At 39.2% G+C, this 71875-nt stretch overlaps 5 protein-coding genes and 1 pseudogene across 7 annotated transcripts; 4 read left to right on the top strand and 2 right to left on the bottom strand.

Annotated features, from left to right (window-relative positions):
• The first annotated feature begins 2736 nt into the window (after positions 1–2736).
• Positions 2737–5057, top strand: LOC126606887 (uncharacterized). 2 transcript variants are annotated; one of them, XM_050274278.1, is made up of 6 exons: positions 2737–2991; positions 3130–3262; positions 3394–3563; positions 3836–4127; positions 4294–4463; positions 4761–5057. In XM_050274278.1, the coding sequence occupies exons 1-6, from the start codon at positions 2967–2969 to the stop codon at positions 4913–4915; spliced, it is 945 nt and encodes a 314-aa protein (XP_050130235.1). In that variant the 5' UTR covers positions 2737–2966; the 3' UTR covers positions 4916–5057. The 2 variants fall into 2 exon arrangements, with proteins under 2 accessions (XP_050130235.1, XP_050130234.1); XM_050274277.1 differs by having other exon boundaries at positions 2737–2994.
• Positions 5058–7392: 2335 nt separating this feature from the next.
• Positions 7393–10398, top strand: LOC126606891 (uncharacterized). Of its 2 annotated transcripts, XM_050274283.1 has the most exons (4): positions 7393–8433; positions 9065–9100; positions 9194–9226; positions 9370–10398. In XM_050274283.1, the coding sequence occupies exons 1-4, from the start codon at positions 8358–8360 to the stop codon at positions 9450–9452; spliced, it is 228 nt and encodes a 75-aa protein (XP_050130240.1). In that variant the 5' UTR covers positions 7393–8357; the 3' UTR covers positions 9453–10398. The 2 variants fall into 2 exon arrangements, with proteins under 2 accessions (XP_050130240.1, XP_050130239.1); XM_050274282.1 differs by having other exon boundaries at positions 7402–8433; positions 9065–9226.
• A 28755-nt stretch (positions 10399–39153) lies between these two features.
• LOC126609111 (uncharacterized) lies at positions 39154–40796 on the bottom strand. The gene is made up of 3 exons (XM_050277115.1): positions 40146–40796; positions 39880–40010; positions 39154–39253 (listed from the first exon to the last, which is right to left on the bottom strand). The coding sequence occupies exons 1-3, from the start codon at positions 40794–40796 to the stop codon at positions 39154–39156; spliced, it is 882 nt and encodes a 293-aa protein (XP_050133072.1).
• Positions 40797–43993: 3197 nt separating this feature from the next.
• Positions 43994–62051, top strand: LOC126609110 (uncharacterized; annotated as a pseudogene).
• On the bottom strand, positions 49498–51566 carry LOC126606888 (uncharacterized). Its single transcript, XM_050274279.1, has 2 exons — positions 49940–51566; positions 49498–49733 (listed from the first exon to the last, which is right to left on the bottom strand). The coding sequence occupies exon 1, from the start codon at positions 51136–51138 to the stop codon at positions 50401–50403; it is 738 nt and encodes a 245-aa protein (XP_050130236.1). The 5' UTR covers positions 51139–51566; the 3' UTR covers positions 49498–49733; positions 49940–50400.
• A 767-nt stretch (positions 62052–62818) lies between the features above and the next one.
• LOC126606893 (uncharacterized) lies at positions 62819–69790 on the top strand. Its single transcript, XM_050274284.1, has 6 exons — positions 62819–63055; positions 63148–63246; positions 63923–63985; positions 65191–65260; positions 67349–67507; positions 69030–69790. Exons 1-5 carry the CDS (start codon positions 62927–62929, stop codon positions 67504–67506), a joined length of 519 nt encoding a protein of 172 aa, XP_050130241.1. The 5' UTR covers positions 62819–62926; the 3' UTR covers position 67507; positions 69030–69790.
• The last annotated feature ends 2085 nt before the right edge of the window (positions 69791–71875 follow it).

The following is a 71875-nucleotide window of genomic DNA, read 5'->3' as shown; positions in this document are numbered from 1 at the left end:
TACCTAGCACTGCTCTCGAGTACTCGTTTCCCACTGCTGCTGTACTTCCAAAGAAGCTGCCACATCTGCCTGGAGAACAAATAAGGCAAGTGAAAATGATACCTTGCAGCATGTGGAGACAAGGTGCAGAAGGAACAAGCAGAGAAGAATGCAGTCTGCACAGTCAACTCAGCAGAAGAAGTCCAAGCTGAAGAACTCGAGAGGCTGCCATATCTGCCTGAAGAAACAAGCAGAGAAGAATGCAGCATGCACAGTTAACTCGGCAGAAAGAGTCTGAGATGAAGAACTCGTTTTGACCCTCAAATTCTTGGGTCGACTTACTAGGCGGGCTGCACGTGCCGATTCACCACCCTTGAATCAAATCCTTAAAGACCAAGTCACCAACTGGAAGAAGAGCCCATCAATCTTGAAGATCACACCGTTGACCAAACTGCTCAGGTGTGAATTAGAAAGATTGAACAAAGCAACAAGTCGTCACCTTCACCTCGTGCCTGCTTGCCATGTGTTCGAGTCAACCTTCAAGAATCAAGCCTCGACGGCCCTTGAAGAAGTTTCCAACCAAATTCAAGATCAAGCCTCGACGGCCATCGAGGAAATCACAAGTCCGATTCAAGATCAAGTGTCTACCACCCTTGAATCAAAACCTAGTTCAAGAATAAGCTGTGGAAAATCAACAATTGGAGGAATCCAAAAAATCCTCCAACCCAGTTCAAGATCAAAGCTGTGGAAAGTCAACAAGCGCAACAAAATACGTGCCGATTCACCCACTACTAAAGCCAAAGATCATCTACCACATGAAGCTCCTTGTGGTCCAATTTCAACCTTCAAGATCAAGCCTCGACGGCCCTTGAAGAAATTTCAAACAAAGTTCAAGATCAAGCCTCAACGGCCCTTGAAGAAATCTCAAGCCCAATTCAAGATCAAGCCTCAACGGCCCTTGAAGAAATCTCCAGCCCAATTCAAGATCAAGCCTCGACGGCCCTTGGATCGACGTCTACAGTAAGGGATTTCAAAACGCATCTCCTACACGCGACAAGCACATGTACACGACGCGACTTGAAGTGGGGGCATTTGTAGACATCGAAATTTCTGTAAATAAATGTTGACCGATAAATCAAAGTTTCAACGCTCATGTATTACTTAAATTTTACACGTAGCGTGTGACTCAACGAAAATTGAAATGAGTTGGAAAAGTCATCAAATAGGACACGTGTCAACACCTGGCAGAAACGACTTATTTCATCTGGAATATTATATTCAAAATTAGGCCTTGGAAATTTCTATAAATACAAGCCCATTTCATTCATTTAAGGGAACCAATTCATATTACACCTTGAAGCTCTGAAGCTCTGAAACTCCGAAGCTCTCAAGCATCCAGGTTCCCGAAGAATCAAGAAATCTCTCTTCGTTCTTCGTTCATCGTTCATCCAAGATCAAGCCCCAACGGCCCTTTGGATCAACAATCATCCACCAATTCAAGATCAAGCCCCGACGGCCCTTGAAGAAAGCACCATCGTTCATCATCCGTTCATCCAAGATCAAGCCCCAACGGCCCTTTGGATCAACAACGTCGACAAATCCACACACATCCAACCGTTCTTCAAGATTAAGCCCAAAAGCCCTTGAAGATCTGTTCATCACTGTTTCTTAAAGATCAAGCCCAAAAGCCCTTGAAGATCCGCTCATCACCGTTATTCAAGATCAAGCCTCAAACGGCCCTTGAAGAAACATTCATCCTCAAGATCAAGCCCCAACGGCTCCTTGAAGATCCGCTCAAATCCACCTTCAAAGATCAAGCCCACGGCCCTTTGAAGAAACTTCCAAACAGTTCATCCAAGATCAAGCCCCGACGGCCCTTGGATCAACGAAACATCCATAAATCAACACCTTACGGAGATCGAATAAGAGGATCAAAATAGAGAGAGATTGTAACCCAAAATCATCTAAATACAAATATTTGTTTGTGCACGTTGTTCTTGTCTCTTTCGTTTCAGGAAAATTTCGTGTTCACAATATTACTCTTAATAAAAAAGCATGTGTGTGTGTGTATATATATATAAGTCCCTTCCCTTAAAGGCTTCTTATATCAGGCCTTTAAGGGAAGGGATCCCTATTTTTCAAAAAAAATGAGGACACCCTCTTGACCATTAGATTTGACTTTAATGAAATTTTGTGGCTGAGATTAAATCACAGGCCATAAAATCTCAACCACAGGATTTCATTAAAGCCAAATCTAATGGTCAAGATGATGCCTTTTTTTTTCTGAAAAATGGGGATCCCTTCCCTTAAAAGCTTCCTATATATATATATATATGTATATATATGTATATATATATATATGTATAGATATATAACCCTACAGGCTGAAGGATTATTAAAAAAAAATACTTAAAAAAATCACATTTCTAATAGAAAGTGAATTCTCATTATTGAATTTTTCAAGTTGACGGGCGAGGACCCCACTCCAACAATACCAATATGGTGTTGGTTATAGTGGGGTAATTTTATTTAAACTCTTTCTTCTTTCCCTTACCGATGTGGGACTTTATCCGCCATGACAATCGACCTCTTGCCACTTAGACAAGGACTTAAAACTAATATATAAACACGTAACAAACTCTGCGTTTGTGTTAAACCAAAGACGTCCGCATCACCTATGCTTCCTGCTGTTGTTGAGTCCTAACGTGCCATTGCTACTGCTGTTGTCTAGTTCTGCAGGAATAAGGAGTCCTAGTCTTCATTGGAGTTTTTGTATCATGTTGAATTATAATTCTTGGATGACTTGTAGATATCTTAGTTCATATCCCGCACGGATTAGACTTGTGTTTATATTCTCTATAAATATTAACGTGCAATACTCGCTCTATTCATTGAGTTGAGTTTACAGATCATTCTATTTTTCTAGTTTAACATCATTCGGTTTGTAACCCGATCACGATCAACGTTCGCTGGTCAATTTTGTTGCCATGGGTAGCCTTAACTTGGATCAAGGTGGTAAGATACTTTCTGTGTCTCTAATTCTTTACGTGCGTTTCAAGCATTGTTTTGCTTTTCCAGAATTTTAGTGACTCAGATGCCTAATGCCTGCATATTTTGAAACTTTGTTGTGTTGCCCCTATTCGGTTACAGGGATTTCGAGATCATATTCAGTTTCACCCGCAACTCATTACACTTTAAAATTAGAGTCGTTTTCAATGCTAAAAGAACTTACAGGGGATCATAGATTTGAATCGGACGAGTTTGAAGCTGGAGGATACAAATGGTAGTACATATTCTTGTACATATCTGCTGATTAAACAAACCAAATTGCAAAACATTCATGTCTTGTATATTATTCTGTTACTTGTGTATATATGATTCTGTAACTTATGTATGTATGTTTTGGTCATAAAGGAAACTGGTGATCTTCCCATATGGAAACAAGAAGAAAAATGTGGAAGGCCACATCTCTATCTACTTGCAAATGGCTCGAACAGATTCACTTCAGCCTGACTGGGAAGTATATGTTGACTTCAGAGTGTGTTTGCTTGATCAGGAAAAAGGAACCTACGTGGTTTTTCAAGGTATATATGATGTGTGTGTTTTCTCTAAGTGATATCCACAAACTCCTTTTCTCCCTTTGAACACCCATTTTATTTTTTTTCTCTTTCTATTGAATAAATCAAATCAAAGAAGAATCAAGGGAGTGTGCGGAAATCATTTCCCGATATTATATACCCATCTATTTACACTTAATTTTCATGCATGCAGCAGATCATATAGACCAGTTATTATTTCATTATATTGAAAACACATTGCTTAATTTTTCTGATTTTTTTGGTGTTGCGGTACTTAGACGATAAGATAATGCAGAAGTGCCTTCATGGGGCGGCGCCTGATGTAGGTTTTGATAAACTTATCTCCCTTAAGGAACTTGCTGATGCCTCCAATGGATATGTCATTAACGACACCTGTGTGTTTGGAGTGGAGGTTTTTGTTCGTAAAGAAAGAAGAGCAGGCAACGGAAGGTCCATATCAATGACCAAGAATGCTGCGATGTACACGCATGTTTGGAAGATTGAGAACTTTTCAAAGTTAAAAGATGAATATTATTGCTCCAAACCATTCACCGCAGAAAACCAGAGATGGTAAACTACTGTCAACTTTCTTCTCTCCCTCACCAGGAACGAAAGGAGATCGATGCTTTCAGTTTCAATTATATGTTTAGATTGATATGTGAAACTTCATGCATCTTCTATAAAACCTGTATGTTATTTGGAGTTTTACTTTACACTAATTTGTTGGCTATTGCAGGAAGATAGATATATATCCCGAGGGAGATGGTGCTTCAAAGGGTACTCATCTTGCACTTAACTTAACATTGGCTGATGCAGAAAAGCTACATCCTCGCTCCCAAATCCTTACAAAGTTCACCTTTCGTATTGTAGATCAAATGCATCACATGCATCATTGTAGTTTTCCAGGTAAAGAGTGTCCCTATTACTACGTTTTATGTTATATGTAAAGTAACCACACACATGTATAGTCTCCTTTCGTGGAAGAATTTTTTTTTTTTTTAAACCTCGGCTGTACGAATGGAATTTTAAGAAAAGAAAAAGTTACACGTGACATAAATTATTAAAAAAAATGAAAAATACATGAAAAAAGAGTAATATAAACCTTACCTGAAAGAAAACCAAGAAAGCTTCGATGCACCCTTCTCAATTAATCAAACCTTGAAATAGAGTGCAGCAATTACTAAGAATTGTTTCTACTTGTAGGTACTACTTGGTTCAGCGCTTCACAAAAGAGTTGGGGTTGGCCGTCATTCATCACACTGGCCACTTTGAATGAGGCAGACAAGGGATTTTTATTGAACAATACTTGCATAGTCGAGGCAGACATCATCGTCATTGCAATTGCTAAAGCACTATAGTGAGCTTGATGTAAAACTAAAACTCGATCCGGGGATGTATTCATGCTATTAGTTTGATGGCATTGGTCGACAATGACTTGAAACCATTCATCATTCTTAATAAATGTGATTGGGAAAAAGAAAAAAAAAACATTTAATGCTATTATTTTGATGTCACTCACCCAAAGATTTCATCATTCTTAACAAATATGATTGAGAAGAAAAAAATTACATCTAATGTTTTTATTTTGATGTCATTTCTCAACAGTTACTTAAAGTTATCCATCATTTTGCATGTGGCCTAATATATTAGTGAATGTGTTTGGATTTCTACTTATGCGTCCCGGGTTCGAAACTCTTCTATCTCCTAAATAATTATAATAATTTCGTACCACTAGTACAAAAACATGTTTGCGCGACGAAAACTTGCGCAACGTAATTTTGCGCGACGAAGGTCGGCGTCGCGCAAACTTTTTGCGCCAAACCAAAAGAATTTACCGCTTTTTCCCAACTTTGCGCGACGCATGCCCACCTACGTTGCGCAAAGTCAACAACTTTTTTTCTTTTCATTTGATCAGTTTGGGAGGCAGAAACTGCATACCCAGTTGCAGCAGCTACCTCCATCGCCCATCTCTCTCTTCAAAACCGTCTACCACATCAGGTTTGAAGTTTGAATTGATATCAATTCTTTGTGTTTTTTCGATTGCAATCCTTCCCCTTTTCTCTTAAACATGATGTAAACTGAATTAATAATATGTAGATCCTTCATGTGATTCATTTACGAAATTGAAATTGCAAAATCAAAGGAGATAACTATCTTGCTCTTAAACATGATGTAAACTGAATTAATAATATGTATACTCTCCCAATAAATTAAGTTGGTTTTGTTTTAGTTGTAAGTTTGAAATAAACTACCAAGTAACTCACGAAAAGAAAACAAAAAGGAAATAAAAAGAATTTTGATATGCTTGTTAGATATAATTACAAAGCAATGCTAGGAAAACTAAATTTGTAGATAAAATTTGGTAAATTAAATGACATGAAAATTGATGATTGAATTATTACTTAACCATTGATAAACGTGCTCATTTCTATTGGTGACGCATCATTTAGTTTGTAAATTTTGTTTACAAATTTAGTCTCTTTGGCATTATTCATAATTATAACATGACAATATTCAAAATAAACTGGTGTAGCTAAGCTAGTAAGATGCGTTTATTGTTGAGAATGAATCTCACACATTGATGTGATGAGGGACCATGCATGAGTTTATAAGTAAGTTGTGCTACTCTCCATATAGCCAATTGGTTTTATGGTGCAACCCCAACTTTTTGCATAGTATCAGAGCAAGTTGTTTCATGTGTGAAATCAAACAACCACACGCGCTCCACCTCACCATGTTGTGTTGTCCACGTGTTAGACTTGAAAATTTGCCACACGTGAGGGGGAGTGTTGATAATGAATCCTACATTGATGGGAGGAGGGACCTTGCATAGGCTTATAAGTAAATTGGGCGACTTCCCATATAATCAAATTAGTTTTATGGTGAAACCCAACTTTTTTCGTTTACCATGAGGTTGGGGATTAAGGGCTGGTTTGGTATTGCTGTGCTTTGAAAAAAAGCTGCTGTGAGAATAAGCGACTGTGCTGTGAGAATAAGCGGCTGTGAAATAAATCAGCAGAGTGTTTGGTAAACTTTTTTGTAAAAGTGCTTTTGGAAAAAAAAAACAGTCTAATAGTAGGTCTTTTAATTAAAGAAGCACTGTAACTCCGTGTGCTTTGAAAAAAAGCCAGTTTTCCAAAGCTGCAAATAGCAGCTTCAGCTTTTTCCTTTGATTTCAGCTTATTCTCACAGCAGCTTCCAAAATAAGCCTTTTTTTTTTCAGTTTACCAAACACCTAAAACCCTCACAGCTTTTTTTCATGGGTGCTTTTTTTTTAAGCACCTCACTCCCAAACTAGGTCTAAAAGTCTCTTACGAGACATTATTTTCACTTTAATTTCACATGTGGGGCCCCACCTGTTGTGGTGGTGAAGTTCGGCGGTGGCTGTTGGCAGCATAATTTTCAACCAAGTCGTCGATGTCGATGGTATTTTCCGGCAATGAAATATTGGATATGTGTTGTGGGCCATAAATGTCAATATAGTCATAAATGACATTATTGCAGAGAAAGAGGTTAACCAAAATAGTTAGGGTTAATCTCAGTTTACTACCATAAAATTTCGTGGTTTTCAACATTTGGTGCATAAAGTTTTTTTCATTCCAGATTTATACTCAAGTCTTAATTTTGAGACAGTTTCGTACATTCATTAAGTTGACTGTTAAGTCAACCGTTAATTGATGATGTGGCGCTCATGTGGACAATGATTGGACGCCACGTGTTAATATGGGCCCACATAGATATTAAAAAATTAAAAAAATTAATAACTTTAAAAAAAATAAAAAATTAAAAAAAAAGGTTAAAAACCGGGGGTGTATTCAATTGAGAATGTGAGAGATTTTAATGGATTTATAAATCCATGGATTTTTATGGAGTTTAATTGATTTGTAGAGATTCCATATAAAATTTTGATTCAATTCCCTCGAAATCTCATAGGAAGAGGTGAGATTTGTGGATGCTTAAAATACACTACAAAATCTCTTCAATTCCCTCTAATTCCTCAACTTTATCAAATTCTTTAAAATCAATTTCTAATTGAATACACCTGGAATGTTATAAACTTCTTTAAAATCTTAATTGAATACACCTGGATTTTTAAGGATTTTAATAAACTATCTTAAAATTCTAATTGAATACACCTAGAATTTCAGAGAATCACTTAAAATCCTGATTGAATACCCTAGATTCATTAAAAGAATTAAAATTCCTTAAAATCCCAATTGAATACACCCCCTAAACCTAAATCTGAAATCCCCTTCATCCCTTTCCTCTTTCCCATTTCTTACTCACCATCGCCACCTTTCGTCCCAGTGCTTCCTCCGCTCTCTCCCTCCTTCCTTTCTCTCTCTAAAAATCTCCATCTCAATGAAGCACAGCCCTAAAATTAGTGGCTTCTGTCACTGTTCATCGTCTTCTCCGACGATTTTTCTATTTGCATTCCCGTCTCTCTCGCAAACCCTAGTGTTTTTGTTTGGTTCTTGTTCGGCAAGAGTGTCAGCAGCCCGACCCAATCGCGGCGCGCCACTAGGGCTGTCTCGTCCCCTTGGACTCAAATCGTTCGGGGCGAATCTGAGCCGAATGCGGCCGTTGCTTCGTCGCTATCGACGGCTGTGACTGAGCCAGCTGTCGCCGCCGCGGCGCGTCCGTCCCTTCCTTCCTCTTCTTCGGCTAATCAGACTCTCGAATTCGTCTTCTCCTCCACTGGTGGAGGAGTCGGTGGGTGAGGGCTCAGAGAACGGCAATGCGGGTAAGAGGCCAGCTTGGAACAAGCCTTCTAATGGGGCCGTCAAGGTTGGGTCTGTAATGGGAGCTGTGCCTTGGCCTGCCTTGTCTGAGTCAGCTCGGGCTTCTACCGAATCGTCTTCTGAATCTCCCAAAGGTGTATCAGAACCCTCATTGTTGTCTGTCTCCGTATCGCAGTTTTCTTTCTTGAATCTTTTTGCTATTGTTTGGTTGCTGAGAAAGTTGGGAACTGAATCAAACTATATGCAACACTTGGGTTTTTTTCTGATATACTAATTTTTCATTGAAATTTACCATAATCAAGAAATGCACCATTAGCTCTCTGCATTCGAATGGTGGTTTGCTGATAAATTTTGGGTAGATGCATAATCTTTTTAAATAAAAAGAAAACCTTTGAACAATGAGAAAAAGGACGAAGGGTGGCGATGGTCAGGAAGAAATAGGGGAGAGGAAAGGGATGAAGGGGATTTCAAATTTGAGTTTAGTTTTTTACTTTTTTTCAATATTTAATTCTTAAGTTTTTAATTTTTAATTTTTTTTAATATCTAGGAGGCGTCATGTCATTATTTACTAGGAAGTCATATCAACGGCTGACTTAACAGCTAACTTAACGGATGTACCAAACTGTTCCAAAATTAAGACTTGAAGTATAACTCGGATGAAAAAAACTTTATGCATCAAATGTTGAAAACCACGAAATTTCAGGGTACTAAACTGAGATTAACCCATGTAGTTAATATTCTTCCTTTATTTGTTGATTATTGCAGGAAGACATTATCCCAAGGGAAATAGTCATGCAAAGGGTACTCATCTTGCAGTTTACCTAAGATTGGTTGATGCAAAAAAACTACATTCTCGCTCCAAAATCTTTACAAAGTTTTCCTTGCGCTTCGCAGATCATCTGCATTCCAAGCATTGCTTTGGGAAAGGTACAGAGTGGCCCTTTTTATGTGTAATAAGTTATGTATAGTTTCTATATATTTTGCTTTTTATATTTCTATATCTACACTTCTCAATGGAACTGCAAAATTGGGAACAAACGATTTGATTTTCTTCTTGTGGCTACTCACAGGTTCAGCGCTTTTGGTCCAGATGGGGGGTTCCCAACATTCATCACAGTGGTCAGTTTTGATCAGGCAGACAAGGGGCTTTTGATGAACGGAAAAGGGTTCTCGCCGAATCCTTTTCCTGGGATCTTGGGAATCTGTGATCGTAAACGTTCATCGTACGTTGTGCGGTCAGAAATCATTTCAAAATTTAAAATTAAATATAAATAGTACCTAATGAAAACTGATCGTACAATATACGATGAACGGTCATGATCACAGGATCCCTATGAAAAGAATCCGGCGATGATCCTTTTCCTTGATGAACGATACTTGCATAGTGGATGCAGAGGTCACAGTCTTTGACACTACTAAAGCACTAAGCTTGCCGATATCTTTTGGTAAATAAATTCAAAAACAAAAGAAGATTAACCACCTACTATGCGAGTTTTGAGACTCGTTTTCAAACATGTTAGAAAATTACAATTTTTTCCTCGTTATTTTTTTTATTTTTTTTGAACAAATGATATTATCTACTAAATGGGAGCGGGTGAGTTTAGCCTCATAATGGGCTAGCAATAATGTTGTTCATTCGCCCTTGGCGAGAATTGAACCTAAGACCTCTCACTTACAAGTGAAGAGAAATATCACTAGACCAGTGTTCTAAAAATCGGCCTAGGAGGCCACCTAGGCCCTGGGCGGTGCATACCAGCCTTGATTTTGGGCATGGCGTTCTGAAAAATCGGTTGGAAGCTAGCCAGCTACCTAGGCGGAGGTAGGTGGCTAAGTGGTTTTATTTATTTATTCTAAATTAAAAATTAAATAAGTTAACTTAAGGTTCCTGTGTCCACGAGCTCATCCCCTGTTATCCAAGAACACTTATTATGATTATATGCTTAATGTGCTTTTAATTTGTAAGTTTGGTGGATACTTGTTGGATACATGTATTATCCAAGAACTCTCATTCTGATTATATGCTCAATGTGCTTTTAAATTGGAAGTATGTTGGATGCTTATTGCATACAGGTATTATCCAAGAACATTCATTTTGATTATATGCTTAATGTGCCTTTAAATTGTAAGCTTGATGGATACTTGTTGCCTTGTTGGATACATGTATTATCCAAGAACACTCACATAGATTATATGGTTAATGTGTTTTCAAATTGTAAGCTTGTTGGATACATGTACTTTATGTAATCTCTGCTTATTTACACAATATATAATAAATTTATCTAAATCAACCTAGGCGCTAGGCTCCAGCCCGTTATTCGACTAGCAGCTAGCTCTTTTTAGAACATTGCACTAGACCATAGTACTAAGTGGTGTACTTTTATTGTCTGTTTTAGAAAATCTAATAATGTTTCACCAAACTCTTTTCTCTTTATATATAGAGATTAATATAAATTTAAAGTCAAATAGATTTTTAGGAAATTTTCAATAATTTCATATAATGGCATATTATTTGAACTCCATTAAATTTGGTATTTACTGTGATACATTAGTTTATCAATGTGTGACAAAGACATATAATAGTAATAATTTTATTATTCATGTAAAAAAGGATCATGTTTGTAATTATGGATTGAATTTGTTAAAATTCAGTAATATTTACAAAACAAAGACAAAACTATCTACCAAAGTTAAGAGAAAATTACAAGAAACACGCATAGTTAAACGGTTTACAGCGCGCAACTTAAGATTAGTGAACCCTCTAATAAGTCCTATTAACAAATCGGCGTGATATTTTGAGAAGTTGAAGAATTAAGTGTAATTTGCAAAATATCTTCCTATTAAAACATAACTTTTTTTTTTCAAGTCATGAAACTTTGTCCTAATTTTATATGTGCTTCAATATCCTAGTGGATAGTGTATGTGGTCGTTCCTTGTTCGAAATTCTGGTTCTCCTAAATTATTATAATAGTTTGAATCAAAGTCTTTTTGTTTGATAATAATAAATCTAAAAAAAAAATAGTTGTTGCAGTTCTATTGGATTATGAATGATTGTGTAAATCCTAATGTATCTAGGAGTATCTTTTATATTCCTATTAGTAGTTTAATTCATATTAGAGATGTAATGCTATAAGGTTAAGGATTCTACCAATCCTAATACTATAAATAAGGGTACAAAGGGGTGAATCAACACACACCTCATAATTATATATCTTTCGTCTCTCTCTAATGCCGCCGGCCATTCTTCCTCTATGTCCTAAATACAGTTCAGTCAAATAGACCTACAACACGTTATCAGCATACTCTTGCCAGAAGCTAAGGAACTGAAGGATCGTGGAGGAAGCTTTCTTCTACAAATTCAAAGGCTTTCAATTGTTTTATGCCAATCAGGTTCTTTTATAATAAATTAAGATATTTGAAACAACTTTGAAGCATGAAAACCTTCTCCATGATGCATGAACCTCTTATATTTATATTTTCCTTTCAATTATATATATCTTGTCAATATATATACTTGTTCATGCAATACGCAATTATCCTATGTGAAATTTGTGAGTCAAAGCATTGAAATTAATTTAGAAGCAATTATGGTTTTAAACCCTAGAAATTCAAAAAAAAAAAAAATTGGGATATATGCGACACCGCTGCCGCACCACCGTGGCACCATCGTGGACCATCGCGCTGGCTTGCAGCCCAACCTCTTGGGGAACGATGTCGTTTTGACACCCTGGACCGAGCGACAGCCTTTTGGGCTTGTTGCCATTTGAACCCAACCAGGCTTCAGCCTGGGTTAACTAGCACACGGGCCTAAAGCCTAAGTCCACACCTAAGCCCACTCCAGCACAGCCCGTAGCTTTGCTGGGCTTTCCCTTACCCCGGCCTGCGTATACCACAGCCAGCCCAGTAGGTTATGCTTATCCCATGGCCCAAAACTAAGATTCGGCAGGGCCTGCCCCTGCACACCGTTTTGGCCTAAAATGCCAACAACCTTGCTGTTAGGCTTCCCTGTCTCTTGGCCCATGGTCTACAGCCATGTTTGGACTACTTTACAGCCACCCCGAGGCCCACATGCCTTTAAGGCTTCGCCCTACTCGTGGCACCCAAGCCTAAATGCTATTGGGCTATGGTTTTTCGAATCCAATGCTTCTTTTGGCATTCTATATGATTTTAACCTGAATGTTATTATTATGTTTTGCTTCTACTATTGACCTTGTATGGTCCAATCTATTGAATTAATTAAAGTGACCAGCAGTCTATTAATTTGACAATTAATCCAAAATTATTAACCTGAAGTTCACTTTTTGGCATTAATGATTCAATAAATTATTTCGTTTCTTTGAACCGTTGACTATCTTCCGTAGTCTCACTTGGGTTCCTGAAGCAATCCACAAATTCACTACACTTTATTGTATATTGTATTCTGTGTTATTGCAAGTACCCTTATATGAACTAAACGTTCATAACTAAATTGAACCTATAGTTTCGAATTTAGTGCCTTTGAAACTTGAAGTTTTCATTCAAAACTTACCACATGAAACCCGTAGCTTTCATGCTTAAATTAAACCAATACTTGTCCATAGAACCTGTATGTTCTACAATGTATGTCTATGGATTACCATATGACTAACCACATTTTGTTGTACCCTCTGTTTTAGGGATATGTCGAACTTGAACAAGCTCGATTTCACCGCTCTAGAAGTCTCTGGAAGAAACTACCTGAAGTGGGTTCAAGACGTGAAGCTCCATCTTACTACAAAGAGTCTCAGAGCTACGATTGAGGAACCAATCGACGATGAACCCGTCGATGAAGCTCAGAAAGCTACTGCTAGGATCTTCATTCGAAGACACGTCCATGATGCACTGCAGACCAAGTACATCGCAGAGGAGGATCCCCATACGCTCTGGCCGATCGCTTTGATCACTAGAAAGACATCTACTTGCCTGAAGCGAGGCACAACTGGCAACATTTACGCTTCCAAGATTTTAAGTCTTTGAATGAATACAACTCTGAAGTTTGTAGTATCTGATCACTGCTTAAGTTCTGTAAAGAAGACTTAACCGAACAAGATCTCCTGGAGAAAACCTATTTGATCTTCAATGCCACAAATATTGTCATGCAGCAACAATATAGGGCACAAAAGTTCACCAAATTTTTGGATTTAATATATGTTATCCTGAAGCGCTTGCAACTAATTCTAACAACCACAACCGACGGAAACCTCGTCATGGCTGTGGAAATAAGCGACAAGGCCCACCACTGGCCCAAGATTCACCGAACAGAGGCCCATCCAAGGGAGGAAACTTGACCCAGAAGCGCTAACCCCTTGCCTTTAAGGCCCCAAACTTCAACAACAAGGGAAAAGTTATCGTTTAATCGGATTTGACTGAACTGGACATGTGCTACCACTGTGGATTAAAGGATCATTGGTCAGGCGTATACCGAGCTACCCCCGAGGATATTGCCAAGTATCATTCCTGTCATCAGACTAACTTTATGCGTGTGGAACATCCCGAAGATGCTACTATAACTTTAGAGGTTTAAGATTTTCAGGAGGCATCCGCTCCTATGGAAGAATAAAGTTTTATATTTCTAAGACATGTTTTAGGGTGTTTTTAACCCCTAGTGGCCGAGCCCACTAGGAGTGGCCGAACCCCCCAAAATTTCGGTTTATGGTTTAATTTTTAGGAAAACTAATGAAAATGGCATGAAAACTTTGAGTTTTAATGATAAAGACAAAATAAAGGGTAAAGTGAATAGTACCAGGATTGACTTTTTAGTGTAAAAATGTGGTTTTTCGTTAAAGTGAACAGTACCGGGAGCTTTTCGTTAAAGTTCCCTTAATTTTTTAGACAATTTTTCTAAGTTTTTGGAATTATTTGTTTGGATTGGTTTGTTTTGAACTATGGATATTATTTCTCGAATTGATTAATTAAATGAATGAAATTATATTTATGCATGTGACTGATTCAATTAATTTATTTCTAGGTATGACTAGTGAGGAAGTTACTTGTCTGGTTGATAGTGCAACCACGCACACCATATTGTGTGAGAAACACTATTTTACTAACTTCGTACTTGAGAATGGCACATCTGACAATCCTCTCAGGCCCATCCTGTCACGCCCCGATCTTGACATACGTCTAAGATCGACATGTGACGTCAACTCAACCATGTTTATTTATCACGTCTCGTCTCTAAGACAAGTCCAAAATGCAATCAATGATTCAACCACGCAGTGACTTTCTTTTATTTCATGGCTGCATCTAACCTTTGCGTTAGACTGCCTACGTACTCTAAATAGGGATCAAGCTATTCGTATTTCACCATCTACTACATTCCGACTTTTATCACATTATATTCTAATAGAAAGGTATAACATCCCTCAATCAATTATTAGAACTTGACAAGCATGAAAGTACTAGATTCAGGGCTACATAACAAACCCACATGACAATTAAGATTTCCAATTCATCCATCATATAAATCACTATGTTTCAACATAATATCGCAATTCATAGTATGCAACATCTCAAAGAACAATCAATGAAGCACAATATTATTCTCTAACCACATTGGTCAATGAGTCCAATCATAATAATAACAACCATATCCAATATCATTCCACAATCACTCTAATTAATCAATTCCATGAATCAAAGATGCACGATATTAACATTTAGCTACGTTACTCAATCAATAAGATCACATATCAATTCACAAAATTTAATAAAGGAACTCTACATAATTCCCTACCTGGATTCCAAGTAATAACATGATAAATATAATTTATACACAATGTCTTTTGTGAGCAATTTCTATTCACTCGAATCTAGTGACGGACTAACCTTATGGGAATGAGCAAGAGTAAGGATTCTGGACCACTCAACGGAATCCAACTAAACTATGGTCGCCTATCGAAATGTACCAAGTACAAATAATCATCATCACCCCTAGAATGCGTATGGTCCCCCATTGCAGATAAACCAAGCAGAACCATAAGCATAGTTTAATCGTGCATGCAGTGATCACCCATCGCGGATATACCAAGCATGATCACTCCTGTAATACATATGGTGACCCATCGCTGAACCAAGCAGGACCACATCCTAACTCTAGGTACGGATATACCAAGCTTGATCACTCCTAGAATGCGTATGGTCCCCCATTGCAAATAAACCAAGCAGAACCATATGCATAGTCTAATAACATAGGCAGTGATCACTCATTGCGGATATACCAAGCATGATCACCCCTAACAGTCATTCATCGCAGATATACCAAGCAGGACTGTATCCTATAGCTCTAGGTAGTGATCACTCATCGTAGATCTACCAAGCATGATCACTCCTAGAATGCATATGGTCCCACATTGCGGATATACCAAGTAGAACCATACGCATAGTTTAATCGTGCAGGCAGTGATTACCCATCGCGGATATATCAAGCATGATCACTCATGTAATACGTATGGTCCTTTATCGCAGATATACCAAGCAAGACCATTTATGTACCATTGCTACATGGTGCAGTACATTTAACACACAACCAACCCCTACCTCAACCCCTATGATTTACAACCGTAAGAACTTATAGTATCGTCTTCTCACGACCATTAACTATTTTGTCATACCAGATATAAGTTTTAAATAATACTTCTAATAAGATTCTAGGCTCGCATTTCTATACTAGCAATTGTACATTTCATTCATGTCATCTAGAAGTTCAGTAAATATGTATAACACAATAAGGTGCCACTTGCATGTAAATCGAGATGCTCATCACCTGGGATAACTCGCTATGCTCCACTAGGTATCTAGTAATGCTACTTTTAGTGCTCAAGAACGTTTCAGAACATCTTGACCAAAGTCAATCCTAGTAATCCAATCAGGAAGATCCGTCCACCGGACTTTTGTTTTGTAAGTTCCTAAAGTTCTTAAATATTATGTACAAGAACATACTAATGTTTAGTGACGATTTAACGGTCGGATCATCGTTCTCTACAATGGTCAAGTGGTCTTCCTTAATGAAACCAGATTCAAATAACAAAATTTCACGAATTGAGTGTCAAATATGGAACTAGGCTATCAAATGTAGCCTAGAAGGATCAAATGGTTCCTCAGGCCACGCGTCGCCGCCTTGACTTGCCGGAAAATTCACCTAACTTAAAAAATACCAAATTTTATAGAATTGTAGAACACATCAAGGGGAACAACTTTCATACTTGGGCCGAAGTCCAATTTGGCCAAGAAATACCTGAAAATGCCCTCGACTCGTCATAAATCCTATAAAGGGTACACTTCGACTCGACAGAAAAACAACCTCCAACGCCTCAATCTCAGCTTGGGTTTTGTTCCTGGGGTTGAGAGAAGTTGTTTGATGGTGGTGATCAACGACATAACTCACAGAAACGGCGGATCACAGCTGTGGAGCTCCGAAGAAGACGAAGTTTGTTCGTCGTGAAAACACCACTAATAGCCATCAAGTTTGTGTGGAAATTAAAGAGGGAAGGTCAGTAAGGCCTGGTTTGGTACTAAGGTGATTCTGAAAAAAAAAACGGTATAAAAAAAAGCTGTTTTGTGTTTGGTAAACATTCAGCTTCAATTTTTTTTCACAGTTTTAGGTGAAAAAAAAGCCAAAAACAAGAAGCTGCAAAACCTAGCTTTGAAAAACCGGCTTTTTTTCACATATGTTTTACATAAAAGTTTACCAAACACTATAATACAGGTTTTTTTTTTCAAAAGCATTTTTACAAAAAAGTTTACCAAACACTCTACAACTTTATTTCACAGCCGCTTATTCTCACGGCACAGCAGAAACAACTTTTTTTCAAAACACAGCAATACCAAACCAGCCCTAAGTCTAGTAATGGTGGTGGGTGACTCCAACTTGCCGAAAAACTGATGGAAACGGCGATGGAAGAAGCCGTCAGAAACCGGGTCAAACCCGGGTCAAAAGGGTCTTTCCCTGGTTGGCTGTTTCTCCCCCTCTTTCATTTCCCTCTTTTCCCCCTTTTTGATTTGTCCCCCTTTCCCTCATTTCTCTCCATTCCTCCCTCTCTCTTATTGCCTATGGCAGATTCTAATCTTTTTTTTTTCTTTTCTCTCATTTTCTTCTTTTCTAATTGGTCTTTTCGCAAAGTAATAGGAACCCCTAAAAATATTGAATCCCTATTTTATTTAAAAACTTCTAACATCCATAACTTTTCTTTCCTCATCCCAATTCACGAATGGCCTTCGTCTACGGGCTTGTGGGGTCGAGCTCAATTCGAAAACATTAAGAGTGACCCCCGAAGGTCTATAGATTTTAAATAATTATTTTCAAAAATTCAAACTTTGTAATTAAGTAATTAAAATCTATAATTAATTTAAATTCTCGAAAATACTATAAAATTCCGCTAATACGAAATATGTAAATTACAATAGTGAAATCCAGGAACGGGATTTTACATATCCAACCTCATAGAAGGATACAGAAAGGCCCGTATAATGTTGTCCAATGGTACTGAATTAACCATTAAAGAGGAACTCTATTCTCCACGTTCTGGAAGAACGTTGCTAAGTTTTAGAGATATTCGAGATAATCAATATCATATTGAAATCACTAAAGAGAATGGTTCTGAATTTCTTTGTATCACTTCTTACGAATATGGTCGGAAGTGTATTCACGAGAAGCTGGAACGTCTCCCAAGTGGGTTGTACATAACAACCATTTGAGCCCTAGAGACACACCACGTGGCCGGCCCTATGGCTGGGTTCCAGGAAACTTTCCTACTTTGGCATGATCGAATTGGGACACCTCGGACAAGATATGATGCGTCGTATCCTCAAAGTATCATATGGGCATCATTTAAAATCTTATCCTGGCCATTCGCTTTGCAAAGCATGCTCCCTAGGGAAGTTGAACATTCAACCTTCAATTACAAAGATTATTTTACGACCCCCTAAATTTCTTCAGAGGATTCAAGGGGATATTTGTTGACCTATCCAACCAACATGCGGACCATTTAGGTACTTCACGGTGTTGGTTGATGCATCGACACGATGGTCATATGTCTATTTATTTTCCACACGCAATGCTGCATTTGCGAAATTCCTAGCACAAATTATTAAGCTTAGGGCTCATCACCCTAATTATCCGATCAAGTTGATTCAGCTGGATAATGCTGGAGAGTTTACGCCACAGACTTTTGATGATTATTGCATATTTGTTGGTATTACTGTTGAACATCATGTACCCCTTGTTCACCCCCAAAGCGGCATGGCAAAAGCTTTCATAAAGCGCCTTCAAATGATAGCTTGGACTTTGGTTATGAGAACCAACTTGCCGATATCTGCCTAAGGCCACGCAATATTGCATGCAGCTATGTTGGTCTGCCTGAGGCCCACCGCTACCTAACCTCATTCACCGTTACAGATGGTTACTGGATACGAACCTGACGTGTAGCATTTACATGTGTTTGGGTGCGTAGTTTATGTGCCAATAACGCCGCCACTACGTACCAAAAATAGGTCATCAGAGAAAGTAGGAATCTATGTCGGTTATGATTCACCATCCATTATACGTTACTTAGAGCCCTTGACATGAGATCTCTTTACCGCACTTTTTTGCGGATTGTCACTTCGATGAGATAGTCTTCCTGTAGTTAGGGGGAGATAAGATCACTAACGTTCATGTAAAGCCCCGCGAATTGTCGTGGATTACTCCCACTATGTCTCATTTAGATCCCCGCACCCCTTAGCTTGAAACTGAAGTGCGACGTATTCTAAATCTTCAGAGCATTGCTCAAAGCATGTTGGATGCTTTTATTGATCTAGCAAAAGTGACAATATCACATATACCCGCTGCAAATGCACCTGCAAGGATGGACGTACTTAAAGTACGTCGTATGACCGCCATGGAAGGCCAAACCGACCTCAAGGGTGGGGCGGCCACACCTCCCATGTGGCACGGTACATTGACGGCTAGCCAATCGTCTGCTCCTACCCTGAAGCGTGGCAGACTTCCTGGTTCAAATGATTCACAACTCCCGAAGAGGAAATCAGCACAAACTAGTGGACATAGTCTGAATCCGACCGTTGCTTACTGATCTGTTTCAACGCATGAAGTTATTCTAGATTACGATGATGTTTTAGATGAGACAACCCGACCTCCTGAGAATCGGGAGATTTCGGTCCATTACGCAGTTATGGATGAGGTTTGTAATCGGAATGAGATGATTGTCGATGAAGCTCGTGGGCTACAAGTGGGTTTTCATAAGGAAGCATAATTAGAAGAATGAAATAGTGCAATACAAAGCACGCCTCGTAGCGCAAGGCTTCTTTCAACACCCTGGGATTGGTTACAAGGAGACGTATTCCCCTCGTAACGGACGTTATAACGTTCCGCTAGCTTATCAGTTTGGTAGTTTTTGAAAAACTGAATATGCAGCTTACGGACGTGGTAACTGCATATCTCTATGGAGATCTAGATAATGAAATCTACATGAAAGTTCTAGAATGACTTCCATTAACTGGTTCAAATTGTTCTAAACCACAAAACACTCTCTCGATTAAACTGAAGATATCACTCTAGAGATTGAAACAATCCAGGCAGATGTGGTATAACCGTCTGAGTGAAAATTTGACAAGTCAGGGTTATATGAACAACGAACTATGCCCATGCATGTTCATTAAGAAGTCACATCCTAGATTTGCGATCATTGCAGTTTATGTCGACGACATGAACCTCATTGGAACTCCCTCGAAGCTTAAGGAAATTGACGAGCACTTGAAATCGAAATTTAGGATGAAAGATCTTGGGAAAACTTGATATTGCCTTGGTCTGGAGATCGAGCATTGTGCGGATGGAATCCTAGTACATCAATCAAACTATACCCAGAAGATGCTGCGACGTTTTAATGAGGATAAAGCGAAGCCTTTAAGTACTCTTATGGTCTTTTGAACTCTAAATACTAAACGAGATCTCTTCCATCCCAAGGAGGATGAGGAAGAGATTTTGGAGCCTTAAGTTCCATACCTAAGTGCAATTGGTGCTTTATTGTACTTGGCTCAATGCTAACTAGATACAGCAACGCGCCTACATGCAGACATTGGAATGGTGTTAAAGACATTTTCCGCTACCTTAAGGGTACGACGGATTTGGGCTTGTTCTACACCCACGAGGTAACTCCCAATTATTCTTTTCAAATTGGAAATAATTGCCAAATTAATTTATTAATTACCAAATTAACTGATTAATTACCAAATTGATTGCAAGATATTATTTAACATAATATCTTGCAATTAGGGCCAAATTTCTACCATAAGTGGCCGGTCCCTATTTCTTCAAATAGGGCCGGGCACACCTCTATATATAGCCCCTCATTTCTCCAAAAACCCATGTCCAATCGTTCTCTAAAATTCCCTAAACACTTTCTCTCTCAAATTCTAACTTTGGCATCGGATATTCTTTGGTCAAAGCCCCCCCCATTCATCGTAGGCGTGTGAAGCTCTTGGCATTAATCTTAGGTGTTAATTGTTTTGCAGGTGTATTTTCGTCAAAGGAGAAGGCAAAAATTTGCATCCACAAATTGGTGCTTTCATTGAGAGCCTTGATTCACACGCTCGAAGAAGACTCTCGTATTCAAGGTTTCTCATTTTTTGTTCATTCGTAGCTTTTTCGTACGGTTTCATTTTTTAGAATTTTTTATATACAAAAATTCTTTGAATAAATGTAAAAGAAAAATAATTGGGACCACGACGATCCACAAAGCTTAACGCGACGACCAGTGAAGTGGCACCACCCCCACGGGGCACCACTATAGCAATCGCTACGATGACCACCACGACATCAACCACCGTCCCAACTCAAATCTCACGCTTAGAATCCATTACACTTCTGTTACTCAAGAAGATGACCTCTATCCAAGCTCTTCTAACCCAAATAAAGAACAACATTTGTCTCGACAAGTCATATAGTTGACAAATGCCCTTGCGCAACAAACGACCTTGGTGAATTAGCTTTTGCACTGCACCGAAATACAACGTGCCCCTGATGAGGTGTCCTGAAGTAGGACAAGGGCAGACGAGGAACCTCTCCAACAACGTCTTAGCAAGCTGCCGCTCGATTAGCCACAAATCGAGCATTCTGGTATACTCTCGTCTTAGCGTGTGGATAAGCATGCACTATCGATTAGGCCTATGGATGAGCATACACTCACGGTTGGGGCCATACTCTGATAATCAATATGAGCAACCTTCCAGACGAAGTGTTCATTCATAACCAGGCCCGCAAAGAGCATCATCCACCTCACATCGGAGTAGGCAACACGACTGATGGAGAGAAGCAGTCACTCAATCCGGCTCAAGTTCAATTGGCAGCCTGAGAGGATTTCACTCGCCTGCTAGGAATGTACCACATGCATTGCAACCGTGGTGTAGACAAGCCGAACATATAGAAGAGCATCCTAGACTAGCAGGTCAAGACCAGAGGCAGCCGAGAGTTCCACTACACCAACAAAGGCAAATTCAGGAAGAAGTAGAGATGTTCTTAACTGAATGATTGCGCAATTTCCAATGTAATGAGGTCACCGATGAGGCTCTACGACGGGACCTGACCAACATGAGTAAGTCACCCTTCACAGACGAGATCAAGCAGGCAGAGCCTTTACGCAAGTTCAGCATGCCATATTTCACATCTTTCAAATGAGATGGAGATCCGGATAGACACTTGAAGCATTACCGAAGCACGATGGTCCTTTTTCGGAACAACGATGCCCTTATGTGCAAGATATTCACCACCACTTTGCAAGGCGAGACGTAAGATTGGTTCCACACCTTGCCGCCATAGTCCATCCGGAGTTTTGATGATCTTTCTTTAATCTTCACCAAAGAATATTCATCATACCGCTCGATCAAAAAGAAGTCCAGCCATTTGTTCAATGTGAAGAAGAATCCAAATGAGTCGCTTCACGACTATGTGAAGAGGTTCAAAGCAGAGAAGGCGAAGATAGTCAGATGTGAAGACTCATAGCAGGCCACCCACAGTTTGAAGAATTGATTATGAAAGAACATCTAATTCTGGCAAACTCTTTCACTCTGGCAAATAAGCATGCACTTTGGGACAAGGCTCGGTGAGCAAACAAGGCCCCCAAGCAGCCTTGGAAAGAATCGACAGTGGCTCAAAAGAAGGAGGACATGAAGCAGTACAACAAAAGTAGGCAGAAGGCCAAACATAGGGATCGACCCACAACTAAAGAAGGCTTAGCATCCAAGAACTACTCTAAGTTCTCGATCCCCATTCACCAAATACTGCACATTCCACTAAAGTCCCGTCACATAACTAACGATTGCTACACTTGGAAAAACTGCCTAGAGAAGCTCGTGAAGAAAGGCAAGGTCGAAAGATACTTGCACAACCAGCTGCGCAGCCAAGAAGGAACGCAGACGCTGAAGAAGAGCTGCAAACTAAGACGATTCAGATTAATGGCATATTCGCCGAATCCGAGCACTTGGGGGCTACCAACAATTCTAAGAAGAGGAAGATCCAGCAGGTTGTACTAGTCTCACAAGTCTAGGCAGTCGACATCGAACTTGGACCCATTGTTGACTTAACTAGGCAGGATGCCAAAGGTGTCGATTTCCCACATGACGATGCACTGCTGGTATCAGTCCAACTAGCCCACGCTATAATCGACAAAATGATGGTTGATAATGGAAATGTAGTCAACCTACTTCAACTCTCAGTAATTCAAAAGATGGGCCTGGAAAGCACAATCGTACGTCGAGCGGAGGTACTTACCGAATTCAACGGACACACCTCGACTGTCATCAACCACATCACATTTAACGTGAAAACATTGCCAGTTGCCTCAAAGCAGACGTTCACGATAGTAAGAGACCCGTCTTCCTACAATGGGATTCTAGGGCGACCTTGGTTGATAAAGCTAGATGTCGTCACCTCCGTCAAGTTTCAAAAAAATATGATTCCACATCCTAGGAGGATGAGTCGGAGTAATCAAGTCTGACTAGGCCATATCTCGACGATGCACTATACAAGTATTGAAGGAATCAAGGAAGAAGATCTTTATCTCTGTGGAGGCTACCGAGGTTCAAAGGGGCGATGAAGCTGCTAAATAACAATTAAAGTAGACAGATCAAAAAGATGGTATCCAAACAAATGCGCCAACAGACGAGACATGATGGAAACCCAAAGAGAACGCCTAGCATATCCTTCTTGATCTTCAGCAACCGGAGAAGATTGCTAAAATCGACTCATGTCTGAGCCCTAAGGAAAATGAGGAACTCATGGTTTTCCTTAGGGAAATCGTGACATCTTCAAATAGTCACCTTCTGTTACACCCACCCCTGTTTTATTTTAAAAATAGTTTCTGGGTCTTAATTGTGAGCTCAAGGGGCCCACCCCCTAATATATGTCCCCGGTTTTCCATCTCTCTCCTCTCTTTCTCTTTCTCTTTCTCTTTTCCCGATCTCCCTGTCTCCCCCACTCTTGTAGTCTCTCTATCACTCTCTATCTCACCCTCCCTAACTCTTTCCCTCGGTTTCTCTTCTTCCCGTCGACACCACGCACACCCAAGCCATCCCAACTTCTGTGCTGCACCACCTCGACCCACGAGGACCTCCTTTCCTTCTTCCTTACCTCTGTAGGGCTCTGAGAAGCCTAGAATCCCAGGAGATCTCTGGTGAGTTCCTCGCCTTTTTGACGACTGGTATGCCTCGGGATTTCCATCTCCTTGTTTTAGATTAATGTTGAGTTCGATTGTTGAGAGTTTTAATCGTTGTTGACAAGATTTAACACGAGATTGACTCGGGAAAGCTAAACCCAGATTTCCAGCGTAATTACCATGATTCCGTGCAATTTCCAAACATCTCCGGCCGTTCTACGGTGAACTGTAGGTATAAACCTCTTCCTTTCGTCTAGTACTTCGTTTTCATACCTAGATCGCACTTCTGGGTTATTAGTAATGGCGTCGACCGGAGCTAGGAAGCTCTGGCTTTCTTCTTCGGTGAGACCAAGAAATCCAAGCCTTCGGGCCGTTGCTGCCAAACCCAAAACCAATCAAACTAGGCCCTTTGGGCCGTGCTTAAACCCAGCCCTTTTGATTATTAGGCCTGTAGGCTGAGAATGTGTTGTGTGTGTGTGTGTATGTGTGGGTTTGGGTCGAGCCCAGAGACCCCTTGAAATCCTAAACCCTTTCAGAACAGGCCTTTAGGCCTTATGAGAACTAGGGCCTTCAGCCCGTGTAGAAAAACCCTAAACCTTTGGGCTTTAAGACCTAAACTCTAAAAACCCAAAATCCTAAACCCATTCCCTTAAACCCTTTAGACCCAAAACCCCTTTCTTTTTTAGTTTCTTTCATTTAAATTGTTTTTAAAAAACCTTAGGGCCCAACCCAAATTTAAGCCCAATCTTACCCTTTGACTCTGACTGTTGACTTGGTATACGGTCAGAGTTGACTTTGACTTTGACTTTGACCGGTCAACGGTCAATGTTGACTTTTAGAGTTGACTTTCCGAGGTTTCGTCCGGGAGCTCTCCTAGGCTAATTTCGACATCCTGAACCCGTTTTTGAAGTCAATTTCCCCAAATTCAATCATTTGAATAGAGTTTGACTAAAGGTACTCCTTTATGTGAATAGGGGCAATTATTGTGGCTTTTGCATATTCGTTTGCTGCGCGACTTTTCGATGACGAAGTACTGTGAGTGGATCCCTTCTAAAATTACATGATTTTATAGTTCAATTGCATAAATGAATAGCATGCCTTACGAGTTGATGATCTGATTTTATGTTCAGCATGTTTATTGAATATGTTGATTTTCGTCTCGTGTTTTTGGTGAGGAATTAATTGTTGGCCTATATTGAGCTATATTTTAATATGTATAATATTTTCTATAAAAATCATGAACTGGTAGACTATCCGATGGATGACGATAGGATGCTAGAACATGTTTTTGAAACCCCTCTTTATAGTATAAACGATGGATGACTTTATATTATGAAGTGGTTATTTACGAAAGACGTAACTATTTGTGCGTACCTAGAGGACACTATGCCGCCTGGGGCGAGGATTTGGTGTTGGTAGATAGGCTGGGAGAAATAATCCCTAGCTACGGGCTGAGGGACACGGAGCAGGCATTGGGCCGGGAGTTGGTAATCTCTGGCTACGGGCGCAGAGACCACGGTGCTAGCATAGGGCCGGGAGATATATTTATTCAGTGATCTTACTAGCAGCACACCGTGCTTACGAGACGATACACACGATCATTTATATGATGTTTTTCCGCGTTATACTTGTTGAGATGTTTTATGGCATGCTAGAGTTTCAGAAAACCTATCACTTATTATGCTAGTAGTTTTCATTATATATAAACCTGGGGGTTAGTATGGTCATAACTGTTTTCGTATTATGTATATATATATATATGAACTTGGTCCACTCACCCTTGTTTTGCGCCCCCTTTCAGGATTTAGAATCGAGACATATGATCCCGATGTCAACGTTTTCACATTGGTATATTCGAATCCTCTCGGTGTAGGACCCACATCCTTTTATTTATTCAATTTTACATTAATTCTTTTAGAACTCTAGTTAGTTGTATGCTCTGAACACGTTCCTAAATTAGTAATTCTTGGTATTTTAATTTCATAATCCCTTATTTACTTCTTATTGTTAGCTTTTGTATCAATTAATGGCTTTCGTCACTCTCAGGTGTTGGCCAGCACGTGTCTATCCTGATATTCGAGGAATATCAGGGTCGGGGCATGTCACCTTCCGACATGCCCAGCATCGACCCTGAGATACCTTGCCACATGTTGCATGTCGACCCTGCTACCAAACCGGCAATCTAAAAGAGAAGACATTTTGCACCCAAGCGAGTAGCGATCATCGAAGCAAAAATTGACAAGCTATTGGATGTCGAATTCATAGAAGAGGTAGCATACTCAGCATGGCTTGCCAAAGTCGTGCTAGTAAAAAAGAAAGAAAAGGGAAAATAGAGGGTTTGCGTAGACTACACCGACCTCAACAAAGCATGCCTAAATGATCCTTATCTAGTTCCCCAAATTGATCTGCTAGTAGATTCAACTTCTGGGAACCAGCTACTCAGTTTCTTGGACATATACTTCGGCTACAACCAAATAGCCATGTACGAGCATGATAAGGAGAAAACTGCGTTCGTGATTGAGCGAGGCACCTATTGCTATAAGGTCATGCCTTTTGGCCTCAAGAACGTGGGAGCCACTTACCAAAGATTGTAAACATGATGTTCAAGAAGCAAATTGGAGTAACCATGGAGGTCTACGTTGGCAACATCATGGTGAAGGGCAAGCAGCGATCAGACCACATCGGCAACTTGGTGGAAACTTTCAACATCCTTAGAAAGTACAAGATTAAGCTCAATCCTTCCAAATGAAAATTTGAAGTATCTTCAGGCAAAGTCTTAAGGTACCTAGTAACCCAACAAGGAATCGAAGCACATCCCATGTGAAATCCCGTCCCCGAATTTCACTATTTAAATTACGTATTTAAGTATTATTAATTTCAAAATTTATTTTTAAAGAATTTTGTATATAGTTGGCAACCATGCATAAATCTATAATTTCCTTTCTTGATATGGTAGTGCACAAATTATTTTATGCTTTAAGGAAAAAACAGAAAAAGATTGATTGAAGTTGCCTGATGGCAGCGAATGAGAGTGAGAAGAGAGAACAAGGGAGAAAAAGGGGACGGTGCAACGAATCGGGAGAGGAGAGAAAGATAGGATGGCTCAATCAAAGAGGGAGGAAGGAGGGAAAGGAGAGAAGAGAAAAGGAAGGGAAAACCCTGATTCCCCTTTGACCTGCATCCCAGACCCAACTTCTCCATGATTTCTGACGCCTTTTCAGGCGATTTTTTTGACGAATTGCAGCCACCCACCACCTGGAACCAACTTAGCATTATCTCCTCTTCCATATTCATTCAAAAATTAATACAAATTGATCTCGAATTTGTGAGATAGCACATACGGGTTCACGGGTGCACGGTGGTGGAATCCGCCATTTGTGAAATTATTTCTATCGATCCTCACCATCAAAGTACCTCCCTTGAACCCAGGAATAATGCCCAATCATTGGTTGGAGCGTCAGAGTCGATTTGAGGACAAATCAAGGAACACTCAATTCTAGGGATCTGGTGGGTCAAGGCTGATTTCAGATGTTTCTCAGGTGAATTGGACTTTCGTCCAGGTATGAAAATTTCTCCCCTCACTGATAACTACTTGCCAGTAAAATTTGGTAATTTTTGGAAATAGTTGAATTTTCCGATGAGATGGGTGCAGCCGGCCGCAACGTGCGACGACGCGTGGGCCGAGACCCCCACCTGCCCTACCTAGACTAATTTGGATACCCTGATTCCATATGTGAAGTTCGATTGATGGAATCTCATCGTATGACTATAGTTTGGATATAGACCACCCTTTGAACATTAAGTGAATCGACGATCCGATCGTTGGATCATCCCCAAACTTTAATACGTTATAGTATGTAATATTTAAGGACAATAGAAACTTACGGATCTGTAATCCGACGTACGGATCTGTAATCCGACGTACGGATCTTCCCAAATTGGATTTGTAAGTTCGTAAAATAAAACATTTACAGCCACCGGAAATTGTGATTGGCGAAGATCCGACCGTCAGATTGTGGTGAGATTTTAGTATGATGTTGTATGAGTATAATGAGGACCTTAGGAAGTTACGGAATCAAAATCCGATGGGCGGATCTTTCGGATCGAATTACATAGAGTTGTGGACCCTACCGTTGACCGAGAGTTGAATAAGTAGGTAGAAAAGTCGTATTATACCTGTGCAATTGAGAAATGTTGAATAGGATGGAAAAATATCGTGGAAGTTGATTCGGGCAAAAAGGCCGTGGAATGTGGAGGAATGTTGGAATGGGTAAAATGACTCGTGGAATGTGAGCAATGGATGAGTGGGCACAAAGACCTAATGTTTTCAAGGAGAAGCTCCATGTGTGGGCTTCGAAAATGAATTATTGAAGTGATAAATATGTGTAATGTGTATTGGCCAGGCATATTACAATCTTTTCCAGTCTACTAGCTACTTATGGAGATAAAAGAAAAAGGTGATGAAACCATTGTTTTGCAAATGATGATTATGGCTAGAAATTTTTAAATCTTATGGCCATGATATTTATGGTTGGAAATTTTAATATTTATGAAAGTCACGATGATTTTACGAACGAGAATGAAATCACAACCCGAGGCTATGATTGGTTTAATATACAGTGGTGAGTAATTGTGATTTGAAATTTCAATGATTTGGCCGGAATTTATGATATTTGATTTGCCAATTCTGATGATTTGGCTTAAAATTATGATATTTATTTGGCCAATGAAGGTTACGGCTGTAATTTATGATATTTGTTTTGCCAATGATGAAGATGGCAAAAATTTTCTGATGTTGGTATTGCTAGTGGGTGTGGCTAAAAATTTTGAGAAAGAATTGTGGTAACGGTTGTGTATAGTTTATAATGGTAAGTGGTTTTACCAATGATTGTGGTTATTATGCTAGTATTTATCTAGCCAATGATAGATGTGGTTTGATAATTTGGTATTTATTTAGCCAATGAGGATTGCGGCTTGATGTTTGATAATTATTTTGCTAATGTGTATGGCTAGAATTTCTGATAATCTCTGCCAATAAATATTGCTAGGAATCTAAGTATATGGGTGAGAATCAAGATGATTTTCGTTGATTTATTTATTTTGAGCTTGAATAAACTCATAGGTTGGGGTTATGACTTTATTCACTATAAATGGAATGATGGGGAAAGTTTGTAATTACAAATTTGGTTGGCTTGGTTGACAGAATCATGAGTATATTGATGAATTCTTGTTAGTAATGGCATTCTTTGTGATTGTGTAAAGATTGGTGTTGAGATCGTATTGAGACGATGATAATCGTATTTGCGAGCTATGGTTTGATATCGTCGAGCTTGCAGTTAGCTAAATTTTTTAAGGGGGGAAGAATGTGAAATCCCGTCCCTGAATTTCACTATTTAAATTACGTATTTAAGTATTATTAATTTCAAGATTTATTTTTAAAGAATTTTATATATAGTTAGCAACCATGCATAAATCTATAATTTCCTTTCTTGATATGGTAGTGGATAAATTATTTTATGCTTTAAGGATAAAAAAAAGATTGATTGAAGATGCCTGATGGCAGTGAATGAGAAGGAGAAGAGAGAACAGGAGAGAAAAGGGGAAGGGTGTAGCGAATCGGGAGAGGAAAGAAGGAGAGGATGGCCCAATCAGAGAGGGAGAATGAGGGAAAGGAGAGAAGAGAGAAGGAGCGACTTCTCCATGATTTCTGAAGCCTTTTCAGGTAATTTTTCCACTGAATTGCAGCCACCCACTACTTGGAACCAACTTAGCATCATCTCCTCTTCCATATTCATTAAAAAATTAACACAAATTGATCTCGAATTCGTGAGATAGCACCGGCGGGTTCACGGGTGCACGATGGTGGAATTCGCCATTTGTGAAATTATTTCTATCGATCTTCACCATCAAAGTGCCTCCCTTGAGCTCAGGAACAATGCCCAATCATTGGTTGGAGCGTCGGAGTCGATTTGAGGACGAATCAAGGAACACCCAATTTTAGGGTTCCGGCAGGTCAAGGCTGATTTCAGGTATTTCCCTGGCGAATTGGACTTCCGCCCAGGTATGAAAATTGCTCCCTTCATTGAGAACTAATTGCCTATAAAATTTGGTAATTTTTGGAAATAGTTGAATTTTCTGACGAGACGGGGCGGCCAGCCACCACGTGCTGCGGCGCGTGGGTCGAGACCCCCACCTGCCCTACCTAGACTAATTTGGATACCTTAATTCCATATGTGAAGTTCGATTGACGGAATCTCATTGTATGACTATAGTTTGGATATAGACCGCCTCTTGAACCTTAAGTGAATCGACGATCTGACCGTTGGATCGTCACCAAACTTTAATATGTTATAGTATGTAATATTTGAGGACATGAGGAACTTACAGATCGGGAATCCGACGTATAGATCTTCCTGAATTGGATTTGTAAGTTCGTAAAATCAAACATTGACTGCCACCGGAAATTGTGATTGGCGAAGATCCGACTGTCGGATTATGGTGAGATTTAAGTATGATGTTCTATGAGTATAATGAGTACCTTAGGAAGTTATGGAATCGAAATCTGATGGGCAGATCTTTCGGATCAAATTACATAGAGTTGTGGACCCTACCATTGACTGAGAGTTGACTTTTGGTCAACATGTCTCCAAACATTCTAGATACTAGAATTGGTACTACGAGAGACTTAGTGAAGTCTAGTGGACCCACATTGGTTAGAGAGTGACTTGAATATATGGGATAGGGTTATTACCTTAAATTCTTATATTAGTATTCGTTGTGAATATGAATTGGTTTTATAAATGTGATTTTTATATATTTAGCCATAGACCTATGTTTATTAAACATGATTTGGCTTGTGTATTGATGATGGTTGTGATATATGTGGGTTTAATTATCTTTTTAGCAATGTGCATGATGTGTATGACTATTGTTATGACAATGTGAGCCTAGAATCTTATTAGAAGTATGTTATATAACTTATAGGCTTATGTGACATATTTGTTGGTGGCCATGAGAAGATAATGGTGTAGGTAACTACGTTGTAACTCATAGAGGTTGAGGTATGGGTAGATGGTGTGCTAAACTGATTGCACTAAGTAGCAGTGGTACTTAGATGGTCCTGCTTGGTATATTCGCGATGGGGGACCATATGTACTTCAGGGGTGACCATGCTTGGTATATCCACGATGGGTAATCACTGCCTGCACAATTAGACTATGCTTATGGACCTGCTTGGTATATCCGCGATGGGGGACCACACGCATTCTAGGAGTGATCATGCTTGGTATATCAGCGATGGGGGACTGTTAGGGGTGATCATGCTTGGTATATCCACGATGGGTGATCACTGCCTATGTTATTAGATTATGCATATGGTTCTGCTTGGTATATCCGCGATGGGGAACCATATGTATTCAGGGGTGATCATGCCTGGTATATCCGCGATGGGTGATCACTACCTGCACGATGAGATTATGCTTATAATTATGCGTGGTATATCCGCGATGGGGGACCATACGCATTTTAGAGATGATGATGGTGATTAGTTGTACTTGGTACATTTCGATAGGCGATCATAATTTAGTTTAGATTCAGTTGAGTTGTCCAAAATCCCTACTCTTGCTCATTTCCATAAGTTAGACTAGAACCATGGATTCGAGTGAATGATAATTACCCATAATAGAATTCCAGGCAGGGAATTATGTAGAATTCCTTTATTAAATTTCGCGCACTGATATGTGATCTGGTTAACCGATTAACGTAATTAAATGTTAATATTATGACTCCTTGATTCATGGAATGGGTTACTTGAGGTGATTGTGGAATGATGTTGAATATGATTGTTATTAATACGATTAGGTTAGTGATCAATGTGACTAGATGATACTATTATGCTTTGTAGATTCTTTGATATATTACATGCTATGAATTGCGATTTTATGTTGAAACATAATGGTTTATATGATGGATGAAATAGAAACCTGGATTGTTATGTGGGTTCATTGTGTAGCTTGAATCGAATAATTTATGCTTGTCAAGTCCATATGTTTGATTGAGGAATGTTATGCCTTTCGGCTTGAACGGACTGTGATATATGTTGAGTTGTAGCGAAGGACAAGTTACGAATGACTTGATCCCTGTTGAGGGTATGTAGGCAGTCTAACGAGCAGGTTAGATGCAACCATAAAGTATACGGAAATTACTACGCAATTTGGACCTTGAGTTATGATTTATTCATATCCCGGAGGCGGGGTATGTTTGAGATACGAGTATTTGGTGACGTCACGTGTCAATCCTGGACATATTTCGGGATTAGGGCATGACATCCCAAGCAAATCCGAGTAATCCTAGAGATGAAATCTCCAACTGCCTTGAAGGAGATCCAAAGCTTGACCGGACAAGCAGTTGTCCTCAACCGCTTTTTCTTGCGGTCCACCTATCGATACAAGCCTTTTTTCAAAGCAATCAAGAGGGCAGAGCGAGACAAATAGGATAATGAATACGAAAAAGCTTTCCAAGACCTGAAGAAATATCTCACATAATCTCTCTTACTATCCAAGCCGAAAGCAATGGAGGACTTATACATGTACTTGGCAGTCTCAGAAGTAGCAATGAGCTTTGCCCTTATACAAGAAAGGGATGGGGGCCCAACTGCTGGTATTCTACACTTCTAAAGCTCTTCTCGATGCGGAAACTAGATATTCGAAGATCAAGAAATTAATTTTGGTACTAATTGTAACGGCTTGAAAGCTCATACCATATTTTCAAGCTCACACAGTCGTCGTCATGACTCAGTATCATTTACGATCAATCCTACATGGTCTAGACGCTTCTTAATGAGTGATGAAATGGGCGCTGGAACTTGGCCAATGCAGTTTAGTTTTTTGACCCTGCACGGCGATAAAGGCTTAAGCCTTGGCAAACTTCATAGAAGAATTAACGCCTAGCCTAGGCGACGCAACATAGTGGCCTAATGACACCCCAGAGGCAACCAAGCACACCTTAGCCGAGCCTGCTCCACCCAATGGAGACTTCTGGCATTTGCATGTTGATGGTGCATCCAACTATAAGGGCTTGGGAATAGGAATGGTTCTTGTCACCCCGAACGGTTCAAAGCTTGAGCAGGCGATCACTCTAAGCTACAAAGCATCCAAATACGAAGCGGAGTACGAGGCACTACCAGCAGGTCTCCGAAAGGCAAAAGACTTGACGGTGAAAAAACTTGTAATTCATTTTGATTCTCAGCTAATCATTAGCCAGACTACTGGAGAGTACACAATAAAACATCTGAGGAAGGTACAATACGTACAGAAGGTACAAAAACAATTTGAGGCATATGAGACTTATATCCTCACTCAAGTTCTTGGGCAAACAACACTCACGCAGACGTTGTAATACCCTGGAAATTTAAATATATGAATTAGATATTCATAATTATGAATGTGTAGAAAATCAAAAATAAATCGATTTATGGTTATGAAGATTTAATTGAGAAATTTTAAAATTTTGTTTCTAGAAATTTTTATAATTCACGTCGTAAAAATTATTGATAAATGGAAAAGACAAAAATGCCCTTAGTTAGCTTAACGTAATTATACGAGGACGTATTTTATGCTCATATATTTATCGTATTTCTTGATATATTTGGATAGAGCTCGACCTCACGAGCATGTAGGCGAAAATCGTTCGTGAAACGGAGTTATAATGAAGAAAATATAAATGAGCAAAGAAAAGGGCGAAATGGTCATTTGACCATTTTCTGGAGCAGAGAATTGTGAAGCCACGTGGAAGACTATAGGAGAAGGGAATGGGCACGGCCCAATCCAAAAACAAGGAAAGGAGGGGAAATGAGGGGGAAGGAAATAAGGGAGAACCGGGTCTTTTCTTTGACCCGCGTGACCCGACCTGAACCATCCAAACCCCGACGTCGATTCTGACATTTTTTCGACGAATTGAACATGGCCACCGCTTCATTTGCCTCAGCAACTCTCCCTCTTCCATTCCCACCTAAAATCAACGGGAGTTGGGCCTCAATTCATGTAGAACAGTGACGGTGGAGCCGGGGGTTCTAGGGCGGCGATCCGCCATTTTTTAAGCCACCACAGTTGACCACCACCCTAGGTCGACTCTTCGTGAACCCAGGAACATGTCCCTAGTCTTGGTTGGGGCGGCAGAGTACCGGGGGTGACAGATCGAGGCCACCCAAATTCTAGGGTTTAGGCGGGTTTGAGTGAAATTAGGGCTTTCCCCAACCGAATTGGACTTCAGCCCAGGTATGAAAGTTTTTCCTCTCATTGAACTCTAGTACCCTGTAAAATTTGGAAATTTTTAGTGTTGGTTGGAATTTGGGGTTTCCTTTGGCCAGTGGACCGACGCTGCCTTTTCATGCAGATTTTGATATTTTAAATCCCAAATTGGTACCCTTTTGATGTGATTCGATTGTGAAAGCTAATTTCTGTTACTAGAATATTTTCGAAAATGGATAAAAGAATAAACGATGAACTACGAAAGACTTGATCTCGCTCAAGGGTACGTAGGCAGTCTAATAGAGGTTAGATGCAGCCTTGAATAATCAAAATTATATTCTGAAAAAAATGTTTCAGGGCGAGGCATTACAAATGGTATTAGAGCAAATGATCATACCTTACAATAAGTGAGATATTATTGATGTTGTGGATGTAAATTATGAATTGCATTGATATTGCATTATTTCAAAAGTTCTTGACTAATGATGAATTCATGTGAAATGCCTATGTTGTGAAGTGAATTTATTTGAGTAGGAGTAGAAAATTTTAAAATATTATAGTTCGTGTTAGAGCTTTAAAAAAATGAGCGTTTGACTAAAGTTTTGAATAAATTTTGAATTGGGTTGAATTTATGATATGTATTATGGAAAATTTGAACGTTAAGATGATTATGAAATTGTGACGAGTAGATGGAAAAGTCGTATTATACCTGTGCAATAGAGAAATGTTGATTTGGGCGAAAAAGGCCCGTGGATGTTGATTTAGGTGAAAAAGGCATGTGGATATTGATTTGGGCGTGATGGCCCGTGGAATGGAAAGAATGTTTAGTTGGGTAAAAGGGCCCATGGATATTGGTCTGGGCAAAAATGCATGAGGATGTGTGATTGGGCAAAGTGGCCCTGTGAACGATGAATTGGGCGAAATGACCCGTGAAATGTGAAGGAATGGTTAAATGGGCACAAATACCCATTGTTTATGGGAGAAAAGCTCCATGTGTGGGCGGTGAGAATGAGTTATTAACGTGATGTGTGGGAAGATATAATTGCCGGGTATATTACGATTCTTTCTAGACCGCTAGTTACTTATTGGGATAAAAAGAAAGTCGTGGTAAAATCTTTTTTTCGCCAATGATAATGATGGATGGAAATTCTATTTTTTATGAAAGTTATGATGATTAATCGAACTGGAATGAAATCATAAACTGAGGTTATGATTTGTCCATTATAAATGGAATAGGGGGGAATTATGGATATTCTTCATTTATTGAATTATTGGTGGACATGAATAAAATTATTGAATGGGATTTGAGTTCGTCTAATAAACGGAAATTGTGGATTTGTTTTAAATTTCTAATTTTTATACAGTGATGGTAACTAGAAGATCCAATGATTTTTGCTGGAATTTCTGACATTTGGTTTGCCAATTCTGATGGTTTTGCTTGAAATTGTGATACTTACTTAGCCACCGATGATTATGGCTTGAAAGTCTGATATTTATTCAGCCGATAGTAATGATAAGTGACATTACCAATAGAAGTAACAGACTGAGCACTCATATGGGCTAAGCCATTACATGATCTTGAAGCTTACACAAACTTAATGTGTTTAGACAAATTGGTAAAATAAATGTTGGTAACAAGTAAATCACTTAAAGTCAAATGTTATTAGGGGTATTTTAGGCACCCAAAAATACAAATTGTGCGAAGTTTAAGGAATTTGCTTAGTTGGATCATAGTCATTGGATTTTTTTTGGGGTTTAATTGTTCGTGTTAAACCATTTGCCATTCAAACATTTGGAAATTCCAATTAGTGTAACTGGGATTTCTGCTATTTATTTTGCCAATGTGTGTGGCTAGAAGTTCTTGTATTTTTTACCAACGAATGTCGTTGGAAGTCTGAGTATAGATGATTGCTTCATTAAATTATTTATTTTTGGAGCTTGAATAAAATCGTAGACTGAGATTATGATTTTATTCACTATAAAAGGGATGGTGGGAATAGTTCTAATTCATTTACGTAACTCGTTGGTAGAAATCTCGAGGACGAGATTTATTTTAAAGGAAAACTAATGAAAAGGGCTTGAAAACTTTGAGTTTTAACGATAAGGACAAAATAAAGGGTAAAGTGAATAGTACCAGGATTGACTTTTTAGTGTAAAAATGTGGTTTTTCATTAAAGTGAACAGTACCTGGACCTTTTCGTTAAAGTTCCCTTATTTTAATGGGGGTCGAATGTAATATCCTAAAAATTTAAATATATGAATTAGATATTCATAATTATGAATATGTGTAAAAAATTGAAAATAAATCGATTTATGGTTATGAGGATTTAATTGAGAAATTTTAAAATTTTGTTTATGGAAATTTTTATAATTTACGTCATAAAAATTATCGATAAGTGGAAAAGACAAAAATGCCCCTAGTTGGCTTAACGTAATTATACGACAACGTATTTTATGCTCAAACATTTTATCATATTTCTTGATATATTTGGATAGAGCTCGACCTCATGAGCGTGTAGGTGAAAACCATTTGTGAAACAAAGTTATAACGAAGAAGATATAAACGAGCAAAGAAAAGGGTGAAATGGTCATTTGACCATTTTCTGGAGGGCTCTAGATTTTTTGGAGTAGAGAATTGTGAAGCCACATAGAGGGCAATGAGAGAAGGGAATGGGCATGGCCCAATCCAAAAACAAGGAAAGGAGGAGAATCGGGTCCTCTCTTTGACTCGCGTGACCCGACTCGAACCACCCAAACCCTGACGTCGATTTTGGTGTTTTTTAGGTGAATTGAACATCACCACCCTCTTCATTAGACTCAACGACTCTCCCTCTTCCATTCCCACCCAAAATCGACGGGAGTTAGGCCCCGATTCATGCTGAACCGCGATGGTGGAGCCGGGGGTTCTAAGGCGACAATCTGCCATTTTTAAAGCCACCACCATCGACCACCACCCTGGGTCGACTCCTCGTGAACCCAGGAACATGTCCCAAGCCTTGGTTGGGGTGGCGGAGCATCGGAGGTGACAAATCGAGGCCACCAAATTCTAGGGTTCCGGTGGGTTTGAATGAAATTACGGCTTTCCCCGGCCGAATTGGGCTTCAGCCCATGTATGAAAGTTGTTCCTCTCATTGAATTCTACTACTCTGTAAAATTAGGAAATTTTTAGTGTTGGTTAGAATTTAGGGTTTTTGTCATCGGAAACCGCCACCCACGGTGGCGCGTGGCCAGTGGCCCGACGCTACCTTCTCATATAGATTTTGATATTTTAAATCCTTAATTCGTACTCTTTTGATGTGATTCGATTGTGATAGCTAATGTTGAATATTTTTGTTACTAGAATATTTTCGGAAATGGATAAAAGAATAAATGGTGAACTACAAAGGGCTTGTTCCTACTCAAGGGTACGTAGGTAGTGTAACAGAGGTTAGATGCAGCCTTGAATAATCGAAATTATATTCTAAAATAAATGTTTTAGGCTCCGTCCTCGATCACCAAATCAAACGCTTTATTCTAGTGGAATATCTAGACAAGCTAAGCATAGAGGTGAAGCCAGCAGCCAAGGTGTCATAGGTTAGTGCAACTCCAAGCTAGCAAAGTTCCATTATAGACTATCTACTCCCCACGGAAAGTTGGAGTCTAGAAAGCTCCAAATGAAGACAACACACTACTACATGTGGAACGGCATTCTCATCCGAAGATCCTACATTGGTCTACATCTCCGTTATATGGTGCATCCCGATGACCTAAAGGTTCTAAGTTCAATCCCCCAAAGTGTCTGTGGAAATCACTCCAGAGGCTGATCTTTAGCATAAAAGGCTCTTAACGCAGGCTACTGCTGGCCTACTATACATCATGACGTTAAATAATTAGTGCAAAAGTGTGACAACTGCCAACGTTATGCTAATGAAACAACTATATTGAAGAAACTTAGAGAGGAAGATGTCGAACACAGAGGGATAGAGAGAGAAAGTAGAGAGGGAAAAAGAATTTTGTTATTTCTTCTTATCCATTTATGACACCCTATTCTCTTACAAATACAACACACCTTATAACTAACTTCCAAGACCTCCAATAAAATTATGACACATGGCATGGCTATATCCTAACATTCCCCCTCAAGCTTATGCATGGAGGAACCAAGCATAAGATTGTTACAATGTGAGCTAAACATAGGATAACATAAACCCTTGGTAAAGATGTCAGCATGCTGCTCTGCTGATGCAACAAATTGCAAGAGAATTGAACCTTGTTAAACACGCTCTCGAACAAAATGACAATCGATTTCAATATATTTAGCCTTAGAATGTAAAACCGGATTTGTTGCCAGTGCCATAGTAGAGATGTTGTCACAGTGCAGAGGAGGAACTTCTGGGCAAGGAAGATGCAAATCCTTGAGTAATTGTTGTAACCAAACCACCTCAGCAGTTGTTGTTGCCATAGCATGATACTCAGCCTTGGTATATGATTTACTAACCATGTGCTGCTTCTTAGAACTCTAAGAGACAGGATTATTGCCCAGGAATACCACAAAATCTGTGGTGGATCTCCTATCATTGGGATCCCCAGTCCAATCGGCATCCGTATATGCTTTAATATCCAGATTTCCAGGTTGAAAACATAATCCAAGAATCATCGACCCTCGTAAGCACCTCAAGATCTGTTTAATAGCAATGAAATGACTGTCCAGAGGTGAGTGCATGAATTGACAAACTTGATTGACCGAATACGCAATATTCAATCTTGTAAATGTCAAATATTAAAGAGCACCAACGATGCTTCTGTAGATACCCGAATCATGGAAATGAGGGCTACCATGATTCAGTAGCTTTTGATTTGGATGACAAGGAGTTGTACACGGTTTGCTATCTATCATGTTGGTCTTAGTAAGCATATCAGTAACATACTTAGTTTGATGCACAAGTAAACCTTGAAGGCAATAATCGATCTAAAGACCAAGGAAATAGTGTAAAATCCCTAGGTCCTTCATATCAAATTCACCTGTTAACTGATCTATTACATCCTGAACTTGATTATCACAATCGCCACTGAGTATTATATCATCGACATACAATAACAGTACAACAATAGACTGACCATTATGATTCACATATAAAGATGGATCAGCATATGAGGGTTTAAAGCCCAAGGTAAAAAGAAACCTGGAAAATCTGTCATTCCAAGCTCGAGGAGCTTGTTTAAGTCCATAGAGAGACCGGTCCAACTTGCACACAAATTTAGGATAATCTGGATCAATTAAGCCTTGGGGTTGAGACATATACACCTCTTCATCAAGAAAACCATAAAGAAATGCGTTCTTGACATCTAATTGTTTCAATTTCCAACCTTTTGTAGCAGCTAAGGACAACAGAAGTCTCACTGTGGTTGGCTTGACTACGGGACTAAAAGTTTCATGATAGTCAAGACCGGCTTCTTGTGAAAAACCCTTGGCCACCTACCTGGCCTTGTATCGAGCAACTGAGACATCAAGATTACTTTTGATCTTATAGATCCATTTACAACCGACCAAGTTTTTGTTAGGTGGAAGAGGAACTAATCTCCAGTTTTTCTACTTAACAAGAGCTGCCATTTCATCTTCCATAGCTTGCCTCCAGTCAGATGACTTAACAGCAACCTTGAATGACTGTGGTTCTGTGATAGTGGAAGATTGTACCTGAGCTTCTTTTTGAATATGCCAGATTTCGACCTCATGTGCATTGGATGTGTATTGATTTGAGAAACTGGAACACGATGTAGTTCTTGAACTTGAGAAACAATGATATCATGATGAATGCATCTAGAAAGCTAAACCAACAATAAAATTGAAAATCAAACAAAAAATAAATAAGTAAAAAGTTTAGAAAAATTGGGTTGCCTCCCAATAAGTGCTTTATTTAAAGTCTGTAGCTAGACGTCGCAAAAGTCCGGTGGCTAGATCACTGGTTCCTTCAGAGTCAAAGACTCATCTGCAGTATCAAAGGGTGACTCCACATAAGGTTTTAGCCTGTGACCATTCACCTTGAATGTGTTACCTTGATCCTCATTAGTTATTTCAACTGCCCCATGAGAAAAGACTTTAGAAACCAGATACGTTCCAATCCAGCGAGATTTTAATTTCCCTGGAAACAACTTTAGCCTTGAACTAAATAACAAAACTTTTTTCCCTGGCTGAAATTCTTTTCGTAAAAATTGACTATCATGAAACGCCTTAGTTCTTTCCTTGTAGATGCGAGAACTTTCATAAGCAGCCTGACGAATTTCCTCCAGCTCATTGAGCTGCAATTTTCGTTGTTCCCCAGTTGAATCATACGAAAAAATTAACTCTTTAATTGCCCAGTAAGCCTTATGCTCAAGCTCCATAGGTAGATGACATGCTTTCCCATAAATGAGTCGAAATGGTGACATCCCAATAAGAGTTTTATAAGTTGTCCTGTAAGCCCACAAAGCATCATTTAATTTTAAACTCCAATCTTTAAATGTAGAACCAACTATTTTCTCCAAAATGTGCTTTAATTCTCTGTTTAAAACTTCCACTTGACCAGATGTCTGTGGATGATAAGGTGTAGCCACACGATGAGTAATCCCATACATTGCCAGTAAATTATCAAACTATTTATTAATAAAATGTTTCTCCCCATCACTAAGAATAACGCGCGGAATTCCAAAACGTGGAAATATAACCCCTTGGAGGAACTTCAGGACCACTGATCCTTGATTAGTTGGTGCTACAATGCCCTCGACCCACTTAGAAACGTATTCCACAGCAACTAAAATATATTGGTTCCCATTAGAAGATGAGAATGGTCCCATGAAATCAATACCCCAAACATCAAATAATTCAACAATTAGAATACTTTGCTAGGGCATCTCATTCATTTTGGACTGGTTGCCAACCCTTTGACACCTGTCACAAGCCTTGCACCAATTATAAGCATCTTTAAAAAGTGTAGGCCAAAATAACCCACTTTGCAGAATTTTCTCTGCTGTCCTTTTCTGCCCAAAATGCCCCCCACATGCATAATGATGAGCAAATTTCAAATACTTTCCTATTCAGCCTCCGGAATACACTTGCGAATAATTTGGTTTGGACAATACTTATATAAGTATGGTTCATCCCATAAATAATGCTTTACATCAGATAAAACTTCTTTTTCTGCTGAAACGAAAAATCTGGATGCACCACACCCTTAGCCAAAGAATTGACAATATCAGCAAACCAAGGTGATTTAATTTGTACAGCAAATAGTTGTTCATCTGGGAAACTTTCACTCAATGGTAGAGAATCTTCCTTTGTAGCTGCTGGAATAATTAATCTGGATAAATGGTCAGCCACCACATTTTCACTACCCTTCTTGTCTTTAATCTCTAAGTCAAATTCTTGAAGAAAAAGAACCCAACGAATCAGCCTAGGCTTTGCATCCTTTTTAGACAACAAGTATTTAAGAGCAGCATGATCAATATACACAATTACTTTAGCCCCAACCAAATAAGACCGAAACTTCTCTAATGCAAAAACAACTACCAACAATTCCTTTTCTGTGGTTGCATAGTTGAGTTGTGCATCATTGAGAGTACGACTTGCATAATAAATGACATGGGGAAGCTTGTCTTTACGCTGCCCTAAAACAACCCTAACGGCATAATCTGAAGCATCACACATTAATTCAAATGGTAAACCCCAATCTGGTGCAACAATTATGGGTCCTGAAGTGAGGAGTGATTTCAACTTGTTGAACGCTTCTAAGCAAGCCTCATCAAAATTAAATGGTGCATCTTTAGCTAATAAATTGCACAAAGGACAGGTAATCTTGGAGAAATCCTTGATGAACCGATGATAAAATCCTGCATGTCCCAAGAATGATCCAACACCTTTTACTGAAGTAGGGGGTGGTAGCTTTGCAATGACATCAATCTTGGCTTTATCAACTTCAATGCCTTTGCTGGAAATCGAATGACCCAAAACAATGCCTTGTTTCACCATAAAATGACACATTTCCCAATTTAGCACTAAATTTGTCTTTTGACATCTTTCAAGAACTAATGATAAATTCTTCAAGCACTAATCAAATGAATCACCAAACACAGAAAAATCATCCATAAAAACTTCCACAATGTTTTCAACCAAGCCAGAAAAAATACTCATCATACATCGCTGAAATGTGGCTGGTACGTTGCAGAATTCAAATGGCATTCTTCGATAAGCAAACATCCCGAATGGGCATGTGAAAGTTGTCTTCTCATGATATTCTGGTGCAATTGGGATCTGATTGTACCTAGAATAACCATCTAAGAAACAATAAAAAGCCCTACGCCAATCTTTCTAACATTTGGTCAGTAAATGGTAATGGAAAATGATCTTTTCTTATAGCCGCATTTGGTTTCCTATAATCCACACACATGCGCCAACTTGTAGTTAAGCGTGTAGGAACAAGCTCATTGTTGTCATTTTTAATCATTGTAATTTCGGTACGTTTAGGCACAACCTGCGTAGGACTTACCCATTGGCTATCTGAAATAGGATAAATCATACCAGCATCAAGTAATTTCATAATTTTTGTTCTGACAACTTCTTTCATAATTTGATTTAGGCGGCGTCGAGCATCCACTATTGGATTAACGTCTTCTTCCATTAAAATTCTGTGCATACAAATTGCTAGGCTAATACCTTTGATGTCAACTATTGTCCATCCCAAAGCATATTGATATTTTTCTCAAAACACGAAGCAATTTATCTTCCTCTGTAGGAGTCAAATCAGCTGCAACAATAACTGGCAGTGTTTCTGCAACCCCTAAATGTGCATATTTTAAATGTTCTGGCAAAGGCTTCACCTCCAATTTTGGTGGCTGCTGTCTGGATGGCTGAAGGGGCTGTTTAGGCTCCCCTAAGCTCTCATAAATATTCCTAAACCTTGGCAACTATGCGGGTAGACTGTCCAATGCATAAATATAGTCAATAACCCCTTCATCTTCAAAATCTATCCTAATTTCCTCATGTAAAACCTGCAGCAACTGATCTGAATCTGAATTAGCCTGAAAACTGCTTTGAACCACCCTGTCTAACACATCAATGCACATACACTCTTGCTGTTCAGCAGGGTGTTTTGTTGCCTCAAACAAATTAAATACAACATCTTGGTCTTGAACTCGTAAAGTTAGTGTTCTGGCTTCCACATCAATTAAAGTCCTAGTTGTAGCCATAAACAGTCTTCCCAAAATTATGGGCGTTTTTATGTCTCCATCCATGTCTAAAACCACAAAATCTGCCGGTAAATAAAGATTGTCAACCTTGATGATGAGATCTTCAATAATGCCCCTAGGATAAGTCACTAAACGGTCAGCAAGCTGAAGAATAATTGATGTTGGCTTTAAGTCTCCTTGTCCCAATCGCTGGAAAATAGAAATGGCATTAAATTAATACTTGCACCTAAATTAATTAAAGCATTCTTAAAATCTGAATTTCCAATAGTACAAGAAATATTAAAACTCCCTGGGTCTTTTTTTCTTAGGTGGCATTTGTGTAACAAAACCGCACTGCACTGTTCTGTCAACACAACCTTGTCCAAATATGCAAGCTTCTTTTTGGTGCTGCAAACTTCTTTTAAAAATTTAGCTTAAGATGGGATTTTCTTGATTGCCTCCAGCAATGGAATGTTGATTTGAACCTTGGACAATGTTTGCATAAAATCTTTAAGCTGTTGATCTCTTGCTTTAGGAATTAAACGCTCAGGATATGGTAATGGAGGATTATAAACACGCTCATAAACATATTTTGGGACAGTTTCTACACAATGATGGTAATGGAGGATCTAATTGTCTTATTGATTATCGTGAAGCCTTGAACCTTCCGACCAAAATTGCTTCAAATTATTTTTCTAAAGATCATAATGGTGATCAGGCATTAAGACAATTAGATAGTTTCAATCACGGTGATCAATAATTTAAAGTATGCATGCAATCAATCATAAGCAATTAAATAAAAATCACATATTCATGCTAAGGCTCAAGGCTTCACCCTAACAAAAAGAATTAGTTACACATATGCATAATTTAAATCATAGAAAATATTATTAGAATGAATAAGAATGAAAACACCTTGAATTAGAAAATCTTCAAGAACCCCAGCAATTACTCTCTGTCTCCAAAGTTGCATAAAAGAAAGCGTAGAAAAAAACTAAGAACAGCCAAGCAATATATTTGCTAAGCCATCACACAAACCCTAAAACATAGGTCTCTTATTCCAACTAGGAAACTAAATAATAATAAAATATCTTAGAAAATAAAATCTTAATTAAACTAGGAAAATCTGCCAGGTAACTGTACAGCCACGTTTTGGACTCAAATGTCCTCCAAATCCAGCCCAAAATAGCTTGTTTTAAAGATTAGGACGTTCTGAACACATCTCCAGAAGGCCACAAACCCATCTGAGGTTATCTTGGGCCCCAAAAACGCAATTCAAGTACAAAACGTCATTATTCCAGCACTGCACATCACTCCTTTATTTTATTGCTAGAAAACAACCACTAGGTGGAAAAATCTGATATTTTGACACGATCAAGCTAAGTGACACACAAACATCCTCTAGCTAGAATCACTCCAAAATTCATCTATTTGACCACGTTTTGCTTCAGAGGAAGTTGAAAGTCCTATATTAAAAATACAATTCAAAATTCTTCCAAAATATTAACTAAAATATACTAAGAATATGGTTAAATATATAATATAAAATCTACTAATCAAGAAAGAAATGTCCGCTTTGCCTCATGAGGATGATGATGCTTTGCCAGATTTTATGTCTATCTCAGATACAGGCTTAGGTTCACAGATAATGGATGTGGATGCATGTGCAACCACTGAGGACATCAATGATGAAACTGGATTTGCATCTCCACAGGCCATAATTCATGAAAAAAATTTGGTTAAGGATAAGGTAATTTCTGGTGAGACATTTTATGAGGCGGAGTGCGGTGATAATTCAAATTTTGTATCTGTTACCTTCTTGACTCGGAGGTCTAGCTCGCCTGATTATGATGGTGTTGACACCCAGGTACTACCGACATGGGCAGTGGATTTTAGTTATAGTCCTGGATCTTTGTTATATTGGTTTTATTTGCAATGCAAAACTAAATTAATGAAACCTGTGTTTATTTCAAATAGAAGAATCTCAATCTTCAGTGCTGATGCTTTGTACTGATATTTTTTTTCAGATGAATCTCCGCATGTCCAAATTGGAGTTCTTTTGCAACAGACCCACTCTTGTTGCTTTGATTGATTTCGGCCTGGATTTAAGCTCTGTGTATGACGTGGAAGTTAGTGCAAACACGACTAAGGTTCCAGATGATAAACATTTTATGAACAAAGAAAAGACTGAAGAAAATGGGCGTGTCAAAGGGTTGCTGGGTTATGGTAAAGGTCGTGTAGTATTTTATTTAACCATGAATGTTGACAATGCGACTGTGTTTCTTAACAAAGAGGATGGCTCTTCGTTTGCGATGTTTGTGCAAGAAAGTTTCCTGCTGGATCTCAAGGTGATGGGAATATTGTGATTAACGATTATTTCGATGTGTTGGTTGAAATTTACTACTGTGTGTAGTTTCAGACTTGATATTTTGGGTATCAAATAGCTATGTTACTGACTTGAGCTGTTTGTTTGTTAAGGTCCACCCGAGTTCTCTTTCCATTGAAGGCACCCTAGGAAATTTTAGACTCCGTGATATGTCTCTTGGAGCAGATCACTGTTGGGATTGGCTTTGTAATATACGTAATCGAAGTGTTGAATCCCTTATCAAGGTACAAATAACATCAATTATCAGCTATTGCATTGCAGAGATGATTTTCTTTTACTGTGATATTTCTTTCGTTATGAGAATTTAATCTTTTTTATTTGTTTTGCAGTTCAAATTTAGTGCTGAAGATGATGACTATGAAGGATATGTTTACAGTTTGTGTGGCCAACTTTCTGCTGTCCGCATCATTTTCCTCTATAGGTTTGTTCAGGAGGTATGTTTGGCATTGCTCTCAATCATTTGAATACAGCATTCACAAGGATGTGTTAATGTGTGTAACCTAAATGCTTGAAGTTTATATTTTCGGGTTTTATGTATATTTGTTCTTTGTTTTGTAATTAATGATAAACCATCCTTGAATTATCACATATTTTTTTGGACATGCTAATGCAGATAACAGTGTACTTTATGGAACTGGCCACCCCACATACCGAAGAGGCAATCAAACTTGTTGACAAAGTTGGAGGCTTAGAGTGGCTAATTCAGAAATATGAGATTGATGTAAAGAAATATGGACCACTGAGGTTTTAGAATGTTACGGCAAGAAAGGTTCTATGCTGGAATTCTTGACTGATCTGTCAATCATGGTATTCATTTATATATATAATTACAAGCGTGGACCACACAGTCCCATTTACAGAAAGTATATCAACACAATCAAACTAATTGAGTAATTACAAGGGAAGGAAATCAGCCAGATTCTTGTGAGGGCGGACTTTCTTGTGTTTGCCTAATTTCAGGAGATGACTGAGATGATGGCTTCGTCAGAGGCATATGTTTCTCATCACCCCCCCAAACGAGATGAAACGTAGTGGAGCTTGAGCTTGGGAACTAAAGAATGAAATCGTTCACGAGTGAGTCCCTTAGTATCGGCAAGTTGATGTGCAGATGGGACGTAGTGAGTGCGAAGGACACCAAAGTTGAGCAGCTCCCTAACAAAGTGATAGTCAATTTCGATGTGTCTAGTCCTTGCGTTAAAGATAGGGTTCGCAGCAATATGAAGAGCAGACATGTTGTCAACAAAAATGCAAGGAGGTACACGCAAGGCGATGCCAAGTTCACGAAATAAGTAGCAGAACCAACGAATTTCAGCTGCCGTAGTAGCAAGGGCACAATATTCAGCCTCCGTGCTAGACCTTGAGACAATAGATTGCTTTTTGGCAATCCATTGCTTTTTGGCAGTCCATGTAAGAAGATTAGGTCCAAGAAAGATGCACGCACCAGTGGTAGAGCGACGATCACCAACACTCCCAGCCCAATCGGAGTCCGAGAAACCATAAAGGTTGAAATGGCGTGCCTTATGAAAAAGAAGACCATGAGAGAGAGTACCTTTAACATAGCGGAGAATACGTTTTGCACTTTGTAGATGTGTCGTGCGTGGAGCATGCATAAATTGACACACTTGGTTGACTGCATAAGCTATGTCGGGTCGAGAAAGTGTAAGATATTGTAAGCCACCAACAATGCTCTGATAAGTAGACAGATTAGTTAAAGGGTCACCGTCTAAGGAAGAGAGTCGAGTAGAGGAACTCAAGGGTGTGGGACTCGGTTTGCATGACTCCATATGGAACTTCTTGAGAAGATCAAGTGCATATTGCGTTTGACAAAGAGAAATCGTAGTAGAGGTACGATTAATCTCTAGTCCAAGGAAGAAACTAAGATCACCCATCCGGCGACTATCGAACTTGGAGCACAACACATCAATAAAGGAAGAGATTTCCGTGGCATTATGGCCTGTGATTATGATATCGTCGACATAGATAAGCACAAAAATAGAGGATTGGGAACCATGACGAATAAATAATGAGGCATCAGAGTGGCTATGGAAAAATCCCTGGGTGAGTAAAAATGAAGTGAGTCGCTGAAACCAAGCACGAGGGGCTTGTTTAAGGCCATAAAGAGCTTTATGGAGTTTGCACACATATTTGGGACAGCTAGGATCAAAAAACCCGGGTGGTTGCTTCTTATAGACTTCCTCCTGTAGTATGCCGTTGAGAAAAGCATTGCGAACGTCCAACTGTTGGAGTGTCCAACCAAATGAGACGGCTAAAGAGAGTATTGTGCGAATAGTTGCAGGTTTGACAACGGGACTAAACGTTTCGTCGTAGTCCAAACCTTCTTGTTGATTGAACCCCTTGGCAACTAACTGTGCTTTATGCCTTTCGATAGAACCATCCGCTTTCCTTTTCACTTTGAAGACCCACTTACACCCAATGACATTCATAGATAGTGAATAGGGCACGAGGGACCAAGTATGATTGTGCATGAGAGCGTCATATTCAACTTGCATAGCATGTTGCCAATGTGTGTGCTTGGCAGCCTAAGAATAACTTGAAGGTTCATGAGAAAGTGGATCATTCAAAATGGCAGCTAAGGCATGAGGCAATGGATGTGGAGAAATGCTATAAATAAGTGAATTGATGCTGCAAAATTTGTTATGACCTGGAGAGTGATCAGGAGAAGCTGGTGGTGCTGTGGATGTTGCTGAAATAGGCAATGATGGTGGTGAAATGGCTGCTGTAACATGGGGAGTTGTTGCCATATTGGGAGTTGTTGCTGTGTCAAGAGAAGTTACCATTTGAGGAGATGTTGCCGTAGTTGGAGGTGCTGCCATATTAGGAGTTGTTGGCATATTAGGTTCTGCCATATGAGGAGTGTGCACCAGACTTGAAAGAGGAGCAATTGGCTCAATGAGGACTGGGGCTGGTGTCGGCAAGGAGAATGGAGCAGCTTCCTTGTTCCTGGATGTAAGCTCAGAAAAAGGGAATGTGAGTTCATCAAAGGTTACATTTCGTGAAATATAAACACGACCTGTGATGGGATCTAAACATCGATAACCCTTGTAATGTAAATCATAACCAATGAACACACATTTTACTGACTTAGGCATAAGTTTGTGCTTGTTATATGCCACCAAGTGTGGGAAACATGCATAACCAAATGCTTTGAGCATCTTATAATCAGGAGGATGCTGAAAAAGTTTCTCATATGGAGATATGTTGGCAAGATTCACGGTTGGCAGCCGATTAATAAGATAGACGGAAGTAGAAAAAGCTTCAGCCCAATAACTTGATGGAAGTCGAGATTGAGTCAATAAACACAACCTTTTTCAACAATGTGGCGATGTTTTCTTTCGACGACGCCATTTTGTTGAGGTGTATAAGGACAAGAGATTTGATGCCCAATCCCATTATCACGAAGAAATTGCATGAATAACCGACTTGTGAATTCACCACCACCATCCATTTGCACCATTTTGATATTTAAATTGGGTCGATTTTCAATTATCCTTTTAAACCCAATAAAGGTGGCAAGCACATCGGATTTTTTGAGTAATGGATACAGCCATACGTAAGGGGTGTGATCGTCCACAATGGAGAGATAAAATCTATATCCAAAGTTTGACAAAACAGGTGCCGGTCCCCAAAGATCCAAGTGCAATAATTCTAAAGGTTTTTTGTGTATGAGAAGTGCAATTAGAGAAAGGTAATCTGCAAGATTTTCCCATGGGACAAACATGGCAAGTTTTATTAGAATCAATCTCACCACTAATAGGTAAATGGTGTTTATTCAAAATCATCCGAAATACATGATAAGACGGGTGTCCAAGGCGAGTATGCCAAACGTCCTGAATCGTCTTTTCCCCATAGAAAACTATTTTCTCTGTCACTTTTGGGGCTGCACGGATGTGATAGAGACCATTGAAGCTACTGCCAACTAGAAGAACCTTCCCCGTCTTGTTGTCCTTGACACAAAAACCATAAGCATTCATGATGAAATAACAATCATTATCATGACAAAATCTTCGAATAGATAATAGATTTTTCCGAATGGCTGGAACACATAAGACCTCTTTAAGATGCAATGAACTCGATGGTGTGCATAGCTTTCCATCCCCAATATACATAATAGAAAGGTGAGACCCGTTACCAACAATGATAGAATCAATACCTGCATAAGGTTGCACGTTGGTGAGTGCACGAGGATCAGAAACCATGTGGTGGGTTGCTCTGGAGTCAAAACACCAATCAATTGGTCTGAGATAGCACCAGAGTGATCAGCCGTGTAGGCATAGTTGCCTCGTTGAGGGCAAACACGAGAATTATGACCATCCTTTCCACATTGTTGGCAAGGGACATCGAACTGAAATGCAGAGGGATTTGACGGTGTCGGGAGCAGCGGTGGACTATTATCCGGTGAAATTGGATTATTTCGTGGGTTTCCATAATACAAGATGCCATTTGCATTATTATTTTGCGCCCATTGATTGCCACCATTATGGTTGTTCCATATTCACGGTGGTCAAAGTTGTCACGCCCATTGTTCCAGTTACGACCACGACCACGTCCACGTCCGCATCCGCGTCCGTGTCCCTTGTAGTTGTTGGTTTGAGGCCTGTTGTGTGGATGATTCTAGGCTACCCGATCTGTGGCAAGTGCAACTCCGTTTAATAATGAAAGTGCTTCCATTCTTTTCTGGAGTTGTTCCTCTTGAAGGAGTAGATCAAAAAATTCATCAAAAGTGAGAGTTTGACGAAGATGAAGGGAAGTGGTGAACTCTTTATACTCATGACCCAGACCATCCAATATATATTCAATTAGTTCGCTGTCTGTCATCGATGTTCCAGCGGATGCAAGAGAGTCAAAAAGTGACCGGGCATGTATAAGATAATCAGACATTTGTTGATCCGGAGTCCTTTTGAGGGTACAAATTTGGTCCCTAAGGGTTCTTACATGAGTCTTAGAGAGAGGAGAGAGCCTCTTTTCGAGAAGAATCCAGGCTTCGAAGGCAGTCGAACATGGAATGAGAAGAGTCTTTATTGAGGGAGATGCTGTGGCCTTGATCCAACTGAGCACTAGCTTGTCTTTTGCGTAGAGAGGATTGAGTGAGCCATCAGATAAGTTCTTGGCAGGTTTATCTTCAAGTTTAACAATAATACCAAGATCATGAAGTTCGAGAACATCCTCTAATTGTGACTTCCAACTAAGAAAATTTGTGTGATCCATTGGTGTGTTGAAGAGATTAGATATATTGAAGGAGGTAGGAAGAGCAGAAGTGAAGCCCGCCATGGTAGATTGAGTCAGACTGTCAGAGGTTCGAGATGCACCAGATGCAGCGGAGGAGAGAGCCGAGTTATCAGGGTTTGCCATTGATGGTTAGCGAAAGGAAAGAATAGGATCGACTGTTTGGGTGTTAGCCCTTTTAGGGCTCTGGTACCATAAAGAAATATGGACCACTGAGGTTTTAGAATGTTACGGCAAGAAAGGTTCTATGCTAGAATTCTTGACTGATCTGTCAGTCATGGTATTCATTTATATATATAATTACAAGCGTGGACCACACAGTCCCATTTACAGAAAGTATATCAACACAATCAAACTAATTGAGTAATTACAAGGGAAGGAAATCAGCCAGATTCTTGTGAGGGTGGACTTTCTTGTGTTTGCCTAATTTCAGGAGATGACTGAGATGATGGCTTCGTCAGAGGCATATGTTTCTCATCATGATGGAGCTACAGCATTGAAGCTGGACCTGTCACTTGATACTTCAATAATCTTTGTTCCAAGGAATTCAACAAGCAAAGAGTGCGTGAGAAATTGAGAACTGCATGGGAATTTCCAGTTGAGAGTTTATATAAATTTTTTGAAAATGGTTATCTGGTTCAAGTTTCAAATAGTTGGCAGATGAATAGTTTTCATTAATTGGAGGGGCATGGTTCTGGTGTTACTGAAGACTGATGAATTTTTGGTGATACTGGTGGTGCTGCTCAAGATTGTCGCTTTATGTCTGGATTTTGTATTTTCAAAGTCAAATACATTTGTTATAGCAGTATATAAGATTGACATTTGTCTCCATGTTTTATCTAATTGCAGTTTCATTCAACTTGATCTGGGACAGCTAAAAGTCACAAATGAACTTAGTTGGTATGGTTCCCCTGAGAAAGATCCTTCAGCTGTCCATATTGATGTCCTTCATGGTGAGGTAGGTGATTTTATTTCTTCTTTCTTGGACGTGGTGGTTTTTATTTCTTTTTCTTGGACATGATGACTGAAATTACTGAACTAATTTTTACTCTGACATAAACTTTCAGATTATGGGGATCAACATGTCTGTAGGAATTGACAGTTGTTTGGGAAAATCAATGATACGAGAAGGCAAAGGACTTGATGTTTATGTGAGGAGAAGTTTGAGGGATGTCTTCAAGAAAGTTCCCAACATTTTCTCTTGAAGTGAAGGTAACTTTTGTGTGTGAGATGTAAAATTTTTTATTGAATTTATCCTGATAATGGTGTGGCAGATGATAACACATCTTTAGTAGGCATTACGATATTAATTTTTTTTATTTTTTTATATTTTTTTTTTTGGGTGGGGGGGAGGGGATTGGTTGGATCTTATGGGGGAGTTCATCCTGTATTGATTGTTAGTTGATACATGTACATGATATTAAGTGCATGGGGTCATAATATTGTTTCAAACGGTGGACAAACGTGGGAATTGCTGAGCATTTTGGACCAATCCTTTACATTTTTAGTACTCAATATATGGTGATCTAACTTACTCATCCTCCTTTGGACCCCTCCATTTGCTCCATTGTTGTTATTGCATATTTTTAACTTTGTATGATTCCCTATATATATGTTTCTATAGAGTGATGCTTCTATTGAGGGATGCCTCACCTTTTATTTCAATGATCCAAACCATCTAACTTTAGGTATTCTCTAAATTATCATCGTTGCAAAATATCACTCAAATCCGAAACCATTTAGCCACTTAATTAAATGGTTGTCATTTAATGTTTCCTTGAAATAACGTATTCTATTTTCTTGGGTACAACGAGATGTCTTAGTGGTTTCGGATTTGTCTAACCTTTTGCAAGGATGATCGTTGAGCAGGACCTACAAGGTATCCTGCAATAGAAGGGACTCTAATTATACACACACACACACACAAATTGTTAACTTTATTTATACTCTCCGAAAAGTGAAACATTTGTGGACAAGAAATCGACGTTAATAGTTTTGTTGGCTCTGATTGTGATCTTGTGTGTTCTGTATTGAAATCTTGACCCTCTTTAACTATTTTTAGCCTTTGCTTCTGCATGTGGCCTATACATGGTTCGGTTATATTGGGTGTGCATGGATAGTTTCGGTGTTTGCTTATTCAGCTTTATTTTATTTTATTGTTCTAAGTATTTTTTCCCCCCTTTTTATATGGCTCCATAGTTGAATGAATGGGTTTTACTTTTCTAAATTTCAAATCGGTCTTGAATTGATGCTCTTCAGGCTTTTAGTTTATTGGATTTTTATTCTGTTATCATGCAGTGTCATATTTTTCTGGTGATTCCTTCCCTTTGATTGTCTTCTAGCAGGTTGGATTATTGCACAGTGTCATGTCTGACAAAGAATATAAAGTCATTCTGGACTGTGCATACATGAACTTATGCGAAGAGCCAAAGCTTCCTCCCAGTTTCTGTGGTGGTAAATCTGATTCAAAGGATACAATGAGACAGCTGGCTGATAAGGTCAACATGAACAGTCAACTCCTACTATAAAAAACTGTTACCATAGTGGCAGTTGTAATTGATCATGCCCTGTTGGAATTGTATAAAACGGCATTCATGCGGAGTCTCTTTTTGCTCATGCCCTGTTTGGGTACAGCTCATTGTATTTCGTTTACTTCCTTTATTGTTGATCTATTTGGGGAAGATACTCTCCTTGTTCGTTCAAGTAGTTCTGTTTTGTGTAACAGTGTGTATAGATGCTATATTTAATTATTTTTGGTTTCTTGTGATGTCTTCAGGCCAGTTCCTCCTTCACAGGCGGTAATGGCAGTGAGTAATGCTTACGGGCGTGTGCGTGAACCAATTGGTTTTAATCTCATAGGCTTGTTCTCTGCTATTCAAGGATTTGGCAGGGGTGATTCTGATGTTGGTAGTGATTGTTCTCTTTGGATGCCTAGCACCACCCGGTTACACAGCATTGGGTTTTATAGCAAATATAGGGAAAGAGCAGCCACCTAATCATATTGTTTATTGCATACGTTCTGATCTTGTTACATCAACAAAATATTCAGAATGCTTATTTTCTTCTGCATCAAATCCTCAATTTGCATCTGGATTTAGCATCTGGCGCATGGAGAATGTTCTTGGATCATTTCATGCCCATTCTTCTACTGAATGCCCTTCTGAAGACAGTTGTTGTAACCTCAATCATCTTCTTCTTTGGAATTGGAATCAGCATCGGTCTAGAACCTGCCTCAAATTTGGCTATTGATAATAACTATGCAAGTCAGCAAACCAGAAACCAGACGGGAAATTCTTCTGGATGGGATATAGTCAGATCAATTTCAAAGGCAATTAATTGTTTTATGGCGACCCCCAACTTTGAGAGAATCTGGTGGGACAAGGGTAGTGACCTCTGCCGACCAGTCTCAGTATGGAGGCCCATCGCACGTCGTGGCTATGCCATATTGGGTGATTGCATAACCGAAGGGTTAGAAATTTTATCTTTGTGTGTTCTTTATCAGGTTTAGTCAGTTGAATTTTTGTTGTTATTGTAAGTTTTGTTAACCAGCTTGTGTTCTTTATTTTTTTTTTTCAGCTTAGAACCTCCAGCTGTGGGCATTATTTTTAAGGCTGATGATCCTGAAGTATCTGCGAAACCCGTACAATTTACTAAAGTTGCCCATGTTGTAGGGAAAGGTTTTGATGAAGTATTCTTTTGGTACCCACTTGCTCCACCTGGTTATGCTTCTCTTGGATGCATAGTCTCCAGGATGGATGAAGCCCCATCTGTTGATACAATTTGTTGCCCTAGGATGGATCTTGTTAACCAAGCTGATATTCTTGAGGTGCCAATTTCAAGATCTTCAACTTCAAAGGGATCTCAATGCTGGAGCATTTGGCGAGTCGAAAATCAGGTTGGGTTTCTATCTTTCTTTATTCAGTTTATTTGATTTTGTGTGAGGGAGGTTTTTTGAAGGGACTTGAGACATAAACTAAAGATCTAACCTAAACATAACTGGTGGCCACAGCCTATACAAGAAATTAAGTTACATTCAGCTCAAAACCAGCACCTAATCAGGTTGAATGACACTAAAAGAAGTATCCTAGATATTTCGGTCACCAAAGTTCTTCAAGAAGCTAAATATTGATTCTGGCCCCAATTCCACTTCCCTGCCTTGTGATCGAATGTCCTGTTATTTCTTTCTATCAAAAAAGGAAAAACAAAAAACAAAAAGAAAAACAGAAAGAAGCCAAATCTTGTTAGATGAATATTTAGTTATTTGTAAGTCTAAATCTGTCATGTAAGTATGCAGCTGCCATGCCTGAAGTTTTGTAAAATTATAAGAGAACAGTAATTTTTGCCTCAATATGAAGTTTTTATTTTTATTTTACGATGATGTGTTTATTGTGCCATAACTGAATAAGTTTTTACATAATTTGGAGAGCTCTTCTGTTTCTGCAGGCCTCTACTTTTCTTGCACGGGCTGATCTGAAAAAACCATCAGGCCAATTGGCTTATCCTATTGGTGATTCCATGAAGCCAAAGACTAGGGAAAATATAACTGCAGAGGTGAAGCTGAGATGCTTCTCTTTAACTGTTCTAGACAGCTTATGTGGAATGGTATGTCTTATAAACACATTTCTAAGTCTGGAAACTGATGTAAAGATGGTTTTCATTTTCATACTGATATGGTTATATTTCGATTTTCAGATGACACCACTGTTCGACGCGACAATCACTAATATCAAGCTTGCAACACATGGTCGACTGGAGGCTATGAATGCAGTACTGATTTCCTCAATTGCTGCATCAACCTTCAATACTCAATTAGAATCATGGGAGCCACTTTTGGAGCCTTTTGATGGAATATTCAAGTAATATATTTGCTCTTTCTATTTGATTTTGAGTTCAGTTAAATTTTGTTTTACTCAGGAAATATTTTTGTTGACTTTTCACAAACTTTTATTGGGAGTGTTCTTTCATGGAGAAAACAATTAGAACTTGAACAGAAAGCAATGAAGATAAGTGAGGTAATACGTGGGGTTGATTTGTTGTGCGCCTATGCGTCCTGCATTTCTATTCTTTGTTTTTTTTTTTTTTGGGGGGGGGGGGGGGGGGGGGTGGGGTGGGGTGGTGGTTTGCAGGAATCTGGTGGTCTATGTGGACAAGGAGAGGACCAGACTTTCTCTGCATTGGATGAAGATGACTTTCAGACTGTAGTAGTAGAGAATAAACTTGGGTGTGAGATCTATGTGAAAAGAGTTGAGGAAAATTCACAGAGAGTGGACTGGCTACATCATGGTGACTACATTTTTATATGGGTGCCGCCTCCAAGGTTTTCTGATAGGTTCAACGTTGTAGATTATTATGTTGTTATATAGATCCACGAAGCCAAGGTTGTAACTGGTTAAATTTTTTTTTTTCTTATCTTAAAACTTTTTAGCATTTTGTTTCCTACGATCAGGAGATAAGGTTGATTCTTTGTTTGCAGGGTTAACCTGGTAACAGCCATAACTTCTTCTTTGCTTTGCGCCTTGTTGTTGATAGTCAACCAACAGATCATCAAAAACTTTTCCCTCAAAGTGCAAGGACAAAATGTGTTAAGCCTGCAGTTTCAAATTTCAATAACTTGAATGAAAGCACAGCGGAATGGAATGAACTTTTCATATTTGAAGTTCCTTGGAAGGTATCTGACATAGTGCTGTTTTTTACTCTTTCCTCCCACACTTTTATTCTTTTAAGTTTCCAAGCTTGAGAGTGCAAGTGTTGCAGGGCCCAGCAAAACTGGAAGTAGAGGTGACAAACCTTGCAGCAAAAGCAGGAAAGGGTACGTTCTACTGGCAACCTTCCCTGAATTATGCATTCTTTCTTGTTTTGAACTTGCATTCACATTTTCTTATTTATGCACTTAGGTGGTTGATTCACATGTTTATCTGGAATTAGTAAACCTTGTATTCAAGAGGGGAATGAAATATTCAGCATATAGAATATCTTTTCCCACAGCTACTACATATACATTTATTAATCAGATGTACGGTGTACCTGACAAATGTATCATGATTCTTTTGAATCATTTCCTGTTTTTCTTTATCTTTTTTGGTTGGATCTTTTGGGCCTTGTCATGCAGAAGGATATGATACTGCATATTAATAATTATTTATCCTGCTTTCTTTGCAATTTCTCACTGAATAATAATCATCTAGAGGAAAATTTCTCATGCATTTATTATGGTCTCAATACAATGATACAGGTGAAGTTGTGGGTGCCCTCTCATTTTCTGTTGGGCGAGGTGCAAATATGTTGAGGAAAATAGTTCAGTTAGGGGGTTCCATCAAGGTCAGGATGTTCAGAACATAGTATCACATCCACTAAGAGGCAGGGTGAGCATGTTTCACCTTATTTGTGCATTGATTGGTGTCATTGGTTGTGCACATGTAGTTAGGAATTGACTTCTTTTTCATGCTTCTTTGATGTTGTGCTTTGGTTGTACACATGGACGAATGTGGATGCCTGCTGATTTCAACTTCTTATTTTGAGAGGAAAACAATTCCAAGTTTTCGAAGAGATTTGGAGGCTGAATATGTAACGGATAAAGACATTGGTTTCTCCGTCGGACTTGGCCCAGATGGTGTTTGGCAGAACATTCGGTCATTGCTTCCATTGTCAGTTGTCCCAAAATCGTTACAGAATGGTTTCATGGCTTTGAAATTTGTTATGAAAAATGGCAAGAAGCATGCAATTTTCAGGGGTCTTGCAACAGTTGTAAATGAGACCGCTGTTAAGTTGAAAATTTCATTATGTCATGCATCTCGAATTCAAGGTCGTGATTCCTCTCTTGGAAGAAGTGAGAGCATAAATCCTGGGAGTTCTTTTATTTTGCCTTGGAGAAGTACGTCTAGTGATTCTGACCAGTGCTGACAAATATGTCTTTCTGTTGATCATCCTCAGCCTCCAAATTCATGGGGTTCTCTCGCGGCAATGGGTATCGGTTATACATATGGAAAGGACCTGACTGTTATAGATCAGGTTTCACTTTCTAGACAATATACTTCAAAGCAGGAAAATAAGATGCCAAATGTTACTTTCAAGTTGAGTCAGCTTGAGAAGGATATACTTTTGTGTTGTACTAGTACCATAAACAAACAATTTTGGCTTAGTGTCGGGGCGGATGCCTCGGCACTTCATACTGAACTGAATGCACCTGTTTATGACTGGAGAATATCTGTCCATTCTCCTAGGAAGTTGGAAAATCGCCTTCCCTCTCCGGCTGAATTCACAATCTGGGAAAGAACACTAGACGGAAAATGCGTTGAACGACAGCATGGTATTATCTCTTCACGTGGGGGTGTACATGCATATTCAGCAGACATTCAGAAACCTTTGTATCTGACGTTGTTTGTCCAGGGTGGTTGTGTCCTGGAGAAGGTACTAGCTCTGTCTAAATATAAGTAACATGCTTGTTATATCTACATACCATTGTGAGTTTAATAACTATGGTTCCAATGACCATGTCTCATCATTCTGGATGGTTCACCAGAAAAGTAAAAGGTTTGTGCTTCCGAGAAAAGATTTCTTTGATATTTTTTGTTTGGTGTTGTCAAAAGTTGTTATTGTACTGTTGTTCCCAAAAGCTCAACCTGTTAGGATATAGGCAGATTCATATAATATTCAACACTCCTCCCTTGTGGATTTCTATCTACCAACATAAAGCCCAATACGTAGTTTTCAATGTACATGTGGAGGTTTTAATTGCAAGGATTCCAACTATGAATCTCTTGTTATGCTATGTTAGGTTTTTACCATATGGGCCAAATTTTGTTTTATACTTTTGTTCTTTTTCTACTACTATGTTTTGGTGTACACCCAGCTATCTGGATTAGGCTAAATTGAATATGTTTTGGTGTTCTCATCTCAACTTTGTTTATGTTCCTTATATATATCGTGAACCCCATCAGTTATGCTGGAAATAATTTTTGTATGATGTTTCCTCATATTTTTTGTTCTACACTTGTGTACCATTTATAATGTTCTACTACTAGTGACCCCCAACTAGCTGTTATCTCTAACTCTTTCTTATTGGAAAATTTAAACATTTCTTGTAACTAATATAACAAGTATTTTATTAATTATCACATCCATGATCTCCATTACTATATATTTGCAGGAGACTGCGCGTGAGTATTGAACGTGACATGGGAGGAACCACTGTTGCACCCAAAACAATAAGATTTTTTGTTCCATACTGGATTACTAATTATTCATCTCTTTATTTGGCATATCGAGTGGTAGAAGTAGAACCTTCAGACAATGCAGATACGGACTCCCTAATGCTTTCTAGGGCAGTCAAGTCTGCAAAAACAGCCTTGAGAAGTCCCACAAACTCTATGGACAGAAAGCATTCTGCCACAAGGAGAAACATCCAAGTACTTGAAGTTATTGAGGACACTAGTCCTGTTCCTAACATGCTTTCTCCACAAGATTATGCCAGCCGTAGTGGGGCTTCGCTGTTTCCATCTCAAAAAGATGTGTATTTGTCCTCGCGAGTGGGGCTTTCTGTTGCCATTCATCCTTCAGACATTTACAGTCCTGGGATATCTCTTTATGAGCTGGAAAAAAAGGTGATTTCAATAGAGCATCAAATTGTATTAGGATATCCAGTTTCCTTCTCACGAGTATTGCTTCACACTTGCTGAAATTTGTTCTCTATCATATGATCTTTGAACTTTCTTTTCCAGGAAAGGCTTGATGTAAAAGCATTCAGTTCAGATGGATCCTATTACAAGCTTTCAGCGAGACTGAGCATGACCTCAGACAGAACAAAGGTTGGATTAAATATCTTGTGACTTAAATCTTTAATGTTTCTCCACTGATGAACTGCTAGGAAGAATGTGATGAGGGACTTGCCAAATTAGTCCGTAAAACATTAGCTCTGAAGCCTGTTTACAGAAAATAAGATGACCCGCCTTAAGAAAAATGATGAAAGATTATCTTCACCGGGCCATCTGCATGTTTAGAATGGAGAGAAGGTTCCTTACTCCTTAGTAAAAGCTGTTGTTGTTAGTCCCAATTTTTTGTGCTCGATGGTACTGATAAGATATGCATTTGTCAAGTTTCTTTGGTATATGGTAATAATAATAAACAACTGCTCAATGGTTAATATTCAGGATGTGCACTTCCAGCCCCACACCTTGTTTATTAATAGAGTTGGTTACAGTCTCTGCCTGCAACAATGTGATTCTCAGTCTGTGGCATGGATTCATCCCACAGATTCTCCAAAGCCTTTTTGTTGGCAGTCTAGTGCCAAAGTTGAACTGTTGAAGGTCTTTTATAATCATTATTAATCTCTCATGTTCGCTAATTATGCATGAATAGTATACATCATCTGAATCCCATATGGGATTTATTCTTCTTATCAGGTGCGGGTGGATGGTTACAATTGGAGTGCACCATTTAGTGTTTGTAATGAAGGTATCATGCATGTTTGCTTGAAGAAGGATGCCAGAAATTATCTACTTCAATTTCGAATAGCTGTAAGAAGTGGAGCAAAGAACTCAAGCTATGAAGTCATTTTCCGTCCAAACCCTTCCATGAGTCCTTACAGGTAACAGTTCACTATGTCTTATGAAAGCCTGTGAAATGGAAAGAGAGAATGTAGTTCTCATAAGGTATCATAAGATAAGAAAAATAATTCTTTTTGACTAAAGTGAAATTTGTTGAACTTGTAATGTCTGTTCATATGGAAGTTATCTCAGTACAGTACAATAAATACATACACATGGTTTCTTCTCCTTTACTTGTATGCATGTCTTCTTTTGTTTTTTGGTCCACTGCTGATAGTTTTCTATCAACGGGATTGAAAATCGTTCCATGTTTCTACCCATCCGAATTCGGCAAGTGGATGGTACCAATGATTCATGGAAATTTCTTCTTCCCAATACAGCAGCTTCCTTTTTATGGGAAGATCTTGGCAGAAGACATTTATTAGAGATCCTGGTAGAGGGGGAAGACCCAATAAAATCAGAGAAGTATGATATATCTGATCACCAACCCATTCATGTGTCCTGTTTTCAGGTTCAAACTTAGAATGCGAGGGATACAATTGGATAACCAGTTGCCCCTTACTCCAACACCTGTTCTTTTTAGACCACAGAAAGTTGGAGAAGATACTGGCTATATCTTGAAACTTTCAATCACAATGAAATCAAATGGGTCGCTAGATCTATGTGTCTATCCATATATCGGTCTCCAGGTAAGTATAAGAAAGTTATCATTTCCCAATAGAAGGTTTTCTGATTATTTTTTCTCCAATTTATATTTAATTATATGCAACTGATTATTCAGGGACCTGAAAACTCTGCCTTTTTGATATACATTCATGAGCCAATCATTGGCGCCTTCATGAGATGATTCAGCAGGTCAACCTCAGTCGGTTGTCTGATACTCAAACAACTACTGTTTCTGTTGATCCGATTATTGAAATTGGGTATGGATGGACTTCTAAAATTGTCTTTTCATTGTTTTTCACTACATTTAGTCATAATTCCCTTAAATAATGCTACTTGTACTTGCAGAGTTCTTAGCATTTCAGAGGTTCGATTCAAAGTGTCAATGGCTATGTCACCTAGTAAGCGGCCAAGAGGTGTCCTTGGATTTTGGGCATCTTTGATGACTGCGTTGGGGAACACTGAGAATATGCCAGTAAGTGTTGGTATTCTTCCTCCAGCTGTTTTGTGATTTCATGGTTTTTTATTATTTTCTGGAATTCATCCTAGAAGATTTTGTCTGGCCTAAGTACTTACATATGTTATTTTAGGTGAGGATAAACCAAAAGTTTAACGAGAACGTGTGCATGAGGCAGAGTTACGTGATTGCTTTAGATTGTCATTCGAATTAATATAATTTCACATGATTGCTTAAAATAGAATATAAGTAATGGCAAAGGTCTTTTTGGTTAGGCCTGTGCACGATGTTTTATCATACATACAATTTTTTAAGGTTGCAACAGTGTTACGTTCTTATGATACATGTGAGGGATATAAAACAATTATTGGTCTGCATATTTTTGTGGGAAGTTGTTATTGATTTTTTTAAATTAACTAGTTCAAGTAAATTTGTTTATATATGGTAATGAAAATAGCAAATGCAATGTACCATACTCTCCTTGGGTTGTACTTTTCCAGCTCTTGCTCATTGCAATTTCGACACTGATGAATCTCAGTATTAATTTATAGCTATATACGCTGGACTATTTGTATTTATTTTTAGGTAAAGTACAAAAAACTACCTCAACTATTGATGTCACGACACTTTCATACCTCATCTTTTTAAAATGACAATGTCATACCTCATCTTACGAATTTGTGTCAATGTCGTACCTCCGTCAGTTTTTCTGTTAATTTTTCTGTTAAGTGCTGACATGGCTAGATAGGGGGCCACTCACTAATCCAACAAGATTAAAATATAATATTTTAATAATTAAAAAATAAAAAATAATTTTTTTTTATTAAATCTCTCTCTCCTCTCCCTCATCTCTCTCGCCTTTCTCTCTTCTCTGCATCCCCAAAACCCCTTCTCTCTCGCCTTTCTCTCTTCTTTGCATTCCCAAAACCCCTTCCCACCTGACCCTGACCCTGTAACACCCACCCCCTATTTATAAAATATATTGATGTATTTAACCCCTCAACGTTTTCAATATATCTATTGGGTCCTATTTTATCTACCCAATCAGGATCTAAAGCATTGGATTCTTTCTCCCTCAAGCTGCCACGTGGCAGCACCCCAATTATTCCCTCACTTCTCTCTCTGTCCCCCCCCCCCCACGTGAACCTCTTCCTTCTTCTTCTTCTTTTCTGTTTTTCCTGTCTGTCCCGGCTCTCTCCCTCTCGGCTCTCTCTCATATCTTTCTTCTCTTCACTCAACCGCAAGCACACACATGCACACCATCTCCCCTGGGCGAGGAAGACCCATCGCCATCATCAATCTCATCCTGCTCTCTCTCCCTCTCGTGTCTGCGAACCCAGAAAACCGGAAAGGATCTCCGGCGAGATTTTTATATTTTCCGGTTAGGTAAGCCTCAAATCCCTATCTTTTGTCCTAGAATCTTGTGAGAATGGTTCTAATTGGTTTTATTTCGTGATTTTGGGAGGTTTTTAGGACGAAATCACCACGGGTGTAGGCACACCCATCTCTGGTGACCTCGGGAGTGTCGAGGGAGATTCCGGCCATCTTCGGCCGTTCCACGACGAAAGGAAGGTATAAAAACACTCCCCTCATCTTGCTTTTCGTTTTGATACCTAGATCGGAGTTTAGGGTGGTGTGTGGTGGTCGGCCGGAGCTGTTGAAGATCCGGTGTTTGTTCTCTGGTGAGACCAAGCCTCCCAGGCCAGTTCCAATTCAATCGGGCCTTAGGCCTGTGTGGTGAGCCTAGCCCAACTCACCCAAACCCAATTGTTTTTCTTTTATTTTTATTTAATTAATTGTTTAGGACCTAAAGGCCTTTGGGCCATTATGTTTAGGGCTTGAGGCCCGTGACCAAACCCAAAACCTTTGAAGGTTTTTATTTATTTTCTGTTTTAGAAATAAGGCCTTGGGCCAATTAGAAAGTGGGCTTTCAACCCTTTTCCTTTTAAACCCTTTAGCTTTAGTTTAAAGCCCAAAACCCTTAAGGCCTTTCAGCCCAACCCAAAACCCTAAGCCCAATCTGACTTTGACCTTTGACCAATTGACTTGACTGTTGACTCGGTCAACTGTCAGAGTTGACTTTGACTTTGGCCAGTCAACGTTGACTTTTTGAATTGACTTTTCGGGGTTTCGTCCAGAACCTCTCCTAAGCTAATTTCGACGTTCTGGATCCGTTTTTTGAAGTCTGTTTTCCCAAATTCAATCGTTTGAATAGAGTTTGACTAAAGATATTCCTTTATGTGAATAGGTGCAATTATTAACGGTGATTCCGCTATACCTTTTTGGTACAACTTTGCACCATCGGTGTACGGTGAGTGGACCCCTTCTAAAATGCATGTTTTAATAGTAGAAATGCATACATGAAAAGCATGATTTGATGATTACGTTTTATGAAACCCTTTGAGATAACATGCTTATTAAGGCTAGTTTGAATTATTACTATTTTTCCTATAACCCATGTTCTTATAGAATATCCGATGGATGACGATATGATATTTAGAACATGTTTCGAACACCTCTTTATAGTATAGATGATGGATGACTTTATACTATGAAGTTGTTTTTCAATATATATATGTTCAATTGTTTTTCAATAGTAATACTATGAAGTTGTTTTTCAATATATATATGTTCAATGGTTTTGACTTTTCGGGGTTTCGTCCAGAACCTCTCCTAAGCTAATTTCGACGTTCTGGATCCGTTTTTGAAGTCCGTTTTCCCAAATTCAATCGTTTGAATAGAGTTTGACTAAAGGTATTCCTTTATGTGAATAGGTGCAATTATTAACGGTGATTCCGCTATACCTTTTTGGTACAACTTTGCACCATCGGTGTACGGTGAGTGGACCCATTCTAAAATGCATGTTTTAATAGTAGAAATGCATACATGAAAAGCATGATTTGATGATTACGTTTTATGAAACCCTTTGAGATAACATGCTTATTAAGGCTAGTTTGAATTATTACTATTTTTCCTATAACCCATGTTCTTATAGAATATCCGATGGATGACGATATGATATTTAGAACATGTTTCGAACACCTCTTTATAGTATAGATGATGGATGACTTTATACTATGAAGTTGTTTTTCAATATATATATGTTCAATGGTTTTGTACTTACCTAGTGGTCCTTTCCGCTACGGGACATAGGGATAAATTCTGGTCCGTCCCGGGCGACGGTTTGGTGTTGGCATAGGGCCTGGAGTGTGTTTCCTCTGGCTATTTAGCACAGGGACGGGGAGCCGGCAAGGGGCCTGAAGTGTATTTTCCTCTGACTGTCTGCTCAGAGACGGGGAGCCGGCATGGGGCCTGGGGGTTATCGAACAATTCACTAGTGATTATTATATATACAAGTTATGATTTGAGACACTGCACGACATGCTAGGTTTCGGAAAACCTATGTTTATCATTATATATGTATTTGCATAAAACCTGGGGGTTAGTACGTTGATAACTGTTTTACTATTTATATATCAAATTGGTCCACTCATGTTTGTTTTGCACCCCCTTCAGAACTTACAATCGAGGCGTACAATCCCGGCATCCAGGCACTTCCGCATCGGTATCTTCGAGTCCTCTCGCTGTAGGACCCATTCTTTTATTCATTCAATTTTATATTATTCTTTTAGTGTTCTAGATTAGATGTGTGCTCTGAACACTTTCCTTAAATGCTTATTCCTTATTCTTTTATATTTATAAGTTTTATCTATTTCTTGTTTTCAACATTTGCACTCAATAAATGGCTTTCGTCACCCTCGGGTGTCGGCCAACACGTGCCTATCCGGGTATTCAGGGAATATTGGGATCGGGGCGTGTCAGACCCCTTCCCACTCGTCCCCCCCAACCTTCCTCCACCACCCTCTCTCTCTTTTGCATCTCTCTCTTCTCTCTTTCTCTCTGGACACCCATCTTTCTCTCTCTCCCTCATCTCTCTCGCCTTTCTCTTTTCTGCATCCCCAAAACCGCTTCCCACCCGACCCCTTCCCACCAGTCCCCCCCCCAACCTTCCTCCACCACCCTCTCTCTCTCGCCTCTCTCTATTCTCTCTCTGGACACCCACATGCATCTCTCAAGCCCTTCCCACCCGTCCCCCCCTCAACCTTCCTCCCCCTCACCCTTTCTTCCCCTCGCTCCGTCTTCCCCAAACTCAAAACCAGAACCACCCAACCCAGATCCCACCCCGCTCCAAACTCAAAACTAGAACCACCCAACCCAAATCTCACCCCACTCCCGTCTTCTCTTTCTTCCCCGAAGGGTTTGGACCACACCCAGATTTGACAATTCGTCGACCCAGTGTACATCATCCCATCGTTCAACACTGCTAACGCATTCACGACATCTTCATGCGCCTTAACCGACTCGACGCAGCGGAGATCTGAGTCTTGCCAAATCATCAGGCTCAACACAGTGAAGATCCAGAGGCATTTCTCGTGGCCCGATGCGGCATAGAAGAGGTTCTGGTTGACGGCGAGGCAGGTGATTGAGAGGGAGGGGCGGCAGGGCGGGAGAGTGGCGAAGCAGAGGTGGGAGACGGATAGGTTGAGGGGCTCTAGAGGGGAGAGTTTTTGGAGGGAGAGGTTGCGCAGAGAAGATGGGAGCAGGGGGAAGAAAGGGTGAGAGGGAGGAAGGTTGGGGGCGACGGGTGGGAAGGGTGGGAAGGTTTTGGGGATGCAGGTGGGTGTCCAGAGAGAGAAAGAGAAGAGAGAGAAGAGAGAGAGGTGAGAGAGAGAGGGGGTGGTGGAGGAAGGTTGGGGGGACAGGTGGGAAGGGGTCGAAGTCTTTTAAATAATAAATTATGTTTGGCCCTATGGCCCTTTGGCCCTCGGTTGGAGACGGTTTTTTGTGAAAGGGCTAAAACGAGCCCTTTGGCCCTCGGTTGGAGACGGAGGCAAATATGGCCCTGTACTGTTCTTTAAAATATTAATATCTTGGAGAATCTTGGAGGGCCAGAGGGCTAAAACGAGCCCTCTGGCCAGCCATTGGTTGGAGATGGCCTTACACACTAAGGCAAAACACCAGAAACAGAGACGGGAAAGCATAGAAATGGTACAACAAAAATAATTGCAAAAGGTGACTGCATGAAGGGTAAGTGACTTGAAGTAAAACTTCAGTCTGGACCCCATTTCTAAAAACCAAGCCCCAGAGAAAGATAGGATAGGGTTAACAGTGCAAAAGGAAGCATTGTCGCCTTCGAATTTGAAATCAACAGACGAATATGGCATACACAAGGTTGATGTGGAGTGAATGTAGAATGTGTAGAGTAATTCGGGGTCCCCGAACCGTAAGCGATTTTTTTTCATTGATTGATTGATTGATTGATTCAAGGTAGCTGTAGCTTGCTTCCAAGTTCAAGTGCTAGCGATAGAATAGGTAGAACACTATGACACGATGACACGATTATTTAATCTGCCTCACCAAATGACACTATCTGTTTTGTCCATGCATTTTTATGTCACCCATAAATGAAATAATCCCCTTTTTGTGATCCTTAAAGTCAATTCATTCACCCACCATAAAAATCAAATGAGTAAAAAACATATTATCTGTGCCTTTATTGTTCTATTTTCTATTTGGTACTCATATGTTCTTCAAATACGACACGCATCCTTACTTCTTTATTGTGAATACTCTTCATTTCATGTTATATATTTTCTTGCCAAAGAGTAAATAGGTAGAAAAATTAAACATTTGTACGTGGCTTTATCAAGAGGAGTTTCAACGTCTACAATAAAAGTCTTGGTAAAGAAAGAAGAATTACACGGTCACAAAGGAGTCTTCACAAGAAATGTTGTGTACAAAGATATTTTTCTACCCCCGAATTCAACATAAGGTTACATTCTTTCTTTTAATGTCTAATTCCCTTTTCAACTTTTAATGCAATTCAATTACAATTAATGCTAATATTTGATTTTAACTAAACACATTAAATTTTCAATAGGATGAAACGATATGAGTTCATGATATGTTTTGTGTCAAGGTCAATTGAAATTTTTGGATTGTTTTTGTACTTTTTATTTAGCTTTTAGTTGCAACTAAATTATACGGATCTTCTTTGTTATTTATTACTTTTTTTTTACATATTCTAGACAAAATACTTTAAATTCCTGCATGTATTATTAGAGATGATAATCGCCTTTATTTTATGTTTCTATACATTGAACCAATCCTAGCATATAAATACATCTAAAATGTGTAAGTCTCGCGTAACGCTCTATGATTAAAAAAATGCCTTTCGCACGCGCGTGAGTGCGTGCAAAAAGGCTAGTGATATCTAAAAGCTCATTAATGTCCTGGGATACCTCCTAAATTATCGATTCCTTGTTTTCTACGTACAATGTTTCGTATTCTATTTTCTTTTTTTTTTTAGACAAACTAACTTACTTTTCCATTAAACAAAGAGACTAATACAAGGAAAAGAGAGAGCCTAAAAAGCATCTCACAACCGAAATACAAGCCTAGCAGGAAAAAGTAAATAAACACAAAGTCGAAAAGGCATAGCTAAAAGACAACAGAAACCTTAAAAATAAAGAGGAAACCAGCAGCCACCACCAAATCTGACGTGCCTCCATCGGAAGGCCACCACCATCAAAAATCAAACCAAAAGCAGCAACTGGATCAACGGAAAATGGGGGTGAGCGAGCCACCAACGTTGTGAGCGCTCCCATAATCCTACCAAATAGTGCAAAAAACACTTTAATAGCCACCCAAAACCCAAGCACGTCACCGAGGAGAAGCACCCGGGGCTGAGTAGCAGTAGTTGGTAGTTGTGGACTCACGACAGAAGGAAACATCGGAGCAGGAAGGTGTCTACAGGTTCCGATCTGAGACAAGCTCAGAGAATTGAGACAAAGGTCAAACAAACTGAGACAAAGCTCAGAGAAAAACAGAGGAGGGAAAACGTGACAGGGGAAGAGAGAAGACTTGATGGTATGGGTAACAGGTTGGGTTGCAGCATGAGAGAAAATAGCGGAGGGGAAGGAGGATGACCAAAGGGCGAAGGTAACGGCCTAGAGAGGAGAAGAAAAGGGGTAGCAGTAAGGGAAAGCCGGTCGACTCCAACCAGAGGAAGGAGTCGGCGGCGAAGGCTGGGAATTTGGGGGGTTCCTGCGAGAGAGAAAAGTAGGAGCGGCTAGGGTTTTGCACTTTTGGCTATCCCATCGTGAATCATTTCGTATTATATTTTCTAATTTTCTGATTTTGGGGTGGAGGGAGTGCTAATATAGTAATTTTCAGGGATTTTGGGTCTTTGTGGGAATTTTTTGGGTAAATTTGTGATTTACAGTTGATTTTAGGAATTGATTTATGGGTTTGGTTTGAATGCACTGACAGAAGTTATTGTTTCTGTAATGCAGATGATGAAAGGTAAGTTTGAAAGGAGAAAGGGTTGAAGTGGTGTCTGGTTAGAAGGAGAGAGATCCATGGCAGTTGGCACGACCATGGCCACGGCCACGAAGAGGAGACATTGTTGGCGATATCGAAGCTTCTCAAGGAATTGATCAAGGAGGAGGACATGAAAGTACATATTTGGATTTCATCAGCATGACCAAGATCATGAGCATTTTGATTGTCTGCAGCTCTCAGTTCTTGGTATTTCTTCATACATTTAATCTGGTTGAATTTTTTTATTTTATGGGTTTGGAAATTCAAATTTTTTTTTTCTGCAATTTATATTTCCATTGAAGTTTTTGAAATGTTATGTTTGGTTGCCAGTATGATTACTTATAGACTATTTCGCCATATGCATTTGCTACAAAATGTAAACTTATTTTAAATGAAACATGTTGAAGTCTATTTGCATTTGTGTAAGCTATTGTGTGTTGTTAAAAGATAGGGCATCTAGCATACAACACACACGCTATGGGTGTACAACTAAGTTTGCCATGCAAGGATTTCTGGATTTCTTCGATGCCTCTCCTTCAGCCAAACCTCTGCATTTACATGAATTTGTAGATTGCAGAGTCGACAGCATAAAGCATATAGACCGTTAGCAGCTATAGATTTAGTTTTCAAAGCATTTTGGATAGGAAAATTAATGGATGGTAGAGGTAAAACTGAAATTGAAAAACACCAAGGTTAAACATGTACAGTTGAAACCGTACCATTTGTATAATTTTTTCCAAAAAAAAAAGAAAGAAAGAAATTAGGGCCACATGGCTTCGCCAAGCTCACAGCACATACGCCATGAGAAGAAATTTAATGACTATTGTATGTTGCTAAAAGAGAGGGAAGGTAGAAGGTAATGGAAGAAATCTGTTCTCAAAATCTGAAACTAATATTCTCAATGTGTTTGAATTCTCTTCTTTTCGTTGTCATTATTTGGCTTCCTTCTTTCATTGTTTGTTCGTTATACAACTGTTTTACTTACCAGTAAAATCCAACTGATATAGTTTGATATTACAGTTATGAATTCCAGGAATTAGTTAAACACTTAATAATCTAATCAAATTAACAAGAAAAACATATGTTCCCATGCATGTAGAAACTCAGTGGAGATAAAACTACATTTGCAAATGAGGCAGAGCACCAATGAAGTCATTATGGTGCATGTGTTGTGTGGTATAATATAGGAAGTACATTAGTTGTAGGAGTGATAATGCGACTTAGCATGTAAATTTATCATCAAATTTGAAAGATATTGTACACTTATTTTGGAGACCGATATATCATTGTTTGATTTTAGTCTTTTGTTTTTACCTTTTCAAATAGTTGGCCTGCTTCTCTATATTTTCTCATTGCCTCCGCACAAAAGGTCAATTTTCTTTTTTTGTCATTAAAATGTTCTTAGATTCTGGTTATATGTGTTTGGTTTTTTGCTATTGTATCTTTTGGAGTCTGCTTATTTGTATATTTGTTTGCATCTGGTTTTGCTTGGTTGGTCTATAGGTGGCTTGGTTGTATTTTCCCCATTCCTTTTTATCAATTTATTGCTTGGCAATGTTAATTTGTAACTGCAATGTGCAAAAAACTAGGACTAGCAAGAGACAGTGTGCCACGCCTCGATCCTGAGATACGCCCAGAATCGACGCGTGATAGAGTACTGTAGCAGTACAATATAAAATACATGGAGTCACTAAGACTCATACATATAATATACATCAGAGCATCAGCGGAAATAACTTACAACAAAGGAGGCAATCCCTACTCTCAAGTGCACTGCCCTCACAGCTACACCACTTGAAATCTTGTCCTCTAACCGCTACCAGTTACTCTGCAAAATAACCATATGCCGTGGGAATGGCGCATCGGGCAAAGCAAAACCCAGATATGCTACGAAGCTCGTGTGAGTGACAATAATACAATATATGTGAATATAAGCAACATCAAATGATTAAATGTTAAAGTAGTGCTACGTCGACACTTCTTCTGCATACCATATCAACTGTCAATATTATTTCGTCATTCTTTTCGGAGTGTGACTCACCACTCGCCTTTCACATTTTCCGAATAATCACAAGGGTCCAATTACCACATTTTTTCATAATTTAACCACCATACGCCTCATTATATGTATAGGAATGGTTAATCAATTTTGAATCTCACCACACGTCTCCCAACAACATTCTTAGTCATCACACAACCCGAAGTTGTGTAGGAATGAGATTGGTATCTTTTACGTAAGTGCATCTCTTCGTTACGAGTAGGAATGAGTCACATCCGAAACCATTCTCTTTTTAGGCAACACCATCACGTAAACTATTTCATTTGATCATCAATTTCTAGATTGAGCCACACATGCCTTCAATCTCATCTTTCATATATGTAATAAACAATAGTCTAGGTCTATAGAGAGACACAGTTCGGCCGAAGCCTACATTAGGCAACCGATCAGGATGTGGTCCCCCATTTAAAATACGAAATGGAAAAAGCCCAGAAGAAATCATTACATAAAATAAAATTATCCAAGTAAAATTAAAGCATGGATAGAAAAGAAATGAAGGCAGTTTATTCCGACTTAATTAGAGACTTACTGAATACGCTCGAAATCTGCCTCACACTTCACTTCAACTTCAACCCCTATCCTCCTTTTGCCCTTGTAATATGTACACATAAAGAAAAAGAAATCGACTTTAGAACCTGCATCAATACATATCTTGTGTGAGTAGGCATTTCTTGCTTTTCCCCAATCATGCATATTAAAGAAACAAAAAAGAAGAAAATCACCCATATATATAATACTTTAAGTTTAAATGCATCCCAA

The sequence above is a fragment of the Malus sylvestris genome, chromosome 16 (assembly GCF_916048215.2).
Source record: "Malus sylvestris chromosome 16, drMalSylv7.2, whole genome shotgun sequence".
Taxonomy (NCBI): Eukaryota; Viridiplantae; Streptophyta; class Magnoliopsida; order Rosales; family Rosaceae; genus Malus; species Malus sylvestris.
Note: the sequence above shows the minus strand (reverse complement) of the source record. Positions and strands in the feature narration are given on the sequence as shown.

Coding starts and splice junctions, on each gene's coding strand:
- LOC126606887 (XM_050274277.1), top strand. CDS start 2,967: ATGGGTAGCCTTAACTTGGATCAAGGTG. Junction 2,995..3,129: donor CCTTAACTTGGATCAAGGTG/GTAAGATACTTT, acceptor ATTCGGTTACAG/GGATTTCGAGATCATATTCA. Junction 4,128..4,293: donor ACCGCAGAAAACCAGAGATG/GTAAACTACTGT, acceptor TGGCTATTGCAG/GAAGATAGATATATATCCCG.
- LOC126606891 (XM_050274282.1), top strand. CDS start 8,358: ATGGGAGCTGTGCCTTGGCCTGCCTTGTCTGAGTCAGCTCGGGCTTCT. Junction 8,434..9,064: donor GTCTTCTGAATCTCCCAAAG/GTGTATCAGAAC, acceptor TGATTATTGCAG/GAAGACATTATCCCAAGGGA. Junction 9,227..9,369: donor CAAGCATTGCTTTGGGAAAG/GTACAGAGTGGC, acceptor GGCTACTCACAG/GTTCAGCGCTTTTGGTCCAG.
- LOC126609111 (XM_050277115.1), bottom strand. CDS start 40,796: ATGTATGGGATTACTCATCGTGTGGCTACACCTTATCATCCACAGACA. Junction 40,011..40,145: donor CTTTGACTCTGAAGGAACCA/GTGATCTAGCCA, acceptor TTGTTGGTTTAG/CTTTCTAGATGCATTCATCA. Junction 39,254..39,879: donor ATATTCAAAAAGAAGCTCAG/GTACAATCTTCC, acceptor TATAATACTCAG/TGGCGATTGTGATAATCAAG.
- LOC126606888 (XM_050274279.1), bottom strand. CDS start 51,138: ATGGCAAACCCTGATAACTCGGCTCTCTCCTCCGCTGCATCTGGTGCA.
- LOC126606893 (XM_050274284.1), top strand. CDS start 62,927: ATGCACACCATCTCCCCTGGGCGAGGAAGACCCATCGCCATCATCAAT. Junction 63,056..63,147: donor CGAGATTTTTATATTTTCCG/GTTAGGTAAGCC, acceptor GGAGGTTTTTAG/GACGAAATCACCACGGGTGT. Junction 65,261..67,348: donor TATCTTCGAGTCCTCTCGCT/GTAGGACCCATT, acceptor AAGAGTAAATAG/GTAGAAAAATTAAACATTTG.